Source organism: Ranitomeya imitator, chromosome 2, assembly GCF_032444005.1.
Source record: "Ranitomeya imitator isolate aRanImi1 chromosome 2, aRanImi1.pri, whole genome shotgun sequence".
Classification (NCBI taxonomy): Eukaryota; Metazoa; Chordata; class Amphibia; order Anura; family Dendrobatidae; genus Ranitomeya; species Ranitomeya imitator.
Genome location: NC_091283.1, coordinates 653171128 through 653243216, shown reverse-complemented (window position 1 = coordinate 653243216; position 72089 = coordinate 653171128). Strand labels below are relative to the sequence as shown.

At 44.8% G+C, this 72089-nt stretch overlaps 2 protein-coding genes across 4 annotated transcripts; one reads left to right on the top strand and one right to left on the bottom strand.

The window, feature by feature from the left end:
- Window positions 1–7295: 7295 nt before the first annotated feature.
- Window positions 7296–11856, bottom strand: LOC138667061 (zinc finger protein 665-like). The gene is made up of 5 exons (XM_069755310.1): window positions 11132–11856; window positions 10924–11009; window positions 10392–10559; window positions 10195–10318; window positions 7296–9313 (listed from the first exon to the last, which is right to left on the bottom strand). Exons 1-5 carry the CDS (start codon window positions 11334–11336, stop codon window positions 7362–7364), a joined length of 2535 nt encoding a protein of 844 aa, XP_069611411.1. The 5' UTR covers window positions 11337–11856; the 3' UTR covers window positions 7296–7361.
- A 26163-nt stretch (window positions 11857–38019) lies between these two features.
- LOC138667088 (zinc finger protein 1 homolog) lies at window positions 38020–65248 on the top strand. Of its 3 annotated transcripts, XM_069755383.1 has the most exons (9): window positions 38088–38131; window positions 43484–43592; window positions 48948–49088; window positions 49187–49369; window positions 49672–49725; window positions 51475–51547; window positions 53273–53370; window positions 54010–54118; window positions 63338–65248. In XM_069755383.1, the coding sequence occupies exons 3-9, from the start codon at window positions 49011–49013 to the stop codon at window positions 64243–64245; spliced, it is 1503 nt and encodes a 500-aa protein (XP_069611484.1). In that variant the 5' UTR covers window positions 38088–38131; window positions 43484–43592; window positions 48948–49010; the 3' UTR covers window positions 64246–65248. The 3 variants fall into 3 exon arrangements, with proteins under 3 accessions (XP_069611483.1, XP_069611485.1, XP_069611484.1); XM_069755382.1 differs by lacking the exon at window positions 43484–43592 and having other exon boundaries at window positions 38020–38131; XM_069755384.1 differs by lacking the exons at window positions 43484–43592; window positions 49672–49725 and having other exon boundaries at window positions 38054–38131.
- The last annotated feature ends 6841 nt before the right edge of the window (window positions 65249–72089 follow it).

The following is a 72089-nucleotide window of genomic DNA, read 5'->3' as shown; positions in this document are numbered from 1 at the left end:
GCCAAACCCCATACATTCCAGCACCTGCCAGAGGTACCCCCATTCGACGCTGTCAAACGCCTTGTGTGCATCTAGCGATACAATCACTCTTCGACCACAGTTATCAGACTCTACCTGCAAATTTACATATAACCTCCGCAAATTGATCGCCGTTGATCTATCCGGCATAAAGCCAGATTGGTCCGAATGCACCAGACTCGCAATAACACTAGAGAGGCGGAGAGCCAACACCTTGGCCAGAAGCTTGACATCAATTGTTAGTAAAGAAATTGGGCGGTACGACTCCGGTTTCCCCAAGTCCTTATCCTCCTTTGGAATGACCACTATTATGGCCTCTCTCATAGAGGCTGGCAAGCGCCCACAAGACCTAGCTTCCTCCAATACCATTTTTAATCTAGGAATCAACACTTCTGCCAACCCTTTATAGATCTCAGCGGGTAACCCATCGACCCCAGGCGCCTTCCCATTGGCCATAGACATCAATGCCCGACTCAATTCCTCCTCAGTGATAGGGGCCTCAAGGCTCTCCCTATCTGCCTCACTCAGTCTCGGCAAATCCAGACCTTCCAAGAAAGTCAGTGCATCCTCGACCGATTCACCAACCCGAGAGGAATACAAATCTGCATAGAAGTCCGCAAAGGCTCTCAAAATTTCAGGCGTTTCCGTTATTTTACCTCCACTAGCAGAATCCAAAGAGTGTATATATGAAGAACCTCTCTGAGCAGCAGCCACTACCGACAGCATATGTCCCACTGTTTCTCCCTCCTGATAGAACAATACCCTTTGGAAATCTCGTTTCCTCTCAGCTTTACCTAGCAGAATTTTTTCCAAATGATCTTGTGCGTTTTTCATTCTTTTCTCTGCCTCAGGGGTTCCCAGTGTGGCCATCCCATCCTCTGCATCCTTCAACTCCTCAACTGCCGCTTTTTCTACCTCTCTCGTCTTCCGCTTACACCTACTAATGTCCCTAAACAGTAGTCCCCTCAGGTACGCCTTCATTGCATCCCAAATTGTAAGAGCGTCGGCGCTTCCATCATTTAAGAGAAAGAATTCCGCCACCTCCCGTCCTATACTTTCCAACTCAATACTCTGTAACCAAATAGGATGAATCTTCCATTCTCTCCCACTTAGCGAGCGAGCCCCCTCCAATCTAACCTCTACTTCAATTGGACTATGGTCCGACAAGGCCCTTGGCAGATATCTCACCTCCCCAACCATTGTGTCCAAGATCCTGTTACCCAGAGCCATATCGATTCTAGAGAGTGTGGCATGTGCCGGTGAATAACATGAGTACCCTCTCTCCCCCACATGTCTAACCCTCCACAGATCAATCAAACCTATCTCCTGTATATAGGTGCCAAATGTTGTTATGTGTCCCTCCGACCTATTCTGAGTATTTTTATTTTTATCCCAATATTCATCACAGATGTTATTTAGATCTCCGATAATTATTAACGGTGTCGGTCCCCATTTTTCCACTCGCTCCATTACTTCTCTAATCTTCCTGCTAGAGTAGGGAGGCGGAATATACATCGCGGCAACACACAGCATCACTCCATACAGTATACACCGTAATAGTACATACTGTCCCTCCACGTCCACATATACCTTCACCTCCTCATACTGAACTCCCGCTGGAACCAAGATTGAGACTCCTCTTGCATACGTGGAGAAGGCAGAATGATATCCCCTCTGGATCCATCGTCTATTCAAAACATCCACTTTTTCCCTTACCAAATGCGTCTCCAGCAAGCATATCATTGAGGCCCTTTGGTCTCTTGCATATTGCAAACACGCAGCACGTCTAGATTTCTCCCCTAGGCCTCTCACATTCCAGCACAAAATCTTAAAACGGGTCCCCATCACTTGGCTCATCTTCACTATAAGTATCATCAATTTTGAGCTCAGGCTGTCTAACTACCCTCCCCCCCCCCCCCCCTCCCAACTCCCCCTCCCACCCTTCCCCCCTCACATCTAACCATTCCACCTCTTTCCAAGAGTGGGGCATCATCGCCCATAGCGAACACTCCGTTTGGCATTACCTTCCCAACCCTCCTCCCACCACTGTACATAGCAGGATTTCAGACATTTTGAAAAATAACGTTCTCAAAACATTTTAACTTAGAATTATTTGCACACACAAGAAGCCTGCATACACTTAAAATATGCCGCATACCCTTCCTCCCCCTTTCCCAGCAACCATTACACCATCCCTTTAACTTAATACAATCCAGCTCCCTTCTTCACCACCCATACCCCCTGGTTTGTCAATCACATGACTCTTTTCCAACTGACAGATAAGTAAACAACTTCAGACTCTTCCCACAGTTTCAGTCTCCTTTTCCTTTAAGCTTTTTAGCATTAATATCGATCCACTGGGTAGCGTCCTCCGGCTTCTGGAAAAAATGAATTTTATCAAACGCCACCACCCTCAGTCTTGCTGGGAACATCATTGAATACTGCACACCCAATTCCCTCAGCCGTCTCTTGATACCCGTGAACATCATCCGTTGTTTCTGCACCAGAGTAGAATAGTCTGGGTATATAGCAATCTTTTGGCCTTCAACTGTCAGATCCGTCATATCTCTGGCCTTCCTCAGTATAATGTCTCTGTCTCTATAGTTTAGAATTTTGGTGAGCATGGTACGGGGATTCGCTCCAGGGACAGGTGGTTTCGGCGGGACCCTATGCGCTCTTTCTACCGCGAACACTTTTGTTAGCGCCATATCTCCAAATGTCTCTAACAGCCATTTTTCAATATATTCCGTTGGATTCCTCCCTTCAGCTTTTTCAGGGATGCCCACTATGCGAATATTATTTCTTCTGGACCTGTTCTCAAGGTCCTCATTTTTCGCAGCCAATTCAGCTATTGCTTGAGTGAACTTTTTCTCTGCTTTTTGCAGCTGCACTATATGATCTTCTGCAGTGCTCACTCTCTCCTCTACCTCCCCCACACGTTTGTCAATCTTCTGCATGGCTGCGTTTATCTGGGCTGTGTCCCCCTTAACCTCCTGTATCTGTATGGTCAGAGATTGTTTACATGAAGAGACTAGCGCAAAAACGTCTCTTAGGGTAGGCTCAGCTTCTGGCGCCATTTCCTCGGGTCCCCCTTCTGCCACCGCCATTTTACTCTCCTTTCTCCCCTGTTGTACCTCATGTTCTCCTGCTGGGCTCTCCTCCTCCTCCTCCTCTTCGGTATCAGCTCCGGCTCCCTCCTCTGCGGCCTCCGCTCTCGCAAACTGCTGGAGCTTTGCCGCTACCTCCATGCGCTTTCTGCATGCGGCGTTCTCCTTGTCTGCCTTTTTCCTCAAGTCGGCGCCATCTTGGATTGCGCCTGCATCCCCGGCTCCCGCGTCCTTCTGCCGTCTCCTGGTCATGTTCGTCGGTTCCAGCGCTACCGAACAGCACCGCCGGCCTCTCCAAGTCTCCCCGCAGCCAGTAAGCCCCCGCAGGGACCAAACAGCAGCGGCTCTGCAGGATTTTACAATATACAGCGGCGGGAGCTCACAGCCGCACGTCCGCTCACATGGACTCTCAGGCCACGCCCCGAGCCATTTCATTTATACAAAGGGACCAGGCAGGGGTGCCCGATGTCACCACTACTGTTCAACTTGGCATTGGAACCCTTTGCTCAGTATATGGAAGAATCAGATTTATTTGAGGGAATCGGGTGGGCGCTAGCAGCACTAAAATAGCATTATTTGCAGATGATGTCGTCATCTTGTTTTTGTCCCGACCACTGGAACAATTAGGAAATTTCTTTTAGTTTATCTAGAAATTTGGCGAATACTTGGGCTATGAGGTCAATATCGCCAAGAGCGAACTCTTGGAATTGGGGGACAAAACACCTGCAGAACAATGGAATAAACTGGGTTTAGAACTACATATTGCAAAGACACATATCACCTACCTGGGAATTAGGATAAGATAGGCAGGCTCCTGGCACAACTACATTCACTAAATTATACACCTCTCATCGAAAAAATGCTAGGAGAACTTCGGAGATGGCAGAATCTACCGCTATCTCTTCTGGGAAGATGCCATTTAATTTAAATGATCAGCTTTGCCAGACCACTATACCCATTACAGACATTACCCCTGATACTCAAACATCTAGATATAAACAAAATAAGTAGAGCTTTTACCCATTTTATATGGGCAGGTAAAAGGCCCAAATTCGCACTGGGAAAGCTGATGCTAACTAGGAGTGAAGGTGGGATCAATTTTCCGAATGTCAGAGCCTACAACATAGCAAGTCTTTTTAGACATGTGATAGATTGGCTACAGGAGACTGCTACTCTAATACCCAATTGGAAAGACAGCTGGCGCCGTGGGAATTAAATGCCCTCTTACATACAAAACAGGCCAAACGCCCGCAAAATGTAAAATCCTCCCTATTGCTTCGGATACGATCGCATGCTGGAAGATAGTAAGGAAGGCATTCGGCCTTCCCTTCCAGATCTCTAAATATATGCCGCTATTTGGCCACCTGGAATTTCCCCGGGGAACAGAAATTAAAAGAGCGATAGGTCAAGCAGGCGATAACATGAAAGCAGGGATATTATGCACAACGATTGGGCTGAAAGGTGGCAGATGAGGTTTAACAATGATAAATGTAAGGTTATACACATGGGACGAAGGAATCAATATCACCATTACACACTGAATGGGAAACCACTGGGTAAATCTGACAAGGAGAAGGACTTGGGGATCCTAGTTAATGATAAACTTACCTGGAGCAGCCAGTGCCAGGCAGCAGCTGCCAAGGCAAACAGGATCATGGGGTGCATTAAAAGAGGTCTGGATACACATGATGAGAGCATTATACTGCCTCTGTACAAATCCCTAGTTAGACCGCACATGGAGTACTGTGTCCAGTTTTGGGCATCGGTGCTCAGGAAGGATATAATGGAACTAGAGAGAGTACAAAGGAGGGCAACAAAATTAATAAAGGGGATGGGAGAACTAAAATACCCAGATAGATTAGCGAAATTAGGATTATTTAGTCTAGAAAAAAGACGACTGAGGGGCGATCTAATAACCATGTATAAGTATATAAGGGGACAATACAAATATCTCGCTGAGGATCTGTTTATACCAAGGAAGGTGACGGGCACAAGGGGGCATTCTTTGCGTCTGGAGGAGAGAAGGTTTTTCCACCAACATAGAAGAGGATTCTTTACTGTTAGGGCAGTGAGAATCTGGAATTGCTTGCCTGAGGAGGTGGTGATGGCGAACTCAGTCGAGGGGTTCAAGAGAAGCCTGGATGTCTTCCTGGAGCAGAACAATATTGTATCATACAATTATTAGGTTCTGTAGAAGGACGTAGATCTGGGGATTTATTATGATGGAATATAGGCTGAACTGGATGGACAAATGTCTTTTTTCGGCCTTACTATGTTACTATGATGGCGGAGCCCATAAGAAATCATGGACAAATCCATATAGAAAGCAGACACTTCCTACAGGTCATGCAGGTCCATTCTTTTTGTATATCTAGACTGTAGGCTGTTTAATGAAGTGGAACTACATATTCTAGATAAGTGGGTATGAACACTCAGAATGCAAAGAGCATATCCTCAATATGCAACACTGTAAGACATAAATTCCTGAAGCTAAAGCAGAACAAGCTGTTTAAGACTTGGGAGAAATGGACCGGGGATAAGGATATCGCAGATACAATTCTACAGGGGTGGGAACAGGTAAGAAAATCCATTTTATGTGAAAGATGGAGGGAAACCTATTTCAAGCTCATGCATACAGCATTATATGATTTCAATATCCCATCCTCTCCTAGATTCCCCGACAGGATTACAGCGTGCCCTAAGTGCGGAATGCCTTCAACAAATCTCTGGCACGGGGTGTGGGAATGCAGGGCAGTTAGAGTACTGGAAACAGGTAGAGGGACAGGTTTGATCGTGCTTGGGAATCCATCTCCCACCAATGCCACAAACTATGCTATTTCACCAGTTAAGACCCCCAGAGACACAACCCACAGGAGTTAAAGCAAAGATCCCTAAAAACATCCACACATTCTTAGTTGTAGGCTTACACGGTTTATTTGGCGAATGGCTTAAACTAAGCACCCCATCGATGGTGATGATAATAGCACAGATGAAACACTTACTGGGAATTGAATTAATAAGAGGCGGAAAGGAGTAAAGAAAAATCTGCAGGGAAAGTATTTCTGCTGTGGAAAACGTTCACCGGTTTCCACTATAGCCCTCATGAAATAATCGAGAATGATTAGTCCCTGCCGCCACACGGAATGGTACTGTCTGGAGGATCTGAGCGGGGCATTAGGGGTCTTGGATACTATTCCAGATGTATAATGTTTATTAAAGATACCTTTTAGTATATTGCAATCATTTTGCCTTTCTACCCAGTAAATTCTTCTCTATGTTGAAACAGGAAGTCTTTTTTCCCTGCATAAATAATTCCCCTCCTCCACTCCTGACCCAGCTGCTCCCTCCTCCTCCTGCCAGGGACGTTTGCATTGAATCATGATGGGAAAAAGAGACCTCCGGCTTCTATAGAGAGCTTAGAAGGATTCAGCTAATCAGTTTTTAGTCACATGATGTCATAGGTCTAATGGAAATGGGAAGAATTAACTAAGTAGAAAGGCAAAAAGAGCAATTGTAAGTACACCGTGCTATTATATGATGATTGCAATATATTTAGAGGATAAAAATGTTGATGGAAGTGCTTTTTTAAAGTACTGTAGACAAACTACACATGAGCAGATCTGAAAAACGAACACACAAAAAAAAAAAATGCACAAAACCCCATCACTGCAAATAGCTGTGTTCAATACACAGCATTTTTAATTACAAGAGTGAAGGTTTTGGCTGAACAAAAAAAAAAATGCTGCAAAAACGCCATGTGTGAACACAGCCTAAATTATCCTCCTGCCAAATACCACAAGACACCTTCTTGGTTTTTGTGGAAGCCATGCCTTGACTGGTCAGAGCTGATTTGCTGGCACAAAGGGTGCCTACATAATATTAGGAATGTGGTTTTACATAGATTCTATCAAGATATTTAGTGTAACCAGAATACATGGCTGCGTAGGTAACAGGAATACAAGTTCATGCACGCCGATATGATCTCAAAAAGATGAGCCAGAGCAAAGACCTCTATTTAGTGCAAATGAGCCGAAAGTGCACTGACCCACCTTATTACTCCTTCCTAGTACCATTAAACATCCTGACAGATCTCTTTACTGTCAGAATATCAATGGCTAATAATGGCTTGATTAAAAAAAAAAGCTTAAAGAAATCGCATACAAGCCAGGCTCCACTTTGTACATGCATTTTAATTATTGTCTGACATTTAAAAACTGAGAAAAGGAAGAGGAAGTGTTAATGAGTCTTGACATGTGATGATAAACCATTTCTGCTTGCAAAACTAGTGCCACACTGTGGACACGAATAAGGCTTCTCTCCTGTGTGTCTTCTTCTATGTACCACAAGATCAAAATTTCTGATGAAACATTTCCCACAGTCAGAACAGGAAAACGGTTTCTCTCCTGCATGCATCCTTTGATGTATAGCAAAAACAGAGCTATTAGCAAATCGCTTTCCACACTGAGAACAAGAATACGGCCTCTCTCCTGTGTGACTTCTCAAATGTACATTAAGATCAGAGTTTCTCATAAAAGTCTTTTCACACTCGGGACAGTTATAAGGTCTCTCTTTTGTGTGAGTCTTCTTGTGCTTGAGAAGTTGTGAATTACTACAGAAACTTTTATTACATTCTAGGCAGGAATATGGTCTCTCCCCTGTATGGCTTCTCTGGTGAATGACTAGGCTTGAGTTACAAAGAAAGTCTTTCCCACATTCAGAGCAAGAAAATGGTTTGTCTCCGGTGTGGCTTTTCTTATGTTGGTTAAGACTTTTGTTTGTAATAAAGCACTTTCCACAATCTGAGCAAGAGTATGGCCGTTCTCCTGTATGAGTTTTCAGGTGGATGACAAACTGTGAGTTTTGAGAAAAGCATTTCCCACAATACGAACAGGTGTATGGTTTTTCTCCTGTATGTAATCTCTGATGCTGAACAAGACTTGAGCGGAACGCAAAAAAATTCCCACACTCTGAACAAGAATATGGCTTCTCACCTGTGTGAGTTCTCTGGTGTTCAACGAGTTGGGAGCTGCTGGCAAACGTCTTCTCGCATACCGAACAGTAATAAGGTTTTTCTCCTGTGTGAACTCTGCGATGTACAATGAGATTGGAGTTTTTAATAAAACTTTTACCACAGTCTAAGCAAGAATAGGGTTTTTCACCTGTATGTATTCTCTGGTGCATTATCAGATGGGCCTTGGTAAGAAAACTTTTCTCACATTCCTTGCAAGAGTATGGCCTCTCTCCAGTGTGAATTTTCTGATGTTGAATAAGAAGTTCGTTTCTAGCAAAGCACTTTCCACAGATAGCACATGGAAATGGCTTTTCCCCAGTGTGCATCGTCTTATGTCTGTTAAGACAAGATTTGTATACAAAGGATTTCCCACACTCAGAGCAGCAGAATGGCTTGTCACCTGAATGAATTTCTTTATGCTGCTTAAGATGTGCTTTAGTTTTATAAGATTTCCCACAGTGACCACATGTATACATTCTCACGTTTGTATGGATTTTTTGATGCTTATGTAGATGAGATTCTATAGAGAAGCATTTGTCACAGTCTGAACAACTATAAAGATCATCATGCTCAGTTTTCAAGGCTCTGTTCCGATTTTCATTAGTAAGAGCAGATGGAACTTCAGGATTAAATGAGAAAGATTCCTTAATTAGATAAGATGGATCCTTGCATGTATCATCTGATGATTTTAAAATGTCATTGTCACATGCAAGTAATTCCCTCTTCATGAAGGTATGGTGTTGAGTATCATTTAAGGAAGTGCCTCTAGGACCTTCACTTGAAGCAGACTGCTCTGAATGAGCTCTTGAATCCTGATCTGTATGATCCATAAGTAAAGTTACATCACTACAATTTTCTTCTGGAAATAGAAGAGGTTCCTCCTTAATATAAAAACTGGTATATTCTACATGATCTAGGGCTGTACAGCTGTCAGTATCACAGAAATTACTGTCAAATAGGGAGGATCCTTCCGTACCATAGTTATGAGGCTTATGGTCGCTATGTGTGCCGTCTGGAAGACTTTGTCCACTACATGAAAAGGACTCTTTCTTAATGTGAGGGGATAGGTTATGAGCAAGATTGTCACGGTCCATAAAGTTTTCTGTATCAAATGAAAATGATTCTTCCCTAGTATAAACAAATGGAAATGCTGATAAGTCTTCTTCAAGCATAATTCCTGTAGAGAGAAAAAAAGAAGTATAAAATACATGGATAAAGAAAAACATTTGTTTGTTTATTTTAAAGACTTTTCACTTGCTCTGAAAAAATTAACTTGAATGCCGTGTAAAAATCTCTGAACTCACACAATTCAGCAGCTTTTCTACATTTTGCGCTGAGTCCACCATTGCAGGGATATTAACATTTGTTGCTTTTAGGGCACACTGTGAAATCTCTGCTTGCAGTGCAACAAAGCGTCTCAGTCTTCTCTGGGGCGTACGATTTCACCTGTACCAATGACGGCTCGGCAACTGATCTAGTAGTCTTAAAACATTGGAGAGCTGCAATTGGCTGTAACTGGGTGTGGGGGGGGGGGGTGAGTGAGAAAGTGCACACTGAAGAAATGTCCAGTAGTACTACAAGCAGAGATTTCCCATATTGCACTTCAAAAGAAACAATTATGACAATCTCTGCAACAGGGCAATGCAGCTCACAATGTAAGAGTGGCAGAATTAGGAGAACTCAGGGATATCTACAAGGTATTTGAACAAGTTTATTTCAACAATTGACAAGTCCTCTTTAAATGCTTTTCCCACTAAATACATTTACTACTTATCCACAGTATAAGTGATAAATGTATAAATCATTGGGCATTCGAGCTTTGGGATGCGCACTCAGTTGGGACACATTTGTGACAAAGTTCCTTACGTGAATTAAATGTTCATGTGCATTCATTACCACTGCTCTATTCACTGCTATGGTTCTGGTAGAGCAATAGGCAGAGTCTAAATCAAAAACAGTAAGTAATTGGTTGACTCTAGTTCTAGAATTCCTCACAACCCAAGCGAAAAGCTGGGGGAACATCTTCTCCACACAACCATGGCTGAATAAGTTGCCTACCTCGAGATGTGAGGTTCTGGCAGTTCTCCATCATGACGTCCTTATACAGATCCTTGCGTCCTTCTAAATACTCCCACTCCTCCACCGAGAAATACACGGCGACATCCTGACACCTTACAGGAACCTGACACACAGTGATACAGTCACTATCAATACCCCCTCAGATATAATATCCCAGTATTTCCAGCAGCACTCACCTCTCCGGTCAGCAGCTCAATCATCTTGTTGATGAGTTCTAGGATCTTCTGCTCACTGACCAATGAGTGAGTATTCATGACAGGGATCTTGGTACGCTCTCCTTCTGATAAACAAGGATGTAGACTTGATTTTGCGGGATCATTGCACAATTTCACCGGTTCATATTCCTAAGGTAGGAGAAAGAATCTACAAATTAAAAGCCTCATCCCATAATATCATGAAGTCTGCTAAAGTTCATGAAAGCCTGTGCACCGCGACCAGGCTGGACCCCAGCCGAAGCACGGCACCCAGGCTGGGCCCACCCCAATACACACAAGGAACACCGCATGCCTCCTGTATACAGACCCCATATTAGTTCTGCTAACCCAGACTAGAACCCTCACCCATTCCAGATGCCATATTCGGCCTCCACAGACCCCACACCACCACTGCCCTGCACTCTACATGAGGACATTGGAGCATGTGGGGTGGACAAGCCCTTTGTGGCCTCTTCAGGAGGCTGCCACATGCTTCATACTTAGAAGCTCTCACCTCTCCAGTCAGCAGGTAAAGCATCTCCAGGGTAAGATGTACTATTCTCCTAGTGATGTGCCTGCTGTCTTCATCCATGCTCCTGCCTGTGTAGAAGATGGTGGACACATAAGGGCCTTTGTCATACTATAGACTTCATTATTTGGCTAATCACGGACTGTTTCTCTAAAGCTCTAGCACAAACCAACCCCAGAAATCATCGGCTCACCTATGTCATGCCCGGTGCCCTCAGCGAGTCCTCTGTTCCGGCTTTTGTATTTTTTGCAACGGAAACAGAACCATGGGGGGAAGGGTGGTGGGACATCGGGGAAGAAGATAAGTGACACCTTCCGGCGTATGGAACGCAAAGAACATAAGCGACAGTTTCCAGCTTGTGGGACGCATATCCGGAAGTCAGTTGGAACGCAGAGCATAGCTGTGGTTTCCTCTACGTAGTGTTCTCTGCGCACTCCCGTGTCCGGAAGTCAGCGGGCCGGTGAGGTCACGTGTGCGAGCAGCGGCTGAGTCCATAATGGGAAAGGACCGGAGTGAAGTGAATGATATGTCTACAGGTAGCCGCTGCTCGCACACGTGACCTCACCGGCCCGCTGACTTCCGGACACGGGAGTGCGCAGAGAACACTACGTAGAGGAAACCACAGCTATGCTCTGCGTTCCAACTGACTTCCGGATATGCGTCCCACAAGCTGGAAACTGTGGAGCCAAATGACCTCCCATGGAGCTCGTCGCCATTGAGCTGCTTTTAAGCGTTAAGGGTGCGGACCCCTGCACCCAGTGTGGGATCCTATTGGGCTGGCATGGGCTATGGTGGGCAGTGTTGGTGGGCAGGTATCAGCCCTCTACCATTGTATATAGGAAACGTCGCCATATTGGTTACATCCAGAGTGTAATGTCTGTGTGCCGGAAGTGACAAGGATATAAAGTCCATGAACCATTAATAAATGTGCTGAATATTTTTTTTTGGTTCATGTTAATGATTTTCACTGCACTAATTGGCATGTCATACCGTAGCACACCCTGTCCGTGTTTTCTGCCCGTGTGGTCTCAGGCCACTGTACGCATGCAGCACCTGCTGATCTGCAGAATACACGGACCATGGCGCTCCTGTGGGTTCTGCATCCTGCTCATTGGTTTTACAGACACAGCTGCTAGTTTCTACAAAGTATGGCAGGTCTTCTCATTAGGGCTCTAACTCATCTGCATTTAAACGGACGAGTGCAATCCAATAAAAAAATCGGATTGCACTCTGACTAAAGTTATAATAATAATTTTCTTTATATAGCGCCAACATATTCCGCAGCGCTTTACAAATTATAGAGAGGACTTGTACAGACAATAGACATTACAGCATAACAGAAATACAGTTCAAAACAGATACCAGGAGGAATGAGGGCCCTGCTCGCAAGCTTACAAACTATGAGGAAAAGGGGAGACACGAGAGGTGGATGGTAACAATTGCTTTAGTTATTCGGACCGGCCATAGTGTAAGGCTCAGGTGTTCATGTAAAGCTGCATGAACCAGTTAACTGCCTAAGTATGTAACAGTACAGACACAGAGGGCTATTAACTGCATAAAGTGTATGAGAACATGATACGAGGAACTTTTTTTTTTTTATGATAGGCCACACAGGGATCGTTAGGTTGATGCAGTAGGCCAATTTGAACAAATGAGTTTTTAGGGCACGCTTAAAACTGTGTGGATTGGGGATTAATCATATTAACCTAGGTAGTGCATTCCAAAGAATCGGCGCAGCACGTGTAAAGTCTTGGAGACGGGAATAGGAGGTTCTGATTATTGAGGATGCGAACCTGAGGTCATTAGCGGAGGGCACGGGTAGGGTGGTAGACTGAGACCAGAGAGGAGATGTAGGGTGGTGCTGAGCCATGGAGTGCTTTGTGGATGAGGGTAGTAGTTTTGTACTGGATTCTGGAGTGGATGGGTAGCCAGTGTAATGACTGGCACAAGGTAGAGGCATCGGTGTAACGGTTGGTGAGGAATATGATCCTGGCTGCAGTATTCAGGACAGATTGGAGCGGGGAGAGTTTGGTAAGAGGGAGGCCGATTAGTAGAGAGTTACAATAGTCCAGACGAGAATGAATAAGTGAAACAGTAAGAGTTTTTGCAGAGTCAAAAGTAAGAAAAGGGCGAATTCTAGAAATGTTTTTGAGGTGCAGATAAGAAGAGCGAGCCAGTGATCGGATGTGGGGTGTGAATGAAAGCTCGGAATCAAGGATGACCCCAAGGCAGCGGGCATGTTGCTTTGGAGTAATGGTGGAACCGCACACGGAGATGGCAATGTCAGGCAAAGGTAGGTTAGTAGAGGGAGAAAACAAGAAGAGTTCAGTTTTTGACAGGTTCAGTTTCAGATAGAGGGAGGACATGATGTTAGAGACAGCGGTAGTACAATCACTGGTGTTTTCTAAAAAGGCAGGCATGAAATCAGGAGAAGAAGTGTATAATTGGGTGACGTCAGCATAGAGATGGTACTGGAAACCAAATCTACTGATTGTTTGTCCAATAGGGGCAGTATACAAAGAGAAAAGGAGGGGGCCTAGAACTGATCCTTGACGAACCCCAACAGTAAGGGGAAGGTGAGAGGAGGAGGAGGAACCAACAAAACATACAGTGAAGGATCGGTCAGAGAGATAGGAGGAGAACCAGGAGAGAACGGTGTCCTTGAGGCCGATGGAGCGGAGCATATTGAGGAGGAGCTGATGATCCACAGTATCGAATGCTGCGGAGAGACCCAAGAGAATTAGCATGGAGTAGTGACAATTAGATTTAGCTGTTAGTAGGTCATTAGAATGTGTGTCAAACAGAAATCAGTCCCAGGAGCGCTGAAGGAAACTCAGACAACATATGTCGTTTGCCACAACGCGTTTCAACGGTAAACACCGTCTTCTTCAGGTGGGAGTTGTCATTAGAGACTTCAGTGAGGGCAGTTTCAGTAGAGTGTAAAGAGCGGAAACCAGATTGAAGAGGGTCTAGAAGAGAGTTATCTGAGAGATAGCGGGTAAGACGGGAGTGGACCAGGCGTTCGAGGAGTTTAGAGATGAAGGGAAGATTAGAGACAGGTCTATAATTAGCAGCACAGTTTTGGTCGAGGGATGGTTTTTTAAGTAATGAATGTATGATGGCATGCTTAAATGAGGGGGGAAAAATACCGGTAATGAGAGAAAGGTTGAATATTTTTGTTAGGTGAGAGGTGACAGCCGGGGAAAGGGACTGGAGGAGATGTGACGGAATGGGGTCACTGGTGCAAGTGGTTGGGCGAGAAGTTGCAAGGAGCCTGATTACTTCTTCTGTAACTGGTTCAAAGTCAGAGAGTGAACTAGATGCAGTGGGGGAGGGAGGACAATGCATGGTATGAAGAGATTGGGAGATGATTTCCTGTCGAATGTGGTCAATTTTTTCTTTGAAGTAATTGGCCAGATCGTCAGCGCGGAGATCCGTGGTTGGGGCCTGCACTCTTGGGTTGAGTAGGGACTGGAAAGTGTCAAAGAGACGTTTAGGTTTATTTGACAGTGAGGTGATGAGGACGTTGAAATAGGTTTGTTTTGAGAAGTGAAGGGCAGAGTTGTATGTTTTTAGCATGAATTTATAATGTTTCTATAAGTGTGTAAAGTGGGGGTGACCTGAGCGGGATGGCAGTTCTTGATAGACAATGAAAGAAGGTTGTGGTCAGAGAGCGGGAGAGGGGAGTTTGTGAAATCATCCACTGAGCAAAGCCGGGAGAAGACCAAGTCGAGGGAGTTTCCATCTTCATGTGTTGAAGAGTTAGTATGCTGCGAGAGGCCGAAAGAGGAGGTTAGAGATAAAAGATGAGAAGCAGATGGGGAGAGGTGAACAGCAATGAGGATGTTGAAATCACCCATGATAAGGGTGGGGGTGTCACAGGAGTGAAAGTGTAGAAGCAGGGGTGGATTAAGGGTAGCCAGGGCACCGGGCTGTTCAGACACTGTGGGCCCCCCCGGTCATGTGACGGGGGTCATGAGATACCCGAACCAGATTATTCCAGAAAAATGGCCGGGCCCTACTCTACTGTAACCTATTAAATATTTGTTAAAATCTGCAATACAATTTAGGTATATTTTGACCAATTATATCACATACAAGGAACAAATACCACCGCACCATGACCAGACCACAAATTACAACCACAGTGATCGAATAATATCACATACAAGGAACAAATACCACCGCAGCATGTCAAGACCACATATTACCACCACTTGGTGACCAAATAGCACATACAAGGGACAAATACCACAACACCATTTCCAGACCACGTATTACCACCACATAGTGACTGAATTCTACAATACTGATCAGTAATAAAAAAAATTAAAAAAACACAATACTATCACCATAAGTGCCAGTATTCACAGGAGATCTGTACTTAGTATGCAGTGTCTGTGTAGAGGTAATACAGAGATCACTGGTGGTATACACAGGAGATCTGTAATTAGTAAGCAGTGTCTGTGTACAGATAATACAGAGATCACTGGTGGTATTATACACAGGAACTCTGTATATAATGTATAGGTAATACAGTGATCACTGGTGACATTGTACACAGGACCGCTGTATATAGTATACAGTGTATAGTGTCAGTGTATAGGTAGCACTGACTCACCAGTGACGTCTCTAGGTGAAGTCCTTCATCTTTCATCCAGCACAGACTCTTCATCTTTCTTCCAGCCAGGACTCGTTTCTGCAGGAAATAACACAGTTATCTCGAGCTCCGCTTGCAGAACATTACTTAATTTTTCACAACTTCTACATTACACCACATGAAGAAAAAAAGGCGATATAGTGTCACTCTGCACAGTAACAGGACCGCTCCCCCATTTAAAACAGTATACTCAAAAAATAAAATACATCACTGCAGTAATAATATCCCTTAATTAGCCTCTATGGTAATAATATTCCCCACCCTGGCCCCGTGTGTCTCATTCCTGGCTCCAGCCATATGTTCTCCCATCCTGCACTCATGAGTATCCATTCTACACCATATGATTGCCCTATCTGTCTCCATCGTATCCATCCTGCCCCATGATCCAATCCTGCCCCATGTCTTTCATTCTGCCCCGTGTCTCCAATCATGCCCCGTGTCAACATTCTGCCCATGCCTCCAGTCCTGCCCCCAGTGTGTCCAGCAATCTGTCCCAGTGTGTCCAGCATTGCCCCCAGACAGTGTCTCCAGCAATCTGCCCCAGTGTCTGACTCCAGCATATTGCCCCCAGTGTGTCCAGCAATCTGCCCCAGTGTGTCCAGCATTGCCCCTAGACAGTGTGTCCAGCAATCTGCCCCAGTGTGTCCAGCAATCTGCTCCAGTGTGTCCAGCATATTGCCCCTAGACAGTGTGTCCAGCAATCTGCCCCAGTGTGTCCAGCATTGCCCCCAGACAGTGTCTCCAGCAATCTGCCCCAGTGTCTGACTCCAGCATATTGCCCCCAGTGTGTCCAGCAATCTGCCCCAGTGTGTCCAGCATTGCCCCTAGACAGTGTGTCCAGCAATCTGCCCCAGTGTGTCCAGCAATCTGCCCCAGTGTGTCCAGCTTATTGCCCCAGTGTCCAGCATTGCCCCCAGTGAGTCCAGCAATCTGCCCCAGTGTGTCCAGCATATTACCACCAGTGTGTCCAGCAATCTGCCCCAGTGTCTCCAGCATTGCTCCAGTGTCTCCAGCATTGTCTCCAGCAATCTGCCCCAATGTCTCCAGCATTGCCCCAGTGTCTCCAGCAATCATCTGCCCCAGTGTGTCCTCCAGCATTGCCCCCAGTGTGTCCAGCAATCTGCCCCAGTGTCTCCAGCATTGCCCCAGTGTCTCCAGCATTGCCCCAGTGTCTCCAGCAATCTGCCCCATTGCCCCCAGTGTGTCCAGCAATCTGCCCCAGTGTGTCCAGCATTGCCCCTAGACAGTGTGTCCAGCAATCTGCCCCAGTGTGTCCAGCAATCTGCCCCAGTGTGTCCAGCTTATTGCCCCAGTGTCCAGCATTGCCCCCAGTGAGTCCAGCAATCTGCCCCAGTGTCTCCAGCATTGCCCCAGTGTCTCCAGCAATCATCTGCCCCAGTGTGTCCTCCAGCATTGCCCCCAGTGTGTCCAGCAATCTGCCCCAGTGTCTCCAGCATTGCCCCAGTGTCTCCAGCAATCTGCCCCAGTGTCTCCAGCAATCTGCCCCAGTGTCTCCAGCATTGCCCCAGTGTCTCTGACATTTCTGCCAGAAATCCGCATGCGTTTTTTGCGTGTTTTTATGCGTTTTTTTGCGTCTTTTCCAAATGCATAGAATAGCGGGAAAAACGCGGAAAAAACGCAAAAATTAATGAACATACTGCTTTTTTTACCGCGAAAAAAAACGCATCATGTGCACAAAAATTGCAGAATGCATTCTAAATGATAGGATGCATAATGTATGCGTTTTAATGAGTTTTTATCGCAAAAAAAAAAAACGTGAAAAAACCTGAACGTGTGCACATACTCAAAGAGGCAGAGAGAGACTGACAGAGAGACTGAGATCAAGACAGAGAGAGCAAGACAGAGAGAGAGCGAGACTGAGAGAAACAAAGAGAGAGTGAGACAGAGAGAGAGACTGCCAGAGAGTGACAGAGACTAAGAGAGACTGACACAGAGACAGAGACTAAGAGAGACTGACACAGAGACAGAGACTCAGAGAGAGACTGAGACAGAGAGAAAGACACAGAGCGAGACTGAGAGAGACACAGAGAGCGAGACTGAGAGAGACAGAGCGTGAGACAGCGTGACAGCGTGAGACAGAGCGTGACAGCGTGAGACAGAGTGCGAGACAGAGAGCGAGAAAGAGAGCGAGACAGAGCGAGAGCGAGACAGAGAGCGAGACAGAGACACAGAGAGAGACTGACCCTGAGACAGAGAGTGAGCGAGACAGAGCGTGAGCGAGACAGAGAGCGAGATTGAGTCAGACAGAGAGCGAGGGAGATTGAAAGAGACTGACAGAGACAGAGCAAAACGGATGCAAGAAACCTCAGGGACTTGTCAGGAGGGGAACAGTGTCCTGCCTCCTCCTCACTGCACAGTGCAGTCACCTCTAGCCCCCGCAGCCTAAGCTCCTACGTCGTCCTATCTTCTGTATGCCGGGCTCAGGCAGGGAAGAAGCAGCGTCCTGACTTTCTCCTGCTCCTCTCAGCAGGAAGAAGCCGGTGCCCTGCGCTGTGAGGTCTCCCCTGCAGACACAGCGTGCAATGTGGGCGTGTCTGCAGTTTGACCCCTGCAGCTCAGGTACAGTTCCGGGCCGGCATTCACCGTCCCGGTCTGTAGAACAGACAGCTGTAGTGCAGGGAGATCATGTCTCTGCACTACAGTGGAGCTTACCTATATCGGCGATATAGTTAGCATTGGCAGTAGCTCCAGGTGGGCCCCTCTGAGCTCCGGGCCCGGGGCGACAGCACCCTCTGCCCCCCTGGTAGCTATGCTACTGGCTGGCGGGCATTCACAGACGATTATCAGAGGGTCAATCTGTGCGGTAGGCCCAGGGCCCCCCCACACCACTGGGCCCTGGGCTACCACCCATATTGATCCTCTGATAATCCGCCGGTGTGTGGAAGCCAGGTGGCAAAGTGATCCAGGAACTGATGAGAGGGGCCGGGAGGACGATACACCACCGCCACTTGCATGGAGAAGGGGACGTAGAGTCTGACAGCATGGACCTCAAAGGAAGGGAATATAAGTGAGGGTACTTGGGGGATAATTTGGAAGGTACATTTGGGTGAAAGGAGCAGACCAACGCCTCCACCTGCTCTGTTGTCTGATCTTGGGGTATGAGAAAAGTGTAGTCCACCATATGAAAGAGCAGCAGCAGCGGTGGTGTCTGACTGCTGGATCCAGGTTTCAGTAAGGGCCAGGAGATTAAGACAGTTAGAAAGGAAGAAGTCATGAATGAAGGAGAGTTTATTACACACAGAGCGAGAATTCCAAAGGGCACAATTGAAAGATACAGAAGGCATGCATGGAATATTAATAAGGTTAGAGGGGTTTCTGAGTGTAGTAGTTGGGAGGTTTGACTGGCTATAACATGGGGGGGCCGGGGTTGGGCGAGATGTCTCCAGCAACTAGGAGAAGGAGGATAGAAAGAGTGAGTAGGTGGTTAAGTGATTTGTGAGAGCGTCTCTTGTGTTGGATGGTGGGACTGAATGAATCTGCGCTGTTAAGCAATGTGAACAGAGCATGAAAGTTATTCATAGGAGAGGCAAGGACAGAGGGGCCGATATGGATGGATTGTAAAGAGTTTATGCAAGGGCGGTGAATGTGAGTGAATGTGGCAGTCAGGATATAGAATATACAAATACATATGGTGAGTATTTGTTCTTTTTCAAGGGAATAGTGAATATATTTAGTTTTTCTTACCTGTCTCCTGCCCTGTCTAACTGCCATGTTATAACTGCCGAACTACTTAGAAAAAAGTACTTTGAATGAAAGTACACAAATAATAGTGCACGAATGCACCCCTGCATGAATGCTTCCCCAAAGTGTGTCTACATTTAGGCTATGTTCACACTTTGCGGATTTTGCTGCGGATCCGCAGTGGATTTGACCGCAGCGGATCCGCAGCAGTTTCCCATGAGTTTACATTACAATGTAAACCTATGGGGAACAAAAAACGCTGTGCACATGCTGCGGAAAAATCCGCACGGAAACGCTGCAGATTACATTCCGCAGCATGTCACTTCTTTTCTGCGGATTTTCACCTGCTCCAATAGGAAGATGCAGATGAAAATCCGCTTTAGAAACCGCAGTAAAAACCGCGATAAATCCGCAGTAAAAACCGCAACGGGTTTTCACTGCGGATTTTGGAATTCCGCTGCGGAAAAATCTGCAGTGGAATCCGCAAAGTGTACACATAGCCTTATAGAAGGCTAGCTCTAAGGGTATGTTTCCACGTGCAGGAAACGCTGCGTGTCTGACGCTGCATAGAGCCGCAGCGTCAGACACGCAGCGTCCAGATGTTACAGCATAGTGGAGGGGATTTAATAAAATCCCGTCTCCACTATGCGTGGGAACACGCACGCGGCGGCCCTGCGACTCCGGACATGCTGCGCGTCTTTTCAGATCGCAGCATGTCCGTATATCTTGCGGCGACGCTGCGTCGCCGCAGGATATAGCACAGGGCCCTATGTCTGGTGTGCGATGATGCCGGATGTGTGCTGTGAACACATCCGGCATCATCGCGTCCCAGAAGGGGGCGGAGCTTACCGCAGAGCGGCAAAGCCGCTCCGACGATACCGCCGGCCATCCTGATCGTGGACACGCAGCCTTAGATCTCCTTTTTTTTTTTTTTTGTTTCCCTCTTGTTAGCAATCAATCTAACTCAGTTGAGACAGCAGGACACAATAAATGTAGTGATCAGATAAACAAAAGTCCAGGTCTACATGGATCATACACCGCTTTGAAACAGTTATGTGACCTCTTTGCATGAGGACAAGCAGAAGTGAGTTAAATATCTATAAACAAAAACAATTGCATACTAAGATGGCTAACAAATATAGATATATGCAGGATTCAATGCCGAAGAAAGAATGACTCAGATACCATTCAGACTGCTTGCTGGCAGGGACTATGCTATGAATCCTTGCTCATTTGCAATTTTCTTTTTCTCAGATTAGAATGCTGCGAGTGGCCATGTATACTGCTCAAAAAAATAAAGGGAACACTAAAATCCTCCATCCTAGATATCACTGAATTAAAATTTCCAGTTGCAAATCTTAATTCATTACATAGTGGAATGTGTTGAGAACAATAAAACCTAAAAATTATCAACGTAAATCACAACTAATATCCCACGGAGGTCTGGAGTTGGAATGATGCTCAAAATCAAAGTGGAAAATGAAGTTACAGGGTGATCCAACTTCAGTGGAAATGCCTCAAGACAAGGAAATGATGCTCAGAATTGTGTGTTGCCTCCACGTGCCTGTATGACCTCCCTACAACTCCTGAGCATGCTCCTGATGAGGCGGCGGATGGTCTCCTGAGGGATCTCCTCCCAAACCTGAACTAAAGCATCCGCCAACTCCTGGACAGTCTGTGGTGCAACGTGACGTTGGTGGATGGTGCGAGACATGATGTCCCAGATGTGTTCAATCTGATTCAGATCTGGGAACGGGCGGGCCAGTCCATAGCTTCAATGCCTTCATCTTACAAGAACTGCTGACACACTCCAGACACATGAGGTCTGGCATTGACCTGCATTAGGAGGAACCCAAGGCCAACCGCACCACCATATGGTCTCACAACGGGTCTGAAGATCTCATCTCGGTACCTAATGGCAGTCAGGCTACCACTGGCGAGCACATGGAGGGCTGTGCGGCCCTCCATAGAAATGTCACCCCACACCATTACTATAAACATAAGGATGAATGACATCGGGGAGATCAACACATCCAACACCGCGGAGACACCATCACGTGTTTCTCAACGCAGTGATCCGGAACACTGCTCCCATCCCTTATGGGAAATATGCAAATGCATGTAGAAAAGCCGCAAAGACACCATCACGTGTTTCTCAACCGAAGCAACTCCACACTGATGAGGGGCAAATACCCCAAAACAGCTGTCTGTGGATGGATACCATGTTTTTGCATAGGTGGTTTTCCTTTTGGATGCTGCCCTTCCCGTAGTTGTTCCTTCCCGGTGAAAGACCTGGCTATTTATTACTTGCGTTGAGAAACATATGGCAGCGTCTCCACGGCTTTTCTACATGCACCCACACCATTACTGACCCACTACCAAACCGGTCATATTGAAGGATGTTGCAGGCAGCAGATCACTCTCCACGGTGTCTCCAGACTCTGTCACATGTGCTCAGTGTGAACCTGTTTCATCTGTGAAGAGCACAGGCGCCATTGGCGAATTTGCCAATCCTGATGCTCTGTGGCAAATGCCAAGCATCCTGCACAGTGTTGGGCTGTGAGCACAACCCCCATCTGTGGACATCGGGCACTCAGCCCATCCTCATGGAGTCTGTTTCTAACCGTTTGTGTAGACACATACACATTTGTGGCCTGCTAGAAGTCATTTTGCAGGGCTCTAGCAGTATTCTTCCTTGCACAAAGGCTGAGGTAGCGGTCCTGCTGCTAGGATGTTGCCCTCCTAAGGCCCGCTCCACGTCTCCTGGTGTACTGTCCTGTCTCCTGGTAGCGCCTCTTGACTCTACGCTGACAGACACAGCAAACCTTCTTGCCACAGCTCGCATTGCTGTGCCATCCTGGATGAGCTGCACTACCTGAGCCACTTGTGTGGGTGGTAGAGTCCGTCTCATGCTACCACGAGTGTGAAAGCACAACCAACATTCAAAAGTGACCAAAACAGCCAGAAAGCATTGGTACTGAGATGTGATCTGTGGTCCCCACCTGCAGAACCACTCCTTTATTGAGTGTGTCTGGATACTTGCCAATAATTTCCATCTGTTGTCTATTCCATTTGCACAACAGCATGTGAAATTGATTGTCAAACAGTGTTGCTTCATAAGTGGACAGTTTGATTTCACAGAAGGTTGATTTACTTGGAGTTCTATTCTGTTAAGTGTTCACTTTATATTTTTGAGCAGTGTATATCGGCCAAGACTTGCCAATGCAAGTCTATGGGTGTGAGAAAAAAGTTGCAGGGCACACGGACCATACATGAAAGAAAGTTCTTACGTAGTGAGCAGTGACATCAGTGTGGCAACCAGGGTTCATCAGCTATGAACTCTGGTGACTTTCTTATGTCAGTGCTACACACTGCAGGATTGTGATCACGCTCCTGTCTCAGTGTGTTCTGGCTGGTTTGCTGAGTAGTCACATCCATGCCACTACTCAACAATCTGGATGAAGTGGAGCTGGAGTTCTTCATGGGACAACATCACTTAGGGATTATCAATGAGGAATATGGTGGTTTATTAATTTTTAGTTATACAGTAATATATGGGTAAAAAAGAGGGCCGAGGACTATTTATGTAAAATAAAGGAATTTTTGTTTCTATCAAATAAAGAACTTTATTCTGTGTATTTCTTTATTACATTTTACTATGGGGGTGTCTTAGAGATGCCTCTCCATTACTAACCCCTGGGCTTAATGTCAGTTGCCATTGCAAACCTGACATCAACCCCAATACTATTAGCCCACTTGCCACCTCACCAAGCCAGTGACTCTGTTTTCCTCCTCCTGGACCTGTCCTCTGCCTTTGACACAGTGGACCATTCCCGATTACTACAGATCCTCTCATCTCTTGGCATCACTGACTTGGCCCTATCTTGTATCTTATCTTACCAAACAGACCGGACATTCAGCATCTTCCACTCACACACCACCTCCTCACCTCGCCCCCTATCTGTCGGAGTCCCGCAAGGTTCAGTCCTAGGGCCCCAGCTCTTCTCCATTTACATCTTCAGCCTGGGACAGCTCATAGAATCTTACGGCTTTCAGTATCACCTCTATGCTGAAGACCCAGAGATCTACCTCTCCAGACCAGATATCACCTCCCTACTATCCAGAATCCCACAATGTCTGCTATTTGATCCTGCTAGATTTCTAAAACTTTATATGGACAAAACAGAATTCATCTTTCTCCCTTGACCCCCCCACCAATGGACCTATCCATTAGAGTAAATGGCTGCTCACTCTCCCCAGTCCCACAAGCACGCTGCCTTGGGGTAGTCCTTGACACTGATCTCTCCTTCAAACCACATATCCAAGCCCTTTCCGCTTCCTGTCGACTTCAACTCAAAAATATATCCTGGATCCGTACATTCCTCAACCAAGAATCTGCAAAAACCCTAATCCATGCCCTCATCATCTCTCGCCTTGACTACTGCAACCTCCTGCTCTGTGACCTCCCCTCTAACACTCTTACACCCCTCCAATCTATTCTAAACTCTGCTGCCCGACTAATCCACCTGTTCCCCCCCTTCCCCCCGCTATTCCCCCGCCTCTCACCTCTGTCAATCCCTGCACTGGCTCCCCATTACCTATAGACTCCAGTTCAAAACCCTAACCATGACATAAAAATTGGGTAATATAGGGGGTGGTCACTGTGAGTACGAGGTGGTGCTCCAAGGTATTAGTTAGCAATAACAAAAAAGCTTGGGCACTCAAATGAAAATCTATTGTCCAATGTAGACCAATGAGGCAAATACCACCATACAACAAAGAAAAAATACAGGATGACCTGATTGAAAGACAGATTAACTTTCGCAACGTTTCAGCACGAATATGCCTTTCTCAAGCTGAATCTGCTGTAGAAGGGGGTCAAAGGTAATGGGACCTAGTCTCCATTCATGCCTGGTTGGTGTGGAGGCGCCGAGCACGAGTGCCAGAGTGAGCACTGACATGTAAATGGTGCTAGAGACTATCACAGCTATGATTGCTATCCGTGAAAACTACGGATACCACATGTACGCAATAATAGGACGTGTGAGGCCTAAGGCTGCATCTAGAAGTCCAGTGTTTCAAGTACATGTTCTACTCCTGATTTTCACAGATAGAACACTCACCAATTCTATCGGCCTGTTCAAATGTCCTTGTTTTTCTGTGGACCGACTGGTTCGCAAAAAAAAGTAATGGGTAGAAGTCTGTGTCTGTGAAAATCATGAACAGCACATGGATGGCAGTCTGCATTCTTTTGGTGATTAACATTGCAATAAACAGAATATTTATAATTTTTATTCATCTATGTTTCCATACACTGATGGTAAAAACTGACCAAACACTGATGACACTCGTCCAATTTATGGGGACATCAAAAATTACTGACATCTAAATGAGACCTTAACCCCTTTCTGACCTCCGACGGGATAGTACGTCCGAGGTCAGATCCCCTGCTTTGATGTGGGCTCCAGTAAGGTTTGGATAAGAAAATACATACAGCCAGTGTCTGCCAGTTTACAATTCTTGTCTGGTTCTCAGATGCCCAGTAACAAGTCTTTATTACAGCTACAAAGATAAGGAAAGTGGGAATAGCTTAATACATCACATTATCTACAGTAATAAGGTATTTTAATTTAGAATCTAAAGGTCGTAAATTATGGATTATGCCAAATTGTTTTCAAACTAGTTGTACCCATCTTTCTATGTCTTCTGTAATAATGAAAGCTTAATACACAGACACCTCTATAACAGATACAATGCCCTGTGTTATTGCTTGTATGAATAACATTTATAAAGCTAATACTAAAATACAAAATTATCAAAGATATATAAATATATTGTGAGGCAGTGAGATGGATCATATGCAAGGGCCGATAAGTATCCCCCAGTATGGGCATAGAAGCGTATTGAGGCCGCAGGAGTGCATTGCAGTCACATGCATAGCTGTGATTGCAGTGCAAAATGAAAGTAAGTTTTTGTCTTAGGCAAGCTATTTGCCCAAGGCAGATTTAAGAAAGGCTGCCATGGGCTTTTATTTTTGGAGCGGACTACAGGATAGTAGTGGAGCGGTCCGCTTCCTCCCGGCCAAGTCTTACAAGTGGCCTATGGCCACAGATTCCTTGTAAAAACCCTACAGCAAAGGGTTGGGTGTGTCAGTCTTGGTTTGCAAACTCTCAGAGCAGGAGGCTCTGCAAAGCTTCAGCCTGTGTGAAGCAACACGGTTCCAATCGGAGCTAAAAGGCCTGGCACCCCTCAGCGTGATGGCGGTGCAGTCACCTACGGCAACCGGTCTGGGTTACGAACTATCTTGTTTCCCGCCTGCGATCCCGAGGATACCTTTTGCGTTCCAGTTGTAAGTTTCTTTGGACATTAAAAGATATTTCTTTTGAACTTTCCTGTGGTCACTGTCTGTCTGTCACACTGCACCAACCACGCTGCACTACAATATTAAATGGTTTAAATAATAACCAAAGTATAAATATTTACCATATCAATTTCTCCTTTTTTATTATTTACAGACAATTTATCCATCAGCTACTTCCCCATGTTATGATAGCCTGGAGGGGATAAATCCCGGTCACCAACAGACATCTTGTTGGTAAGTCTCGTCATATACGTTTACTGGAGGAGAACTGTGATATTTTGCACGTGTTAACTGACAGTCTGTCAAGGCGAACATACCGCTGGTGCAAAAGCACCAGGGCTCGAAAGTGGATTGCGGTCCCTGCAGGTCGGCTAATACTGAGGCAATCTAGCCTGTTTCTCCAGCCCCATGGAGCCCTGGCCAGATTGCCCTCAGATGCGGAGGGCAGGTAGTGATCCCTGCAGCTCCACTGCCTACAGGAAAGAATGGCAGCGGAGCTGCAGGGATCCGTCCTCTGCTTCCTTTCAACGCTTTCTGTCTGACACAGGCGCTCGGCTGGATGAAAGACAGCTGCAGGCGATGATGATGCTGCGGGTGCAGGAGGAACAGACTGAGAGGTGAGTGGTGATTTTTTTTAACAATACATTGGGAGGAGGTGGGGGAAAACAATGATTGGGGCGGTGGGGAAGGCAATGATAGAGGTGGTGGAGAGGGCAATAATATAAAAGGTGGGGAGGGTAATGATTGAGGTGGTAGAGACGAGGGTACTGATGGAGGTGGTGTAGAGTACAATGATGGGGTGGTGAAGAGAACAATGATAGAGGGGGCAACGATTGAGGTGGGGGAGATTCCAGTGATGGAGTTGACGGAGAGAGCAATGATGGGGGAGAACAATGATTTGGATGGTGGAGTGGGCAATAATGGAGGTTGTGAAGAGCGCAATGATGGAGGTGGTGGGGAGAACAATGTAATGGTGGAGAGGGTGATGATGGAGGGTGTGGAAAGGGCAATGATGGAGGTGGTGGAGAGGACAATGATGGTGTTGGTGGAGAGGACAATGATGGGGGTGGAGAGGGCAATGATTGAGGTGGGGAAAGGGCAATGATGGAGGTGGAGTAGAGGGCAATGATGAAATGAAGGGGGAGGACAATGAGGGATGTGGGGTATTGGGATTGGAGGAAGGGGACTTATAATGGACTTATGAACAGGAGGAGGACAGTAGATATGGATGTAAAATTAATTAGGTGGTAAAGGAGGGTGCTAAGCCCCTGATAGTGTCCTCCTCCATCCCACAATTCATTGTGATGCTATCGAGCACTTAAAATTTATTGGGGATTGGGAGAGCAGGTGTAAGGGTGCATAGGACACTTTATAATGAAATGAAAGGTGGGAGAACACGCTGTCAGGGACTTGTAATGAATTGGGAGATGGCGGAGGATGCTCAGTACCTGATAGCGTCTTCTCCCACCACAAATTCATTATGATGCTATCAAGTACATAATAAATGGGAGACACAGGACAGGGACTAAGGCTATTTGCACACGAAAATTCTGCTGCATATCCTATTGTGTTCGCAGGAAGAACGCTGCATAAAACACTTTTTTTTTTGCATCGTTTTTGCCATGCTTTTGTTACATATTTCCCCACTCATTAGTACAGGTGAAAAACGCTGCAAGAATTGACATTGCGCAGATTTTAATCTGCTGCAAATCTGCAAGACAAAAATAAGTAGCGTGTGCATGAGACTTCAGGGATCTCTTTCACTTTGCTTGTACTGTAAAACCTTACATATTTTGTGTGTGCACATAGACTTTCAATTAATTGGGGTGAGTCACAGAGACGGGTATGTGCACACGATGCAAATATAGTGCAGAACTGCAGCAGATTTTTCTGCAGCAGAAACGCTGCAGATCTGCACTGTGATTTACAGTACAATGTAAATCAATGTGAAAAAAAAACTGCACATGATGCAGAAAAATCTGCACAGAAACGCTGTAGATTTCAAAGAAGTGCATGTCACTTCTTTTCTGCAGTTCTGCAGCGTTTCTGCACCCCTCCATTATAGAAATCCACAGTGGTAAAATCTACACAAAAACTGCATAAAAAACGCACCTGCGGATTCTTCCAGGAGATGCAGATTTAGTGCAGAAAATTCTGCACCGCATTTCCTACGTGTGCACATAGCCTAGAACTCTTTAAAAAGCACTAATTAAACACTAAAAGAATGAACATCTGCACTTGCTACGCACAGGTTCAGTCTTTTGAGTGTTTTTTTAACACCTTCAGCTTGTCATCAAGAGATTAAAATAGGTGACCTAACCATTGCTTCAGTGAGGAGAGGCCTAGTGATATAGAGACATGCTGTCTGCTCATTCACCCTTCCTCTTTATTGAAGGTGTTGAAAGAGAAGCCAAGAGCAGACAGGTAGCAGGCGTCAGAGCGAGCCTGCAGCCACACTGTGTGCAGCCACACTGACACTTGGAGCGCGCTGCTGCACTCATCCAGTGTTGCTGGTTTCACACTTGCGTTTTTTTTTTTAATCAGGCAAAATCAGGTTTTTCAGCCAAATCCTGATCCTTTCAGGATCTAGTTTTTGCCCATTCACTTTAATGGTGTCAGGTAGAATCCAGTTACTTCAGGTTGCTCCCTGACACAAAGTGAATGGACAAAAACTGGATCCAGTACACAGCACTGCCTCCCCTGTCACCAATCTCACCTGTTCACCAGTATACAGCACAGCCTCCCCTGTCGCCTGTCTCCCCTGTTCACCAGTATACAGCAGCAGCCTCCCATCACCAGCCTCCCCTCTTCACTAGTATACAGCAGCAAAAAAAAAAAAAACCACCAAAAACAGGCAAAGATACTTACCTGTCTAAATAGGCCTCAATACAAATGCACAAGCAGGGTGCAGCAGACCCAAACAAAATAGCAAATGCACAGGTGCAATACCTAATGAAACAGCCAGCCTTCAATAAGGGTTTGGCCGTGTGGTACACCAATGCACTAAGATAAAATACTCTGTATGTGGTGTGTTCACACAAGGAATACAGCAGCAGCCTCCCCTGTCACCAGCCTCCCCTGTTCACTAGTATACAGCAGCAGCCTCCCCTGTCACCACCCTCCTCTGTTCACCAGTATACAGCAGCAGCCTACCCTGTCACCAGCCTCCCGTTCACCAGTATACATCAGCAGACTCCCCTGTCACCAGCCTCCCCTGTTCACCAGTATAAAGCAGCAGCGTCCCCTGTTGACCAGTATACAGCAGCAGCAGCCTCCCCTGTAACCAGCCTCCCCTGTTCACCAGTATACAGCAGCAGCCTACCCTGTTCACTAGTATACAGCAGCAGCTTCCCCTGTCACCAGCCTCCTCTGTTCAGTATAGAGCAGCAGCCTCCCCTGTCACCAGCCTCCCCTGTTGACCAGTATACAGCAGTAGACTCCCCTGTCACCAGCCTCCCCTGTTCACCAGTATAAAGCAGCATCCTCCCCTGTTCACCAGTATACAGCAGCAGACTCCCCTGTTCACCACTAACAAACGTAGCACATATTACTGCACATAAAAGACTAATATGTGGCACTGTATGCATTTGAATAGCACTGGGCAGCCTGCCTGATCTAATTGAAGGGTGTCACTAATAGGCTGATAAACTGGATTTCCATTGTGTAAACAGCACCATATACAAGTCTTTTATGTGCGGTAATATGCCAAGCAGCCACACCCTCCATTGGGATTGGTAGGTAGTGAGTGGTTGCCTCATCGGTATTTCTGCACCTATGTCGTCACCATCTTAACTACATGGGTCTACTGCATCCTGATAGTGCATTTGTTTTGAGGCCTAGGTAGGTAAGCATATCTGCCTTTTTGCTAGTATCCCCTATTCGCCAGTATACAGCAGCAGCCTCCCTTGTCACCAGCCTCCTCTCACCAGTATACAGCAGCAGCCTCCCCTGTCACCATCCCCCTCTCACCAGTATACAGCACAGTCTTCCCTGTCACCGGATACCTCTCACCAGTATACAGCAGCAGCCTCCCCTGTCACCAGCCTCCTCTCACCAGTATACATCAGTAGCCTCCCCTGTCACCAGCCTCCTCTCACCAGTAAACAGCAGCAGCCTCTCCTGTCACCAGCCTCCTCTCACCAGTACACAGTACAGTCTGCGCCCTCTCCTGACCCACAACCTCCCCCTCCGAAAAGACAACAGATTTCCTGGATTGTCTAATGGAGGGGAGGTTAAAAAACTAAAATAAAAAAATTTTCTTCCCTATCTTGGTGCCGCCCCCTGCAGCCTAGCCACATGCCCTCCAGTGCCTAGGGGCAAATACGGCCCTGCTGCTTATCACTTTATATTTTTCAATGGTACCATGTTTATTTATATCCTTTTTGTTTACGTTTTATTCCACTTTTTATTCGGCAATATGATGATAAAGTATGGATTTCTGTCTTATCTTTTATTTATATTTTTTATGATGGTCACTAAAAGGGTTAACTAGTGGGACAGTTTTATAGGTCAGGTCGTTCCGGACCCGGCGATACCAAATGTTTACTTTTTTTTTCATACAAATATTTATGGGTACAATATCTTTTGATTATTTTTTTTTATATTTTTAAAATTATTTTAAATTTTTTTTTACTTTGTCCCACTATGGGGCTATCATTTTTTGTAGACTGATCGCTTGTATAGCATGGGGATGCATCAGCATTCCTATGCTATTCAAACTGTCAGCTCTGCACTGACAGTGAAAGTTGCTGATCATGTGAGTCGCCCACCAGGGCAATGGGGATACTCTGTACCGGGCCGGTTGCTCTTAAAGGGGATGTCATGGTGGCTGCGACCCGGTCCGTGGCACAGGGCTCTCAATAAAAGGGAGAAAGTATTTAAAGGGTGTAATAAAGTCTATATTCGTGACACCACCTGTGGTTCTCGGTCAGAGGGGACCGATGCTGCTTAAAGGGGTCCTCTGGGGTGGTGTTATAGCAGCAAGATGGTGACGCTTCCTGCAGGTGAAGCGGGGTCCCCAGGGCTCACAAGGTATATGGCAGGGATGGTGGGTTGCCGGTGAATAATGGATGACACAGAGTTGCAGTCTTTTACCTGGTTTACTGGTGGTGACAAGCCTCAGTCCAGGGCACTGGCAACAGGTACATAAGGAGTCCAGGCAGCCTGGAAACAAGTAGTAATCTCTCTAGGTCAGGTTGGGAGCCTTCCTCTATGCGCTGGTTTTTTTGTACTTTGCTACCTATGGTTTGCTGGCAAGGTACCCCTTTCTCCTGTCCTGGGACAGAACCTGCATAGTAGGCAGCTTGAGCTGTTCTCTTGGGGTCTTTGACACAGTGACTCCAGGCTCTAACTGCTGCTTTACTTCACGTATGGTATGGGCAATATACTTATAGTCCTATGCCCTCCGGTTCTGCTGTGGAACCTGTAGTTATCCACAACCTCGGGCTCCCGGTGCCCGGATTCCATGCTCTGGCTCACAGGAGGCCTAATTGCAGCCACCCTGAACTCCTAATCACTACTCTCCTTTCACTGTCTGCTCCAGACTGAACTCACTCCTACTCCATACCAGGATGGAAACCGGGGAAGTTCCCCTTAAACAGGGTTTTGAGCTGCCCTTCTGGCCTGGAGTTAGAATATGTTGTGTGTAAGATTTACCTGTCAAAGGGATCCCACTTGTCTGCAGGCATGGCACTACCATCCCCGAGAGGAAGGCAGCACCACTGTGGTACCCGAACTCCTGGGGTGCCACACATGCACTGCTCAATATCAAGCAACTTTCGTAGCTCTGGTGACCCGGATGTTGTCATGAAGACATCAGGTCACCATGGCAACGATCGGGACCCCACGTCACACCGCAGGGTCTCCGATCCAAGAGTACGGGGCTGTAATTCCCCTGCCGGCTCTTTGAATGCTAAGCTCCTAGCATTTAGGTGGTTAAAGTACCAGGAGTGGTGCTTGACCGCTCCTGGCACTTAGTGCTGGATGTCAGCTGTCAGAATCAGCTGACAGCAGGCGGCGATCGGGCGCGCACTCATGTGCTCGCAAAATCGCCGGGACGTAATAATTCGTACATGATTAATAAGGTCCAGGGCACAGAGATGTATTATTACATATGATGTCATAAAGAGGTTAAATTAGTGACAAAATGTACAATTGGTGGAGAAAGGTTGAATTTGATGGACCCAGGTCTTTTTTTCAACCTATTTAACTATGTAATTATGTACAGTGGTGTCCATTATTACAGTGTCCTCCCTTATGTGCAATGGTGTCCATTATTGTACAGTCCTTATGATAAAAATAAGTGAATAAACCAGAAATATAAAAAACTAGATGGTGGCCCGATTCTAACGCATCGGGTATTCTAGAATATGCATGTCCACGTAGTATATTGCACAGCCCACATAGTATATTGCCCAGCCACGTAGGATATTGCCCAGTCACGTACTATATTGCCCAGCTACGTAGTATATTGCCTAGTGATGTAGTATATTGCCCAGCCACGTAGTATATTGCCCAGCTACGTAGTATATTGCCCAGAGACGTAGTATATTGCCCTGCCACGTAGTATATTGCCCAGCCACGTAGTATATTGCCCAGCCACGTAGTATATTGCCCAGTGACGTAGTATATTGCACAGTCACGTAGTATATTGGCCAGTCACGTAGTATATTGCCCAGCCACGTAGTATATTGACCAGTCACGTAGTATATTGCCCAGCGACGTAGTATATTGCCCAGTCACGTAGTATATTGCCCAGCCACGTATTATATTGCCCAGCGACGTAGTATATTGCCCAGTCACGTAGTATATTGGCCAGTCACGTAGTATATTGCCCAGCCACGTAGTATATTGCCCAGCTACGTAGCATATTGCCCAGCCACGTAGTATATTGCCCAGCCACGTAGTATATTGCCCAGCCACGTAGTATATTGCCCAGCCACGTAGTATATTGCCCAGTCACGAAGTATATTGCCCAGCCACGTAGTATATTGCCCAGCCACGTAGTATATTGCCCAGTCACGTAGTATATTGCCCAGCTACGTAGTATATTGCCCAGCGACGTAGTATATTGCCCAGCCACGTAGTATATTTCCCAGCCACGTAGTATATTGCCCAGCCACGTAGTATATTGCCCAGTCACGAAGTATATTGCCCAGCCACGTAGTATATTGCCCAGCCACGTAGTATATTGCCCAGTCACGTAGTATATTGCCCAGCTACGTAGTATATTGCCCAGCGACGTAGTATATTGCCCAGCCACGTAGTATATTTCCCAGCCACGTAGTATATTGCCCAGCCACGTAGTATATTGCCCAGCCACGTAGTATATTGCCCAGCCACGTAGTATATTGCCCAGCCACGTAGTATATTGCCCAGCCACGTAGTATATTGCCCAGTCACGAAGTATATTGCCCAGCCACGTAGTATATTGCCCAGTCACGTAGTATATTGCCCAGTCACGTACTATATTGCCCAGCTACGTAGTATATTGCGCAGTCACGTAGTATTACGTAGCTCCTAGAACTTCCTTTTTTGCATTATTACCTCCTATACAGGACTATGGTCCAATTTGCAAAATGGTGGAACTGCCCTAAAAGTGACTTCTCCTCCAGGGACCAAGTGAGGGACCACACCCTGTGAGCGCCCCGTGCAGACTACACGCGGTACCGCATGCGATTATATCTAGCCCCCCTCCTGCTCATCACTAACCACAGGCAGTCAGTGAGCGCACATAGGCCGCGGCGCAGCACTCACCCCCGGGGCTGGATAGTAGCCTCCTCCTGGAAATGCCATAGCTGCAGGCTGGAGTGAGAGATGAGGACTGGGTGCACTGCAGCTTCCGGTCCCAGGTATGAGCGCAGGACCTGTGATGACGTCACGGTCACATGACTGTGACGTCATGGAAGGTCCTTCTCGTCTAGCATCTTTGGCACCGGAACCTGCCGCTTGCACTGCCGAGGACAGGGCGCACGTCGGAGGATGTGAATAACGTTTTTTTTATTATTATTATTTGTAACATTAGATCTTTTTACTATTGATGCTGCATGTGCAGCATCAATAGTAAAAACTTGGTCACACAGGGTTAATAGCGGCGGTAACGGAGTTAGTTACCCGCGGCCTAAGGCGGTATATTGCCCAGCCACGTAGTATATTGCCCAGCTACGTAGTATATTGCCCAGCTACGTAGTATATTGCCCAGTCACGTAGTATATTGCCCAGCCAAGTAGTATATTGCCCAGTCACGTAGTACATTGCCCAGTCACGTAGTATATTGCCCAGCCACGTAGTATATTGCCCAGTCACGTAGTATATTGCCCAGCTACGTGGTATATTGCACAGCGACGTAGTATACAGCACAGAGCCACGTAGTATACAGCACAGACACGTAGTATATTGCCCAGCTACATAGTATATTGCCCAGTCACGTAGTATATTGCCCAGTCACGTAGTATATTGCCCAGCCACGTAGTATATTGCCCAGCCACGTAGTATATTGCCCAGCCATGTAGTATATTGCCCAGCCACGTAGTATATTGCCCAGCCACGTAGTATATTGCCAGTCACGTAGTATATTGCCCAGCTACATAGTATATTGCCCAGTCACATAATATATTGCCCAGTCATGTAGTATATTGCCCAGCGACATAGTATATTGCCAGTCACATAGTATATTGTCCAGCTACATAGTATATTGTCCAGTCACGTAATATATTGCCCAGTCATGTAGTATATTGCCCAGCGACGTAGTATATTGCCCAGCGACGTAGTATACAGCACAGATCCACGTAGTATATTGCCCAGTCACGTAGTATATTGTCCAGTCACATAGTATATAACACTGCCCAGACAGTATATAACAGTGGCCACATAATATCTAGCACAGCCCACGGAGTATATCACACAGCCCACATACACCATGTTCCAAATTATTATGCAGATGACATTTTTCTCGGATTTTCCTAAATGGTGCAAATGACAGTCAGTCTAATAAAAGTCATCACCCGTTAGAGTATACATCGAATTTTATTGACGAAACCTCCCAATGATAACAGTATAATCTCCAAAATGAATAAAAACTCAAAATGCACTGTTCCAAATTATTAGGCACAGTAGAATTTGTAAACATTTGATATGTTTTAAAGAACTGAAAATGCTCATTTGTGGAATTTGCGGCATTAGGAGGTCACATTCACTGAACAAAAAAAGCTATTTAACTCCAAAACATCCTAACAGGCCAAGTTACAGGCAGCATCAATAGTAAAAAGTTGGGGACACACAGGGTTAATAGCGGCGGTAACGGAGTGCGTTACCCGCGGCATAACGCGGTCCGTTACTGCCGGCATTAACCCTGTGTGAGCAGTGACTGCGGGGAGTAAAGAGTGGCCATTTTCTTCCGGACTGTGCCCGTCGCTGATTGGTCGTGGCCTCTGTCTGTCATGGAAATCCAAGTCGCTGATTGGTCGCGGCAAAACAGCCACGACCAGACAGAGGCCGCGACCAATGAATATCCGTGACAGACAGACAGACGGAAGTGACCCTTAGACAATTATATAGTAGATAAAATATTAAATTTTATTGAATCATGATATTAAAAACATCGAGAGAAAAGGAGGAAACCAAAGACTGAAACCACTGCACAGGAAAGTTTCATAAATGGACATACTGACCATATAAACAATAATAAAAAATCTCATATAAATAATCTCCTAAGTATACACACCTAATAAACAGACATATCTGAGAATAAAGTGACATAAAGGGAAAAAGAGGGATCCAATAAATGAATATATACAAGTAGTCAGTACACTGTGGCTCCTGTGACTCCAACATACATTTCGCCTAGAGGCTTTCTCATACACCTAGGGGCTGGAGGCTGGCAGTACCGATAACAACATTAAACCAACGGCAGTGGCACTCAGGTATCCCAAAGACCTTATATACTACTTACTATATGCTGGATTACCTATGCTATACGCCTCTGGCTCTTCTCTGTCTCTTATTGCCAATGCTTAATGGGTACTATGAAATACCTGTAGGGTAAGGAAATGCCATATGTAATAACAACTTGATGAGACAAAACAGACAATTTAATGTGACAGTAGCTATGGTTGCTTTTTTAGTGTTGGTTTTTTGGCAAATGCAGTAAGATATTCTATTTTGGGATGAATTGTGATTACAAAAGGTAGACTCGCATGGGATTTTTTTTCATTGAGGCAATATCACCATCTAGTGGCTAGTTTAAAAATAGCAATTGCTATATACTATTAATAATAATAATTTGTATATAGCGCTAACATATTCCGCAGCACTTTAAAGTTTGCACACATTATCATTGCTGTCCCCAATGGGGCTCACAATCTAAATTCCCGATCAGTATGTCCTTGGAATGTGGGAGGAAACCGGAGTGCCCGGAGGAAACCCACGCAAACACGGGGAGAACATAGAAACTCCTTGCAGATGTTGTCCTTGGTGGGATTTGAACCCAGGACCCAGCCCTGCAGGGCTGCTGTGCTAACCACTGAGCCACCATGCTGCCCCTATTACTATATACTATTATACTATATCCACATTTTTGGATGTTATTGTAGCACCTTTTTTTGCAGTAAGCACTTTAATATACCGTAATTGTCAATAATCTCCACATCAGAAGCACCTTTTAAAATATGCACTTTAGAATATGATCCAGCTAATTGTCTACAATAATAAGTACAATCAGATTGCGATAGTAGTTCTATTGTTTTAATGCCATAATCAATTATATGGACTTTATCTACCTCCATCTTTCCAGTACCGGGGGTGTTCATGCATTTTAAGTTTTTTGATGAATTAATACATTTCAGTATTTTAAAATATTTTTCTTGTCAATTCAATTAATTTGTTTGTCAAAAGATTTTATGAGATATACAAAAAGAATAGTATATATACAGTCCTTATTATGTATGGCAATATCCATTATTACATAGTGTCCTCCCTTATGTACAGTGCTGTCCATTGTTACATACAGTCCTTATTATGTATGGCACTATCCATTATTACAGTGTCCTCCCTTATGTACAGTGCTGTCCATTGTTACATAGAGTCCTTATTATGTATAGTACTATCCATTATTACATAGTGTCCTCCCTTATGTACAGTGTTGTCCATTGTTACATACAGTCCTTATTATGTATGGCACTATCCATTATTACAGTGTCCTCCCTTATGTACTGTGATGTCCATTGTTACATACAGTCCTTATTATGTATAGTACTATCCATTATTACAGTGTCCTCCCTTATGTACAGTGCTGCCCATTGTTACATACAGTCCTTAGTATGTATGGCACTATCCATTATTACATAGTGTCCTCCCTTATGTACTGTTGTGTCCATTATCACATACTCTCCTTATTTATAGCACTATCCATTATTACATACTGTCCTCCCTTATGTACTGTGGTGTCCATTATTACATATAGTCTTTATTATGTATAGTACTATCCATTATTACAGTGTTGTCCCTTATGTACAGTGCTGTCCATTGTTACATACAGTCCTTATGTATGGCACTATCCATTATTACAGTGTCCTCCCTTATGTACTGCTGTGTCCATTATTACATACACTCCTTAATATGTATGTATGGCACTCTCCAGTATTACCTAGTGTCCTACCTTATGTTTAGCACAGTACTTTATTACAGAGTGTCCTTGACCAGGTAAGATGATAAATGTATGATTGCCTTGGGTCCAGTATGAATGTAGCAGCAGGGAACCTGTGTAATCATTGCTCCCACACATGTTGGAACCCCAATTTTAGGGAGACTTAGGACCCCTAGTGGTAGGACGGACGCTAAGCAATCATACATTTAGTTGGAAGCCCTACAATTTGAGAGCTGGGGAACACAGAACTGTAAAGGGCTGTCCAGTCACACCATTGTAGGGTCTCGCCAAATCTCATTTGTCACCCTACCCTGTCCCATCTGCTTAGACGTCAGGGAAGTGTTATGTGAAACAGCGCCCCTCATCGGTCATGGCCAAGATCCCGGCGCTGACCAGCCCCAAATATTTACACATATACTGACGCCCGATGATGCACCGTTTGCTGATAAGCACAGCATTTCCGTCACTAAGCAACCGAACCCATGTAGAGGAACGGTGCGCCCCTCCTGCTCCCCCTTCTGGTCAGAAGTAACCCTAGCACGTGAGTAGATGTCCGGACTGGCCCAATCAGAGCCCGGGATGAGCGGGCGCGTCACATGGATCGTTGCGGCGGCACTAGGATTAGTGAGGTGTTACACGTCTTTTACTTGCAGTCCACAATGCAGGACTGCGGTAGCCATTTTGTCGTAGACTGTCATCTCAATAGGTTTTAATGTTGCATTTAAAAGACTACAGCTCCCACAATCCCTCTGCACTCCCTCTTTTCTCTCTTTCCTGCTATAGGGTCTTATGTGCCCGAGCTGTGAGGCTGAGCCGTCTCCTCAGGGAGGTAATTACCATTGTCCTCTGGTTGCTGTGGCTATGCATGCATACATTTATGGGATTGGCACATTATTCTATAGATGCCCACACTATATTGGCATGATTGCATGTATGTCTGTATACAATCCATATGTATCCCTCCACTGGACATCACCCTATTACAGCCGGGGCTCGCTGGTGACGTTGGTCACATGACCGCTGCAGTCTGTCGGAATATGTCACAACTTAAAGTCTTTTGCCCCTAAAAGGGAACCTCAAACTAATGACATGTATGCACAGGCGCTTTCGTTCTGGTTTCATACCTTGATTGTAGAAATCCGTTTTCCTATTTTTGAGAAATTGAGCTTTTGAATACTATGCAAATGAGCTGCAAGTGCTTTGGGGTGGGACATAGCACTTGCAGCTGTCCCCCCTCATTCTCCGCCTGCTTCTTGTGTTTGACAGACAGGTCACGCTGGTTTCAGGGGCCTTCCTCCCCTGACTCGTCAGTCAGACACAGCAGGCGGGCAGGAGAGCTGCAAGTGCAATGTTCCACCCCCGAAGCACTTGCAGCTCATTTGCATATTGTTTCAATGCTGGATTTTTTAGAAACGGGAAAACAGATTTTAATAATCAAGGTATGGATTTATTCAGCATGGAAGCGCTATTAGTTTGAAGTATAAAATACTCATTACATGTTCACTTTAAGGAACAGTGAAGTCCCATCAAAATGGAGGAGATCTCTTAGGGGCTCTTGAGACGCAACAACCCACTTAAAAAATGTCCTGGAATTTGTCCTATAATAATACTGAAACAATATATTTTGTAATCACTCTATCACGTCTCAAAATGCGTGGAGTCCAAAACGCATCCTCTCCTAATTATATGGAGCCAGCATCCACGGTTTGATAATGATTTGCATGCACAAGGTGGAAACAGAGCAGTGTGTCTGGCCGTGTGTGGCCTGTATACACTATGTTCCAAATTATTATGCAGATGACGTTTTTCTCGGATTTTCCTAAATGGTCGGTGCAAATGAGTCAGTCTAATAAAAGTCATCACCCGTTAGAGTATACATCGAATTTTATTGAAGAAACCTCCCAATGATAACAGTATAATCTCCAAGATGAATAAAAACTCAAAATGCACTGTTCCAAATTATTAGGCACAGTAGAATTTCTAAACATTTGATATGTTTTAAAGAACTGAAAATGCTCATTTGTGGAATTTGCAGTATTAGGAGGTCACAATCACTGAACAAAAAAGCTATGTAACTCCAAAACATCCTAACAGGCAAAGTTACATGTTAACATAGGAACCCTTCTTTGATATCACCTTCACAATTCTTGCATTCTTGAGTTTTTGGAGAGTTTCTGCTTGTATAGGTACCTTCACACTAAACGATATCGCTAGCGATCCGTGACGTTGCAGCGTCCTGGCTAGCGATATCGTTTAGTGTGACAGGCAGCAGCGATCAGAATCCTGCTTTGATGTCGTTGGTCGGGGCTAGAGGGCCAGCACTTTATTGGGTCGCTGGCTCTCCCGCTGACATCGCTGAATCGGTAGGTAGCCAGAGCAGAGAAGCAGAGCGCCGGGGACAGACAGCGGTAGGTAAGTATGTAGCGTTTGTTTTTTTTACTTTTACGATGGTAACCAGGGTAAACATCGGGTTACTAAGCGCGGCCCTTAGTAACCCGATGTTTACCCTGGTTACCGGCATCGTTGGTCGCTGGAGAGCAGTCTGTGTGACAGCTCTCCAGCGATGCTGCAGCGATTCGGATCGTTGTCTGGATCGCTGCAGCGTCGTTTAGTGTGAAGGTACCTTATGTCTTTGCATGAAGTCAGAATAGCCTCCCAAAGCTGCTGTTTTGATGTGAACTGCCTCCCACCCTCATAGATCTTGTGCTGGATGATACTCCAAAGGTTCTCTATAGGGTGGAGGTCAGGGGAAGATGGTGGCCACACCATGAGTTTATTATTATTATTATTATTTATTGTTATAGCGCCATTTATTCCATGGCGCTTTCCATGTGAGGAGGGGTATACATAATAAAAACAAGTACAATAATCTTAAACAATACAAGTCATAACTGGTACAGGAGGAGTGAGGACCCTGCCCGCGAGGGCTCACAATCTACAAGGGATGGGTGAGAATACAGTAAGTGAGGATAGAGCTGGTCCTGCAGCGGTTTGGTCGATCGTGGTTACTGCAGGTTGTAGGCTTGTCGGAAGAGGTGGGTCTTCAGGTTCTTTTAGTTTATCTCCTTTTATGCACATAGCAGCCAATGACTCAGAGGTATTATTTGCAGCATCAGATGGGGCATTGTCATGCATGAAGATGTTTTTGCTCCTGAAGGCACTTTTCTGCTTTTAGATCATGGAAGAAAGTTGTCAGTCATAAACGCTATTTACTTTACATAGGTCATTTTCACACCTTCAAGAACCTTAAAGGGCCCCACCAGCTGTTTCCCCATGATTCCGGCCCAAAACATGATTTCTCCACCTTGATGACGTCGCAGCCTTGTTGAGACATGGTGGCCAACCACCAACCATCCACTACTCCATCCATCTGGACCATCCAGGGATGCTCGACACTCATCAGTAAACAAGACTGTTTGAAAATTAGTCTTCATGTATGTCTGGGTATACTGCAACCGTTTCTGCTCATGAACACTGTTTAGGGGTGGCCGAATAGTAGGTTTATGCACCACAGCAAGCCTTTGAAGGATCATACACCTTGAGGTTCGAGGGACTCCAGAGGCATCAGCATCTTCAAATAACTGTTTGCTGCTTTGTAATGGTATTTTTGGCAGCTGCTCTCTTAATCCAATGAATTTGTCTGGCAGAAACCTTCCTCATGCCTTTATCTGCATAAACTCCGTATGTGCTCTGTTTCAGTCACAAATCTCTTCACAGTATGATCATCACAAAGTTTTTGTGAAGTATCTAATTTTTTCATACCTTGTCCAAGGCATTGCACTATTTAACGCTTTTCAGCAGCAGAGAGATCCTTTTTATTTCTCATATTGCTTGAAACCTTTGGCCTGCTTAATAATGTGGAACATCACATTAGAATCACCTGGAAAACTAATTATCACGTGTGTTTAAGATTGATTTAAGTTATCTATTGAGCCCTGAGACACAATACCATCCACAAGTTTATTTGAAAAACAAAACAATTAAATCTTTGACACTTAAATCCAATTTGCATAATAATTTGGAACACAGTGTACATGGAGACTAAAGGTACTGTCACACTAAGCGACGCTGCAGCAATACCGACAACGATGTCGATCTCTGCAGCGTCGCTGTTTGGTCGCTGGAGAGCTGTCACACAGACAGCTCTTCAGCTTCCAGCACTGACTGAGCGCATCACCGCTGTGCTTTACGGCTGGCCGGCGCTCACCAGTCAGTGCGGAAAGCTGAAGGCGAGGGACCTGACCAGACACCGGGAATGTAAGTATGTAGTGTTTGTTTTTTTACATTTACAACGGTAACCATGGTAAACATCGGGTTACTAAGCGCGGCCCTGCGCTTAGTAACCCGATATTTACCCTGGTTACCAGTGACGACATCGCTGAATCGGCGTCACACACGCCGATTCAGCGATGTCAGCGGAAGATCCAGCGACAAAATAAAGTGCTGGACTTTCCCCAGCGACCAACGATCTCCCAGCAGGGGCCTGATCGTTGGTCGCTGTCACACATAACGATTTAGTTAACGATATCGTTGCTACGTCACAAAAAGCAACAATATCGTTAACGATATCGTTATGTGTGACGGTACCCTTAGGTTAAGTTCCCTCAATAAGTTTTTGATCTGTGTATTTTCACTGCGCAATAAAAATAAAAACGCATTTCCTTACAGTTCCATCAAAGTAGATGGGATTTCCAGAAATCTTCTGCCCACGGAGGTTTTCTTTTACTCAGTGTAAACTGTGCTGTGCACATTTGAAAATGTCAATTCCTCTTAGGCCGGGGTCACACTAGCAAGAAACTCGCACCTCAATACCCGACACTGCCGCCAGCACTCGGGACTGGATTGTGTGGCTGCATGTATTTCTATGCAGCTGAACGCTCCGGTCCTGAGTGCCTGCGGCAGTGCTGGGTATTGAGGAGCGAGTTTCTCGCAAGTGTGACCCTGGCTTATGCTGAGATTTATGTGCAGATCTTCACCATAGAATTGTATTAGATGCGGGAAAAAAAGCAGTTGCATTCTTAGTGGGTAGTGTCTGGGTCACGCACTAAAAAAAACAATTAAATCCGCACATGACCGTATTAGTAAAGTTTTGTTAAAGCTAAATACCAGGAATGATCAAAAACAAAGTAACGTTATTTATTTAAAAAGTAACCTACCAAATACATACAAAAAAAACAAAGTAAAAAATGCGATAAAAGCACATTAAGGCTGTGTGCACACGATGCAGATTTGGTGCAGAATTTTCTGCTTAAAATCTGCACTAAATCTGCATCTCCTGGCAGAATCCGCAGGTGCGTTTTTTGTGCGTTTTTGGTGCGTTTTTTGTGCACAAATCTGCACAAAAAACGCATCAAAAACGCATCAAAAACGCACCTGCGGATTTCTATTATGGAGGGGTGCAGAAACGCTGCAGAACTGCACAAAAGAAGTGACATGCACTTCTTTGAAATCTGCAGCGTTTCTGCGCAGATTTTTCTGCACCATGTGCACAGCTTTTTTTTTTTCACATTGATTTACATTGTACTGTAAATCACAGTGCAGTTCTGCAGCGTTTCTGCTGCAGAAAAATCTGCTGCAGTTCTGCACTAAATCTGCATCGTGTGCACATACCCTAAAGGGAACCTGTCACCCCGTTTTTTCAATATGAGCTAAAAATAGCGTTAAATAGGGCCTGAGCTGTGCTTTACAATAATGCCTTTATTATCCCCTGATTTCCCACCTTTGCTGCCAAAATACCTTAGTAAGTTCGCCGTTTTCGGCTGTCAATCATCCTGGTCCGGTCCGATGGGCGTGGGCTAATCTCCGATTCTCCCCACCTCCGGCTTTTCACTAAGAAACATCTTCCCGGCATTGGTGTTGTATTTCGCACCTGCGCATTAACGTGTCATCTCGCGCCTGCGCATTATGCTTTGCCCAACTGTGGGCATACCATACAGCACATCATTGCACATGCGCGGGCTTTCACTGTAAATTGTGTGCCCCAGAAAAGTTTACCGGCGTCGAGGACAACACAATTTGCATATCCAGACTTCTGGGGCACAGAGGTTACAGTGAAAACCCGCGCATGCGCAATGATGTATTGTATACTTTGCCAACAGTTGGGCAATACATACTGCGCATGCGCTAGAGCCTAATGCACTGTGCAACAGCAAAAAATGAGCGCGATCTGTTCTATTCACAGATTGAGTTATGTCTGACACGCCGAGGAGCGGGGGGAGAGACAGCGATTAGGCTCCGCCCACCGGACCGGACCGGGGTTATTGACAGCCGAAAACGGCGAGTTTACTAAGGTATTTTGGCAGCAAAGGTGGGGAATCGGGATAATAAAGGCACTATTGTAAATCACAGCTCAGGCCTTATTGAATGCTATTTTTAGCTCATATTGAAAAAACGGGGTGACAGGTTCCCTTTAAGTATAAAAAGCACTCAAAACCACAATGAAAAAATGCAAGTAATTAAATTTACTTAATAGCTGCAGAAAAGCTGCAATATCAAAATCTCAAAAATACTGATCATGGGAACATTGTCTAAGCGTGAATAGTCATATTACTAACTGTGAGTAAAACAACACATCCGAAAAAGCTGATAATCCACCAATCAAGCAATCAATTAACATTAACAGTAATATTTGCTCGTTTGGGACAAATAACTACAGAATGCTGTAGATAAGCCCCTGATGCTGGTGGGCTTATCTCACCTTCGATTTTGGGGGTGATAGGTTCCCTTTAACCATTAACAATTCAACATCCATCAGCTTTTGGATAGATTCCTTCTAATTCCAAGTTTACTCAACCTTGTGAGGGCCTCGCAATAGTGTTCCATAATGATTCTCCTTGGACTGACACGCTGTTCATTATGGTCTATGGGATGTGCAGTCATTAGACGTTTCCCCCTTCATGACATTATTTTTCATTCATTGTACATGCTATTTGCTGCTCTTGTAGGCCTATTTCACACATCCTGATATTTCTGGAATTGGAAAAACTAGTACCGGAGATATCAGTGTGTGGGTGTAATACTTGTAGCAACCATGTGCCGCATCACTACCACACGTACCACAACCAGGGAAGTAGCAATACAGTTAGTGCTGTTCCCCAGCGCCAGGTGCTGAAGATGGCTCGCATCATTCTTGCACTGATCGCTGGCAGAGCAGGGGAGAATGTATTGTATTCAACTGATAACAGCGAGATCATGTGCCGGCTGATGGGACTTATACTCCCATCAGCCTATCCCTGCTGCTGCTAATAACACTAGCAGCAGGAGCGGCTGATTGGAGTATTCACCAGCCGCCGCCTGCGCTATAAATAAATAACTAAATGAAAAAACGGCATGGATTTCCCTGTATTTTTGATAACCAGCCAGGCAAAACTGACAGCTGCGGGCTGCAACCCTCAACTGTCAGCTTCAGCAAGGCTGGTTATCAAGAATAGAGGGGTTCCCATGGATTTTTTGAAAATTAAATAAATAATTGTAAAAAAAACAGCGTGGGGTCCCCTAATTTTTGACAACCAGCCTTGCTAAATCAGACAGCTGGGGGCTGGTATTCTCAGGCTGGTACAGGGCCATGAATATTGACCCTCCCCAGCCTAAAAATAGCAGCCCACAGCCGCCCCAAAAAAGTTTGTCTATCTGTGGTGCTGGCAAGTGTAATATTTGTGAGGTTGATGTCACCTTTGTATTTTCTGGTATGGTTGTTTTTTTTATGGAGACGTTGGCTTCAATGGGATGGGTGTTAGGGGAGTATAACTGTTAGTTATTTTTAAATAAAATACTTTATTCTGGCTGTGTCTTTATTTATGTTGGCGCTATATAAAGATTATTATTATTATTTACCATACAAGTATAGGATTAGTAATGGATAGATGTCTTATAGATGCTTTTCCATTACTAAGCCGTGGGCTTGATGTCATCAAGCAATACAAAGGTGACCTCAACCCCACAAATATTACCCCACTTGCCACCACCACAGGCGAAACAGGAAGAGTCGGGCATTGGCGCATCGAATAGATGTCCCTTTACTGGGCGGCTGCAGGCTGTTATTTTTAGGTTGGGAGGTCAATATCCATGGCCCCTTACCAGCCTGAAAATGCCAGCCCCCAGTTGTCTGCTTTAGCATGGATGGTGGCAAAAATTGGGGGGACCCCACGCCGTTTTTTTCAATTATTTTTTTAAATAATTTAAAAAAAAACGTAGGAACCCCTCTATTCTTGATAGCCAGCCTTGCTGAAGCTGATAGCTGAGGGGTTGCAGCCAACACCTGTCAGTTTTGCCTGGCTGGTTATCAAAAATACACGGGAACCAATGCCGTTTTTTGTTTGTTCATAGCACAGGCAGTGGCTGATCTGATGAACATTCCCATTCCCTGCTCTCGCTGTTATCATTTGAATATAACTCTCAACATTCTCCCCTGCTAGTGCTGATCTCAGCGTGAGCAGGGGAGAATGATGAGAGCTGTCTTCAGCACCCGGCTCTGGGGAACAACACTAACTGTACAGCTGCTTCCCAGGCACCGGTACATGTCACACTGATGTCAGTGTGCACTTGCTGCTGTTAAAAACGGATATGTCAGCGTATTTTGCCCATGGACACACGGTCCGTGGAAATACACTGACATATGCACAGACCCATTCACGTGTTTCCTGTACATGTGAAAACTGTCACCACATGTACCGGAGACACTGACATCTGCAAGACAGTATTTGAGTGATTGCCACAAACATATTACATAGTAGTTACATAGGTAGAAATAAGACCTAGGTCCATCAGTTCAACCTTTCTCCACCAATTTTATCAATGTGTACTAAGGAAATCATCCAGCCCTTTTTCTAAAAGCTGTTATGGTGTCTGCCATTACTGCCTCTTGTGGTCGACATTCCACAGTCTGACTGCTCTAACTGTAAAGAACCATTTCCTATTTGGCTGCCGGAATCACCTTTCTTCCACCACTAGTGATGCCCTCTGGGCCTTACTATAGTCCTTGGAAGGAATAAGTCAGGTGCCAGTCCTTTGTACTGACCATACATATATTTATACATTTAAATGAGATCTCCTCTGAGGCGTCTTTTTTCTAAGCTAAACAAGCCTGGTTTTCTACAAATGTATTGAATGTATTTTTTATTGGTAATTTTCTAGTATTAAAATTGATATTTTTCTTATTGGTAATTTTCTAGTATTAAAACTGATATTTTTCTAACACATTGAAAGCTGGCATTGTGATATCAAAATATATTTTTCAATGACGTGCTTGGGTTGTGCGCTTTGCTATTGTTCTCAGTGGTGATACTATTAGTGCAAACGTGTCTCCCATTATTTGCAGACACTTTTTATATTAAAACAAGACTCCTTATGAACAGGGAAGGTGTCAGAATTTTTGTTTTTAACTCTTAGTGGGTCTCTCTGAATGTAAGACCATTTTGACACAAAGGTTACATTAAAGTGGATTTCTAATAACAGTAAAATGTAGTAGTTCTTACTGATCTTTTCTCTGTGTTCCCAACCTTCCTGTAATTACACATATTTTATGAACTGCTCTGATCCTTCTCCCACAAACACTTAACGCGTAGATGAGATCATGGGAATTTTGGGGAAAAAAAAATCAAAATGAGAATAACCCGTCATTCTCATAATTTTTTGTTTACTTTCTCAGTAATGCCAAGTTGTGCTGCGGATAGCGTAAATATTTGGGAGAATGACTGTAGCAATTAGTATTACCTGCATCCATCTTCAGTCATGATTGTTTGTTCACATTGATAAAATTGACAAGATTGTAAGTTAAATAGAACCTGTCCAATCCCCGACACTTTAATACTGCGCGCATAACCTTTTAGTCTTATATTTATGTATTCCAGTGGTGTTTTTATTGTTTGATACAGCTGCATTTACATAAGTGCTAATGAATCAGGACTAGTCCAGTGAGATGTTTTATTCATCGGGAATAGTCTTGGATTAATAGCTGTAAACATGATTGACAGTCCCCGCACTGCCGGCGTCTTTACACATTGCACTCCTGCCAGCATCTGTCTCCCTTGTCAGAGGCCAGGTAACGGCAGTAACAGAAGGACCGGAAACTGTAAAGATGCCCGCAGTGTGGGGACTGTCAGTCACGGTCAGAGGGGGTCTTAGTGAGTAAACCACCAGATTAGTCCGGGTTCATTACTATACAGTGAGTTGATGTATAGAAGTTGATATCAATCAAATATATACAGTTACATAAAACAATAAAAACATTACTGAACTACCTAAATACCTGACGAAAAGGTCATGTGCCCAGTTTAAAAGTGTTGGGAGACCTGATAGGTTCCCTCTAATATAATGCCAGCGCTTGACTGCCAGTAAGTTAGTTAGGAGCCTCTATGAGGATTAAAAAAAAAATATTAGCAACATTTTGAAATTTGTTCTGAACTTGAACATCAAATTGTGTAAAAATGATTTATTACTGTCAAATGCTAGTAGAAAAAATGTAAAAAAAAAATCACAATTGAAGCCACATCGTTAGCACATCAGCTTTGTGATCTCTAGAGAGTACAGTTTCATGTATGGTTTACTATAAAACCGCAAAATGGATTCCTACCACACGAAAGGTAAGTATTTACTCAGCTCTTTTATATACATGCCATTAGTTTGGCATTTAGGCTATGTGCACACGCTGCGGAATGGTGTGCGGATTTTTCCGCACTGATTTTTGGAAATCCGCAGGTAAACCGCACTGCGGCTTTACCACGGTTTTTGTGCAGATTCCACCTGCGGATTTACACCTGAGGATTCCCATTGAGGAGCAGGTGTAAACAGCTGCGGAATCCGTACAAAGAATTGACAAGCTGCGGAATATAAACCGCTGCGTTTTCGCACGTTTTTTTCCGCAGCATGTGCACTGCAGATTTTGTTTTCCATAGGTTTACTGTAAACTCATGGGAAACTGCTGCAGATTCGCAGCGTCGGATCTGCTGCGGATCCGCAGCAAAATCCGCAGTGTGTGCACATAGCTTTAGAATCCTTATGGCAGGTCCTATCTAACATTTCCCTGCACCTCTATGCCATAGTTTTACTTTCAAGAGAACCACGTTCATTGATTAATTATTTGCAATCTTCCACGGCTAAGCACTGTGTAGTTAAAGAGGTTGTCCACTACTTTTACATTGATTGACTATCCTTAGGATAGGTCATTAATGTCTGATTGGCCTGGGGCTAGCATCCAGCACCCCTGCTGATCAGCTGTTATCGGTGTCGGCAGCAGCCGCCGGCCAGAAGTACTTTCTTGTGAAGCTGGCCATCTACTTGTAGGGGCTGCCACAGGGAACTACACTTCTGCCTCCTATTCATTTGAATGGGAGGTGGATCTGTAGTACCCTGCGATATCCACTACAAGTAGATGGCCAGCTACGCAAGTAGGTTCTTCCAGCCGATGGCCACCGACACTGATAACGGCTGATCGGCCGGGTCCTGCCCTTTTCACCACGCCGATCAGCCAGATGTAAAAGTAATGGACAACCTCTTTAAAAGCATAGTGGCACATTCTTCTCACCAGTGTGGAAAGTCCAATTCAAAACATAAAAAAATCCTAATTTAATTTATTTTTATTGCATTAAAAATAGTCTGAAATGTGTCAATAAATATTTGTAAACACTTATAACTTTGTTCTGCATTAGGTGGACACTTTCAGCCCCTGTGATCAAACTCCAGCTTGACTTGAGTTGAACAAATTGCAAGAGATGGACAAAGACAAGAAGGAAACAACTGAGAAGATATTAAGCCTCACCCTTGAGATTCTCTACCTCCTGACTGGTGAGGTGAGACATCCTGGGAATTATTCCACTTTGTTTCTTTCTTATTCATTTTAAATCTGCTGATATATTTTGTATTGTCTATTTATGTTTCTTTTGTGTAGGACTATATGGTTGTGAAGAAGATATCTGGAGAGCTTCTGACAACCAGCAGTGCCTGTGTGTCAGGAGGACTGCGTAGGATCCAGTACCCTATAATGAAGTCCTCACCATTGATAACAAAAATAAGGAATGAGCAGAAGATTCTAGAACTCACCAACAAGATCATTGAGCTTCTGAGCAGAGAGGTGAGTGATGTTTGAGCTCACAGGGTGCTTTCATACTGTGTTCTGGCTCCCGTTCAGTTGCCCCATCGGGGCTTACGTCCGAATCCCCCCTCAAAACGGGATTTGGACTTATGCGCCATTAGGCCATAGACTACAATGGTGCTGACAGAGTGAACATTTGCTCTGACGCGTGCATCATTTTTGGGCGAGTATGCCTACTGGAGACGGACATCCAGACACAGTCTACTACATCTGAGTGTCCACACCCTAGCCACAAGTGTTATTGGATAGTTATGTCTGAATGTGTTTTTGTCTATTGCCAGAGACCTGCGAAGTTTATCACCAGTTTACCTCACATTGCATTGATATCTGAACAAGTAAGATTTAACATGTTACTTATGGCATTTGGCTTGGCTTATTTCATATTTTCATCATGTAGGTTTTCCATATGAGTGGAAATTACCTTACAAATTAGTCTTGGCATTATATTGTTATCTTCATATTATACTTTTCATTAAGTATCCGCTTTATCAGTGTTTCCTCTGTTTGAATTAGAAGTTACCTAGAGTAGGATTTTTTTTAATTCAGACTAAGTCAGGTATAAAACCTTCATGGAGTATTTTATAAGTGTTTTAGTGTTTTCAGTAACCTTGTTGCCAGTTGTAGTGTTGTCCTCGTTTAGGCTCTGATCTGCACCAAAACAGTGGACATCTCAGTGGTACGTACTCATACTATCACAAGTCAGTGATGGCCGTCAGCTGAACCATGCTTTGGTCTATTGTTCAGGAGGCAGATGTCTTTTCTGGCTCTCCCATACACACGAGTGCTAAATCAGCCAAGTGCGCCTGTGTTTTCTATGAGAAAGCTACAGGCTGACACTTCTGGCGAAGGCTTATCTCCTAGAGAGCAAAGTAATCAACAGTCCGAAGTCAGACATATCCGATCGACATCTCTCCTGATCGACAGTCATCAGACATGCCCGCTTGACATCTCCCCTGATCGACAGTCCAAAGTCAGACATGCCCGATCGACATCGCCCCTGATCGACATCTCCCCTAATCGACAGTCCGAAGTCAGACATGCCCGATCAACATCTCCCCTGATTGATAGTCCGAAGTCAGACATGCCCAATCAACATCTCCCCTGACCGACAGTCCGATGTCAGACATGCCCGATCGACATCTCTCTTGATCGACAGTTCGAAGTCAAACATGCCCGATCGACATCTCTCCCGATCGACAGTCCGAAGTCAGAAATGCCCGATCAACATCTCCCCAGATCGACAGTCCAAAGTCAGACATTCCCGATCGACATCTCCTTTGATCGGCATTCCGAAGTCAGACATGCCCGATCGACATCTCCCCTGATCGACAGTCAGAAGTCAGACATGACCGATTAAAGGGACTCTTGTCACCTGAATTTGGAGGGAACAATCTTCAGCCATAGGTGCGGGGTTTTCGGGTGTTTGATTCACCCTTTCCTTACCCATTAGAATCTTGCCTTGCGCAGGCGTGTACTATGGAGGACAGAGAATGAACTTCAATCCAATATTGCAGCCAGCATGCAGCCAGCGGGTAAGGAAAGGGTGAATCAAACACCCAAAAACCCCACCCCTATGGCTGAAGATTGTTCCCTCCAAATTCAGGTGACAGAGTCCCTTTAACATCTCCCCCGATTGAGAGTCCAAATTTAGACATGACCGATCGACATCTTCCCTGATCAACAGTCCGAAGTCAGACATGCCCGATCGACAGTCCGAAGTCAGACATGCCCGATCGACAGTACGAAGTCACACATGCCCGATGGACATCTCCCTGATCGACAGTCCGAAATCAGACATGCCTGATCGACATCTCCTCTAACTATCAGTTGTCTGAGGCCCCCATACACATTAGACTGTTGGCCAAACCCATCGATATCAACACTTTCTTTAGTCTAATGTCTAACTTATCTAAGATGTCTAGTTGAAACTGCCATTGCTTTCAATATAGTATATGATCTTTATGCAGAGGCATCTGTTGGCAAACACTACACTTTACACCTTAATTTCTGAATATAACCACTTGTTTAAATTTGTCTTCAAGTATAATAATATTGGTGGCGGATGGTTCTTTTTCTCCATGCAGGACTTTGAAGAAGAAGAGAAAGACCTGAACAAAGAAGTGATGAGGAAAAATATACGGAATTTCAGATCTCCGGGTGAGGGAAGCCTTTCATTGACTGCTAAGGACAGAATAGTTTGGGGAGTCACGTAGATTAACCTATAATTGGAAAATCACATATACAGTGGGGCAAAAAAGTATTTAGTCAGTCAGCAATAGTGCAAGTTCCACCACTTAAAAAGATGAGAGGCGTCTGTAATTTACATCATAGGTAGATCTCAACTATGGGAGACAAACTGAGAAAAAAAAATCCAGAAAATCACATTGTCTGTTTTTTAACATTTTATTTGCATATTATGGTGGAAAATAAGTATTTGGTCAGAAACAAAATTTCATCTCAATACTTTGTAATATATCCTTTGTTGACAATGACAGAGGTCAAACGTTTTCTGTAAGTCTTCACAAGGTTGCCACACACTGTTGTTGGTATGTTGGCCCATTCCTCCATGCAGATCTCCTCTAGAGCAGTGATGTTTTTGGCTTTTCGCTTGGCAACACGGACTTTCAACTCCCTCCAAAGGTTTTCTATAGGGTTGAGATCTGGAGACTGGCTAGGCCACTCCAGGACCTTGAAATGCTTCTTACGAAGCCACTCCTTCGTTGCCCTGGCGGTGTGCTTTGGATCATTGTCATGTTGAAAGACCCAGCCACGTTTCATCTTCAATGCCCTTGCTGATGGAAGGAGGTTTGCACTCAAAATCTCACGATACATGGCCCCATTCATTCTTTCATGTACCCGGATCAGTCGTCCTGGCCCCTTTGCAGAGAAACAGCCCCAAAGCATGATGTTTCCACCACCATGCTTTACAGTAGGTATGGTGTTTGATGGATGCAACTCAGTATTCTTTTTCCTCCAAACACGACAAGTTGTGTTTCTACCAAACAGTTCCAGTTTGGTTTCATCAGACCATAGGACATTCTCCCAAAACTCCTCTGGATCATCCAAATGCTCATTAGCAAACTTCAGACGGGCCCGGACATGTACTGGCTTAAGCAGTGGGACACGTCTGGCACTGCAGGATCTGAGTCCATGGTGGCGTAGTGTGTTACTTATGGTAGGCCTTGTTACATTGGTCCCAGCTCTCTGCAGTTCATTCACTAGGTCCCCCCGCGTGGTTCTGGGATTTTTGCTCACCGTTCTTGTGATCATTCTGACCCCACGGGGTGGGATTTTGCGTGGAGCCCCAGATCGAGGGAGATTATAAATGGTCTTGTATGTCTTCCATTTTCTAATTATTGCTCCCACTGTTGATTTCTTCACTCCAAGCTGGTTGGCTATTGCAGATTCAGTCTTCCCAGCCTGGTGCAGGGCTACAATTTTGTTTCTGGTGTCCTTTGACAGCTCTTTGGTCTTCACCATAGTGGAGTTTGGAGTAAGACTGTTTGAGGGTGTGCACAGGTGTCTTTTTATACTGATAACAAGTTTAAACAGGTGCCATTACTACAGGTAATGAGTGGAGGAAAGAGGAGACTCTTAAAGAAGAAGTTACAGGTCTGTGAGAGCCAGAAATCTTGATTGTTTGTTTCTGACCAAATACTTATTTTCCACCATAATATGCAAATAAAATGTTAAAAAAACAGACAATGTGATTTTCGGGATTTTTTTTTCTCAGTTTGTCTCCCATAGTTGGTCTACCTATGATGTAAATTACAGACACCTCTCATCTTTTTAAGTGGTGGAACTTGCACTATTGCTGACTGACTAAATACTTTTTTGCCCCACTGTACATAACTAGTCATTTTTTTTGTATTTTACATACAGTTGGATCCAGAGAAAGAAGTACGCCAGAGAAACGCCTGCATTCCCTGTACTCCCAGGACGGCTTGGAAAAAAGCCATAATGTTCCACAAAACAAGCAGGTAAAACATGCTGTGATAACATACATTTATGTTACCATTGTTTTACCGTGCATGTCAGTGACACATGTTATTACTAAGCAAAATACAACCACAAACACGGTGTTGCAATAAATGTCATAGAAATCACATGCATGCTAAAAAAAAGTGGGGAAACATTAATCTAAAGGTCCAGTAAAACTGTTACCTACATGATATTAAATATTGCAACAAAAACGAATTGCATAGCGGCTACAGGGAAACATGTACTTTTCTACGTTGTTTAGCATCTGTAAACCGTTATGACACACTTATAGGGGTATTCCAGTTGGCATATGTTAATACCTATCCACAGATTAGTGAAGGTCTCACTGTTGAGACCCCACCGAATGGCAGAATTGGGGACCCGTGTCCCCATTTTGAATAAAGTGGTGGTCAGGAGGTGCAAATCTGCCAATCAGTGATGGTCTCAGTAGTTGGACTCCAACAATGTAATTGTTATCGCTTATCCTGAAGATACATTTAAGATAGACATAACATTGCCGAAATAATGAATTAATAGTTTAACTGCACTATGATATTCATTAATGCATCATTTGACTGAAAGAATTAATTTTGTACTCTTGCTGAAGATGGGGTATAAGTGTTTTTATGACTGTTTAGGGTGATGACTTTTTTGTGGTTAAAGTAGAAGATGTATGTGAAGATGAAGACATGTATGGAAGAGATATTCAACTGTGCAAGGATGAGTTTCCTACAGGTATTAGCCAAGGTGAGTAATTGTAACTGAAGAAGGAAAAATAGTGTGTGGTGTTCCCCATGTAACATATCTGAGGGGAGGGCTGGATGAAATGTTTCATTAGTTTCTTACATATTGAGAAGAGAAATTATGATTTTTACTTTTTCATGCCCTTAACGACAATATTCTTTTGAGGCTGATCTTAGTCCTGACTCTGCCACAATATTTTTTGATGTCACTGTATTCAAGGAGCGTATGTCTATAGATTACACACTTAAGGTACCGTTACACTAAACGACTTACCAAAGATCACGACCAGCGATACGACCTGGCCGTGATCGTTGGTAAGTCGTTGTGTGGTCGCTGGGGAGCTGTCACACGGACAGTTCTCTCCAGCGACCAATGATGCCGAAGTCCCCGGGTAACCAGGGTAAACATCGGGTTACTAAGCGCAGGGCTGCGCTTAGTAACCCGATGTTTACCCTGGTTACCATTGTAAATGTAAAAAAAAGCAAACAGTACATACTTACATTCCGGTGTCTGTCACGTCCCCCAGCGTCAGCTTCCCTGCACTGTGTAAGCGCCGGCCGTAAAGCAGAGCACAGCGGTGACGTCACCGCTGTACTTTACGGCCGGCGCTCACAGTCAGTGCGGGAAGCTGACGGCGAGGGACGCGACAGACACCGGAATGTAAGTATGTAGTGTTTGGTTTTTTTTACATTTACAATGGTAACCAGGGTAAATATCGGGTTACTAAGCGCGGCCCTGCGCTTAGTAACCCGATGTTTACCCTGGTTACCAGTGAACACATCGCTGGATCGGCGTCACACACGCCGATCCAGCGATGACAGCGGGTGATCAGCGACCAAAAAAAGGTCCTGATCATTCCCCAACGACCAACGATCTCCCAGCAGGGGGCTGATCGTTGGTCGCTGTCACACATAAGGAGATCGTTAGCGAGATCGTTGCTACGTCACAAAAAGCGTGACGTTGCAACGATATCATTACCGATATCGTTATGTGTGAAGGTACCTTAATCCAAATAGCATAAAAAAATAATACAATTTGTCACTTATATAACCACAACTCATCTGGTCATGTCTGTAAAACAAAATTAATGCTGCTGAAATTCAAAAAGTTGAGGCTTTTTCAGGTCTGGTAGTGGTGGTATTCATTTTTTTTTTTTTTATTTTAAAATTGTCTGTTAAGAGAGTGAAAAGGGTCTTTTTTTTTGCTTTTTGTCAACTAAAATTAATAAAAGACTCCACAAAAGTGGGGTGAAATAGTTAAATGGAAATTTCTAGAAAACAATATAATACCACCACAAATTGAAATGTCCAAACACAAAAATACATAACATAAAAGTAATTAAATCTTTATTATGCAAAGTATGAAAACATTAGGCTAAAAAACAGATTCAAATGGGGAAATTCCGACAAAGACAAGAGTGGTAATCAGTCTATTATACGGAAACATAAATAAATAAATACACTAATACATAAATTAATTGTATACCATAATTTGAACAGCACTCACATACAGCATGACATAAATCATCTGTGTGTAAACATGATCAGAATAACACCTTAACGACCACCGATACGCCTTTTAATGGCAGCAATTAAGGGTACTTATTCCTCAGTGCTGCTTTTAAATGGCACTGAGAAATAAGGTTATAGCCCCCCCCCCAGAGTCAGAAATTCCCTATGGTCTCAGCTACCGGGGGTAGCTGAGACCCCGGAGAACATCATTCGGGTTGGTTTTTACCGACCCCAGTGCTGCGATCCCTTATTCACGAAATAACGGTGACCCAAAAAAATTGTCGATTTCCCATTTAATTTCTCTTTCCTCTGATATGATCTAGCACATCAAAGGAGAGAGAAATGGGGTCCCCCAAGCCTCCCCTGGTACCTACGGTGTCCCTGGACCCTCCTGCATCCCTCAGTCCCGTCCCCCCAGCCGTCGGCATTTTCTTCCGGGAAGAAAATGGCGGATGCATACGCAGTGCGCCCATCGAGATCTACTGGCAGGCAACAATAGGAAATTTTTCCTAATGGTTCATTTTGATCTGTTATGATTCCTGGAGTGAACCCACTGGATCGCGGTGACGACCGTTCCCAGGTGAGCTAACCAGGTGGAACTGACCCCTATACAGGGACCGTTAGGGGCAAGCCTAGGAGGGAGATACACCGCGATAGCTTGTGCCAGAGGGGCGGCTTGAGGACAACGGAGAGAATCAGGCACTCACCGAGGACCAGAAGGGCGGAGCAGCCACAGAGAAAACCCGGAACTCAGGACACGGCAGGGTTCACACAGAAGGTACCAGATCCTGGACAGAGCAGAGCTCGTACTGGAGGAGTATAGGGACGGAACAAAGCACGCACGCACTGGAAGCATGCAGAGACAGAGCAGAGCACGCACTGGAAGCGTACAGACACTGAGCAGAGCACACACACACTGGAAGCGTACAGGGACAGAGCAGAGCCTGCACTGGAAGCATACAGGGACTGAGCAGAGCACGCACACACTGGAAGCATACAGGGGCCTGACGTACAGAAACCTAAGTGGACCTGGAGGGAGCATAGAAAGGCACAATAACAATCAGGCGCTTCCTTTAGCAGGAAGCGGCCTGATATACCCAGAGGCCGCTGCCCAGGCAGGACAGGGCTTCCAGGTCAGTACAACCCTGCATCATAAGGAAGACGGGAGTGCGTGCGAGCGCGACCTAAGTGGCCTAGCGCACATGCACAGGGAACGGGATCCCCAGCGCTGCTGAGGACCCGCAAGAGAAGGTGGTACGTGGCAAGAAACCCAGGAAGCAAGGTGAGTATCTGCGTGCACCGTAATAGTACCCCCTCCTTTACATCCCCTTTCTTAAGGCTGGAAAGAAATCTCAAGATACGAGAAGCGTTGATGTTCTCCCGTGGTTCCCATGACCTCTCCTCAGGCCTATACCCCTTCCAATCAATCAAGATGAAGGTTCTCCCCCTCACCTTTCTCCTGGCTAGCATACAGTATCTCTTACTTCAAAAACGTTATCAGTGCTAACACTTGGCGGAGATGAACCAACAGAAGAATGATGGCGGGTAAGGACCACAGGTTAAAGGAGAGACACATGGAAGGAGTTGGGGATATGGAGCAAGGCAGGCAACCTCAACTTGTAGGATACGTCCTTGATTCAAGCCAGGATCTCAAAGAGACCAATGTAGCGAGGACTCAATTTATAGGAGGGAATCTTAGGATGGATATACTTGGATGAAAGCCAGACCTTATCGCCGGGTTGATAAGGGGGAGCATCCAAATGCCTTTTGTCAGCATGCTTTTTCATCCTAATGTAAAACCTCTCAAGCGCATCCTTGGTCTCCTTCCAAATCTTAGAGAATTCCAAGGACAGGGAGTCGGCAGCCGTCACACCCGAACCAGGGGAAACCGGAAGAGTCAGGTTAGGATGTTGACCAGAGACGATGAAGAACGGGGAGTTGATAGAAGACTCACCTGAGTGATTGTTATAGGCAAACTCGGCCCAAGGGAGGAGGTCAACCCAATTGTCCTGCTGGGCCTTAGAAAAATGTCAGAGATACAAGGTCAAGACCTGGTTAATCAGCTCCACCTTACCGTTGGACTGGGGATGATAGGTTGAAGAGAAATGTAAAGTCACTTTCAAAAGTTTACAGAGAGCTCTCCAAAATCAGGAGGTGAATTGGACTCCCCTATCTGACACGATGTGTTGCGGGAAACCATGGAATTTTGAAATGAATAAAAATTCTTGCCAACTCGGGAGCTGAGGGCAAACCAGGCAGCGGAACAAAGTGGGCCATCTTAGAAAACCGATTCACAACCACCAGGATAGTTGTGCAACCGAACCGAGGGCACAGGAAGAGGATGCAGGGCCCCAGAGGGTAGTTGTCTGGGAATCTTGTTCCGGGTGCAGGAAGGACAGGAGGCTGAAAATTCTTTGACATCCTGGCGCAGGGGCGGCCACCAGTAGTGGCGAGAGATAAGGAAGTACGTCTTCTTAGTTCCAGCATGACCAGCAATTTTAGAAGAGTGTCCCCAGCGCAACACCCTCTTTTTGTCTTTCTCTTTCTTTTTTTTGATTTTGTAGGCATCAATAATGTGGGATGGTTCCTCTTCAAAATCAGCCGACTGGAAGGACCTTGTCAGCGCATTAGCCTTAACGTTCTTTTCGCCAGGTCAGAAGTGAAGCTCAAAAGCAAATGGACAAAAAACAGGGACCACTGAGCTTGCCGAGGATTGAGGCTTTGGACCGACTGAATATAAGCCAGATTCTTGTGGTCAGTGAAAATTATGAAGGCGTGTACTGCGCCTTCCAGAAGATACCGCCACTCCTTCAGTGCTAACTTGATTGCCAGTAGTTCTCTGTCACCGATGGAATAGTTGCGTTCCGAAGAAGAAAATGCCTTGTAGAAGAATTCGCAAGTGATCATACGACTGGATGACGAACTCTGGGAGAGCACAACCCCGGCTCCTGTGGAGGAAGCATCCACCTCGAGAATGGTCTATTAATGTCTGGGCGATGAAGTACCGGCGCTTTGTGCAAAGGCTTGCTTCAGAGCCAAAGAGGTGTCCTCGGCCTCCGAAGACCAAACACTGGGATCAGTTCCCTTGCGGATAAGTGACGAGAGGTGCATGGTCAACAAGGAGAAATGGGGCACGGACTGCCTGTAATAGTTCGCAAAACCGAGGAATCTTTGGATGGCCTTCACCCCGAGGGGTCATGGCCAGTTGAGGACACCTTCTCGGGATCCATCTTTAAACCAGAATCAGAGATGATGTACCCCAAAAAAGGCAAAGATGTCTATTCAAAGATACACTTTTCGTTTGTGGTGTAGAGACGGTTCTCTCTCAAACAAAGTAACACTTCACGAACGTTCCATCTATGGGTAGGCAGATCCGCAGAAAAAAGAGAATGTCGTCGAGGTACACCATAACGCAGGAATACAAGAGATCCTGGAAGACGTCATTTATAAACTCCTGAAACACTGCAGGAGCATTGCAGAGACCGAAGGGCATGACCAAATATTCGTAGTGCCCATCCCGTGTGTTGAATGCGGTCTTCCACTCATCTCCAGCATGAATGCGGACCAAATTGTAGGCCCCACGGAGGTCAAGCTTAGTAAAGATTCTTCCTCCTCGTAGGCGATCAAAGAGCTCAGGGATGAGCGGCAGTGGTGTACTTGTTCTTGATGGTAATTTCATTGAGCCCTCTGTAGTCAATGCAAGGGCGAAGTGAGCCGTCTTTCTTCTTGACAAAGAAGAATCCAGCGCCAGCAGGAGAAGAAGACTTTTGGAAAAAGCCTTTGGCCAGATTCTCCTTAATATACTCCAAAATTGCTTGCGACTCAACTGGAGAGAGCGGATAGATTCTACCCCTGGGAGGCCTAAAGCCAGGAATTAGTTCAATCAGGCAATCATATGGCTGATGCGGGAGAAGACTCTCCGCCTCCCTCTTGCAAAAGACATCCAAGAAGGACCAACAAGTGACTGGTAATCCAGCTGGAGCGGAGATGGGATGAGAAACCCTCTCTTTCCGACGCTGATGCGCCATCTTGACCTGATCCACCTGCATAGGTTCAGACTTGGGAACGGAAGAGGACGCCACAGATCATGGGCTGAGAGATCTATTAATGGAAGAAACCGGACGATCGTTCCTCCTCTCCCGGACGGACTCCCGGGAGCGTTCCTGGAAGCGTAGGTCAATACGTGTGGCCAGAGAGCTCAAATCCTCTAGGGAGGTTGGAGTATCCCGGCCCGCCAATTCATTCTTAAATCGACTTGACAACCCACGCCAGAATGCTCCAACCAGTGCCTCGTAATTCCACCCCAACTCTGAGGACAGAGTACGAAAATGAATAGCATATTGCCCAACCGTAAGGGAGCCTTGGTGGAAATTAAAGAGAGGCCTCAGTGACCGAGGCTACACAACCAGGCTCGTCGAACACTTTGCAAAAGGTCTCTAAAAAGGTAGACAATTGAGAGGTTATGGAATCATCACATTACCACAAAGGATTTACCCAGGCCAGAACCTCGCCCTCCAAATGTGAAACCACAAATGCCACTTTTGCCTGATTGGTGGGATATTGGTGCCGCAATAATTCAAAATGCAGGCGGCATTGATTAAAAAATCCCCGACACAGCTTGGGGTCACCATTATACCTGGGTGGTTTACCAAGAAGGGGCGGAGGATGCGGAGAGGGATCTGGGTTACGAGACTGAGCTTGGGCACAGGCTGCGGCGGCCGACTGAAGGGAGAGCAGACGTTCATCCACTGAAGCCATATAACTTAATATGTGAGTCTGGGTGTCATGCTGCTGAACTAGCTCCTGTTGGAGACTGGCGAGCTGGGAAGCATTCCCAGGATCAGAGGCCTATAAAGTGGACAACCGAGATTCCATGGACTCCATGAACGACATTATACGCGTCTGATTCTCCCTCAAGAACACCAACTCCAGAGCGGCGGCCGAGGTACCAGCGGGGTCCATGGCCTGATTGTTCTGTTATGATTCCTGGAGTGGACCCACTGGATTGCGTTGACCACCGTTCCCAGGCGAGCTGACCAGGTGGAACCGACCCCTATACAGGGATCATTAGGGGCAAGCCTAGGAGGGAGATACACTGCGATAGTTTGTGCCAGAGGGCAGCTCGAGGACAAAACTGGGAGAAACAGGGTACTCACCGAGGACCAGATGGGCGGAGCAGCCACAGAGAAAACCCGGAACTCAGGACATGGCAGGGTTCACGCAGAGGGTACCGGATCCTGGACGGAGCAGAGCTCGCACTGGAGGAGTATAGGGATGGAGCAGAGCACGCACGCATTGGAGGCATGCAGGGACAGAGCAGAGCACGCACTGGAAGCTTACAGAGACTGAGCAGAGCACGCACACACTGGAAGCGTACAGGGACAGAGCAGAGCACGCACTGGAAGCATACAGGGACCGAGCAGAGCACGCACACACTGGAAGCATACAGGGACCTGACGTTCAGAAAACTAAGTGGACCTAGAGGGAGCACGGAAAGGCACAATAACAATCAGGTGCTTCTTCTAGCAGGAAGCGACCTGATATACCTGGAGGCCGCTGCCCAGGCAGGACAACGCTTCCGGGACAGTACAACCCGGCATCATAAGGAAGCCGGAAATGTGCACGACCGCAACCTAGCACGCATGCAAGGGGAACGGGATCCCCAGCGCGGCTGAGGACCTGCAAGAGTAGGCGGGACACAGCGGGGGACCCAGGAAGCAAGGTGACTATCTGCGTGCGCCATAATATGATCACTGTGATAGACCCTCATACCTTTATGGATGAGCTTATAATGTATGGCCCTTTCTTCTGGAAATAACATGAAGTACAACATGTCACGAAAAAATATCTCAGAATCAGTGGGATCCGTTGAAGCGTTCCAGAGCTATAACCTCATAAAGTGACAGTGGTCAGAATTGTTAAAATTGGCTCTGTCATTAATTACCAAATTGGCTCTTTTGCTAAGGGATTAATATATTGCAATAGTCATATTATATTACACTATATATTTACAATCGCTCATTTTGCCTTTCTACTCGGTTAATTATTTTATTTTTTTATGAGTCATAAGCCACTGCAAAGTTCCTGGCAGGTGGAGAAGCTTAGCAGCTTGGTCAGGAGTTGAAGTAGGGAATGATAAATGCAGGTATAATTAGCTATAGTGTGAAATAATCACCACTATTCTAATACCCTCAGGGTCAACAATATAAACTAGCTAGGAGGATACCCCTGCATTAAAACTTAACTTTTAATAGTTAACACATAAAATAAATAACTCAACTAATGCAAACCCAAAAAAAGTGCTCATGTGAACCAGTGCTCAAACGATAAAAATTGGTTGGATCTCACCAATGGTAGCAGAGCGGAATGCCTCTCCAATAGTAGCAGACGTATGGTCACCATAGATAACCTCCCAGTATCTTTCACTGGAGGTCCATAGTCCACGTGACTGTGGTGATAAGGGATAAGGGCTGAACACGTGACAGGGATAAGGGCTGGATGTGGGGTAATATCTCTCTTCCCTGTAAAACCCATTCAAGCTCCTGTCCTGACAAGGACAGGCCCCAAGTGGTCCCTATCTATGGACTCCACCAAAACATGGACCGTAGTGTATTTCTTCCAACGCGTTTCATAACCAATAGCGGAGACTCATCAGGGGAGCAGATATGCCAGTAAAAACTGGCCAATAGTCCAATAAAGGTACAGTCACAGTCATTTTCAAAGCTGCTATTCCTCTATTGGTTATGAAACGCGTTGGGAGAAATACACTACGGTCCATGTTTTGGTGGAGTCCATTGATAGGGACCACTTGGGGCCTGTCCTTGTCAGGACAGGAGCTTGAATGGGTTTTACAGGGAAGAGAGATATTACCCCACATCCAGCCCTTATCCCTATACGTGGACTACGGACCTCCAGTGAAAGATACTGGGAGGTTATCTATGGTGACCATACGTCTGCTACTATTGGAGAGGCATTCCGCTCTGCTACCATTGGTGAGATCCAACCAGTTTTTATCATTTGAACACTGGTTCACATGAGCACTTTTTGGGGGTTTGCATTAGTTGAGTTATTTATTTTATGTGTTAACTGTTAAAAGTTAAGTTTTAATACAGGGGTATCCTCCTAGCTAGTATATAATGATAAATGCAGGGACAAGAGACTTCATGTTTCTACATAGAGCAGAGGAAAGAGAAGAATAAGTTGGGTAGAATGGCAAAATGAGCCATTGTAAGTACACAGTGTTATATAATATGATGACTGCAATATATTAAGAGGATAGAAACTTTGATGATGTGACTAAACATTTGTATAGTCACTGTACAATTTTCTTCTTCCCTACAATGGCCACCACAGAGGCATGAGTAGTGATGTGGAAAATCAGAACTTTCCATTTTTGTGGAGTGGACTAGCACAAATGACAACTGTGCTGTGTCTACTGCAGGCAGAAATCAGGCAATGGAGGTGTGGGACAGATTTTCCACAAAACTAACAAAGCCTCTGCAGTAGCGGTTGTTGGGAAGAAGAAAACAGGTGTCGATCTGACAGATGAAGGCAGCGACAGCAGAACAAGGACATTAGATACGATATCGATACATTAAGTGACTATTCACATTTAGTGTTGTGATTGAAAGGGTTGTTTTTAATCTTTTACTAACAATTATATTCATAAACACGTCAAAGCTAAAGAAAACTTTTTATTTCTCATCAAAAGGACACAGCAGCAGAAACAACTCATTCAAACGTTTGGTTATATCTCAACATTGCACTACAGAAGACAACACCACCGGAGATTCTTTAGAAGAAAGTGACCCAAATATTCATTCAGTGCATCATGATGGAGAACTGTCATCAGATCCTGCTATGTATGGAGAATGGCTGCCAGATGTTGTTGCACACAATACATTTCACAGAAGTGACAAAATATTTCCCTGTTTTATTTGTGATAAGTGTTTTACTCGGAAGTCCAGCTTAGTAAGACACCAAAGAATCCATACAGGTGAAAAGCCGTATTCATGTTCCGAGTGTCACAAAAGCTTCACACGCAAAACAACCCTTGTAGAACACCAGAAAATTCACACAGGTGACGAACACCTGTCCAGCATTGAGCAAGAAAAAAGTCTCCGAGAGAAACCTGATCCTGTGATAAATCAGCCTGAGCTAACTGAAGACCAACAATTTCCCTGTTTAGATTGTGAAAAGGTCTTCACACTGAAGTCCCATCTCCTAAAACACCAGAGACTTCATAGTGGCGAAAAGCCTTTCTCGTGTTTAGAGTGTGGGAAAACATTTATTCAGAGATCTGTTCTTCTCGTACACCAGAGAACTCACACAGGGGAGAAACCCTATTCATGCTCAGATTGTGGAAAACGTTTCACTCAGAAATCAGATCTTGTGGTCCATCAAAGAATCCACACAGGGGAGAAACCATTTTCATGTTCTGAATGTGGCAAAAGTTTCACCCAAAAATCCACATTGGTCATACATCAGAGGATCCATAGAGGGGAGAAACCATTTGCATGTTCAGAGTGTGGGAGGTGTTTTACACAAAAATCCACTCTTGTTACACACCAGAAAGTCCATACACCCTTAAAATTATTGTTTGCCTTGCCACAGTCATGAGTTGTATTTCCCTAAATAGGACATTTGAATTTTGCCATAATTTGTTCTTAACGTGACATGTTGCATGTTCTTTATCTTTATGTTGTAGCTTATGACATTCAGTTAAAAATCTAATGTGAACTGAAGATTTTTTAAAGATCTGTTTACAGCTTATTATGTTCAGTCGTTTATCTGTATTATGTTCATATTATCCAAACATCAGTGTTTTATTCTTATTTTTTTAATCTTAGAAGAAGAAGTTACTGAATGAAACAATATGTGACCATAGTTTTCTATTTAGACTATGCCTTGTTATGTGTTACACCGATATCCCTGATTGTAGCATCTGGTGTGGAGTGTGCATATTTAAGAACCGTGTATTCTCCATTCCTAGATAGTGAGCTAGTTTTCTCCTTTTAGGTAAGCACTATTTATGTGCAGGTATATCAAGTATGCATCCTGTACAATAATGGCTTGTCTTTTGTATGGTGAGATATGGGTACAGGCACTTTGCAGCATCAAATCAAAGGTACAGGCAAATGTAAAAAAAACTTTGTAATATAGCTTTTTAGAGAAAATATGCTTTTTCTCCACTAAAGAGCCACTTCTTGTCCTCATTTTGCCTCCTGCACTCATAAAATCAGTGTTAGTAAAAATAAGAAACTGCCAATTGAAGAGAAGAAGGAATGAGCAGACTGAAAGATCATGCAAAGAGGCACACACAGACCCATACTACAGCTCTAAGTTTTTTTTTATCTCACCCTGGAGCTGGATTCACAGCTACACTCACCACTGGTGTAAAATCCTTCATCCTGCTTATGCCTCTGTGTGTGTGCTACAAAGAGACAGGATATTTATCCTTGATTTCACTGTGTATGGGAGACATCATAGTGGGCAGTCTACGCCCACTAGCTCAGAGATAACTGAAAATTTGAGATGAACATGGAGAGGGAGAATATACAGTATACAAGTCATATAATGACCAGAAATTGTGTTATGCATATTAAACACACTGCATAAGGTTTACACTTTGTGTTGTGATCCGTGCTGCTGCATTCTTCACATTTCACGCTAGCTTCACAGTTCCTGGCGAGATGAGAGGTTGTGGTACAGCACTTGAAGCAGATGTTGTGTTCCTTAAGGAAACCTTTGTGATCCTCCAGAGACTTCTCCCTGAAGGCTCTGCATTTCAGTAGAGGATGTGGTTTCCTGTGTAGAGGACACTGCTTACTGACATCTTGAGGTTTGTTCTCTTCTGGAGGGGGCTTACTTGCATTGTGAGGAGGACCTGTGGAAACAATATTATTTTTGTGGACTGCCACAGGTGTCTTACTGGGTTTGACACCAGGGGCAGTGGAACATGCCAGAGTGAAGTCAAAACTAGGGTAATTTCTGATCCTAGCTTGTTGGGTGACAAATTCCATAAATACAGTAAAAGGAGGAAATGGTACATTATGAGTTTGCTTATACCGTGACCATGTGTAACCCACTTTTCTTGTAAGTTGTAAGGGAGTTTCTGTACTATCGGATTGACACCCCTAGCAGTGTCTAAGAATGCCAATCTGGGCAAGTGACCTTCCTTCTGGGCAACCTGTAACTCTATCAATAAATCACTCAATTCTCTAAGCTTCTAATAACCTTTAGGCCCTATCTTAGGGAAATCATCAATTCTTTTGTATAAAGCATTCTCTATGACTTCTATGGACCCATAGCATTCATCAAGTCTTTCCCACACTTTACGTAGACCTATGTGTGGATACTTTATATTAATGTCTCTTAGTCTTTTGGCATGCTTGACCGACTCACATCCGAGCCACTTTACCAGGTGATCTAATTCCTCACTACTAGAAAGGTCCAGTCCCTGAATGGCGTTCTGGAACGAGGCACGCCATGATCTATAGTTTTCGGCTTTATTAGTGAACTTTACAAGTCCTTTATTAACCAGTTCTCGGCTGGCAAAGAACTTTGCAAAGTCCATGGTGGCTTGGTCAGTGCTGGTACGAGCCGGTGTCTTATAGTCATGTCTAATGTGTGGTGTACCACCATACCTGTGAGACGCTCCTGGCTTCAGATAGTCTGCGCAGTACCTTTCCGGTAAAGGTGTCTATTTAAGGCGAGATGGAAGCTGTATCTTTGCTGAGTGGAACGGTAGCTGTGGTCGACATCTCCATGCTGGGCGTCCTCTTGTCTATAGTAGCGAAGTTCGGGGTTGGATCATTGGTAATCAGCATAGGCTGGTCAATGTAGTGTGTGAGGGCTGTCATCCATGCCAGAATGTTGATGGACGTACTCTGCGATGCGCTGCGCTGGATCTTGCTGCTCTAGATGTGTTCTAAGAACGTTGCTGCGTCTCTCATCATCAGGATCCTTCATGGCTTCCAAGTACTCTGCCTTAGCTATTGCAGCTGCTCTTTGTCTGCCGCAAGTCTTTCTAGAGACGCTGTAATACCCGTATGCGGAGCAGTTTGGGTGGTAGCAGTCCCATACAGTCTGTACAACCACCACCTGCGGCCAGCGGTTTACTGTACATTTTTACTGTTCTGCCTTCCTCCATGTATGATACTGTGTGGATTCTAGCATACGGCTAAACATTCATCCACTGCCTCAGTAAACAAACTTTATAGGTTCTTAAGTCTATATTTATTGAGATGGTGAACAATGAACAACAATAGTAGATGATATTGTGAGATATTCAATATAATGGATGATCAGGTAAAAACTACAAAGGAAATAACAGTGCATCAGTACTTGGCATATTACAGCATGTTGCAAGATGCAATAACATGAATAACAGAGAGATTAGAGAGCTAACGCTGAACAGAGGATAAGGCAGATACACAGTTATCATGGCTATCTTAGGGCAGGTTGAAGCTGTCGGCATTGTATTACTTTATACAGGCAAACATCTATCTGCATACAGAGAAACAGTGATGAAATGAACATGCCTAACTACACAGTGGCTGCATAACTGTTCTAACATAACACACACATGTAAGTACATTTGTGCCTCACCGGAATCCGCTTCTCAAGAGCAATGATCTGCAGGAAGAGAGAGCCAGGAACATGTGTGTGTAAAGGTACCGTCACATTAAGCGACGCTGCAGCGATATAGACAACGAGCCGATCGCTGCAGCGTCGCTGTTTAGGTCGCTGTAGAGACGTCAAACAACGGCAACAGCTGAACGATGCAGGAGCGATCCAGTGACGTACTTATCATTCTCGCTGGTTGTTAGCTCCATGTAAAAACATTGCTGGCATCGTTGCTTTTGCTGTCAAACATGATGATACACGCCGACCTGACGACCAAATAAAGTTCCGGACTTCTAGCTCCGACCAGCGATGTCACAGCAGCATCCTGATCGCTGCTGCGTGTCAAACACAACGAGATCGCTATCCAGGACGCTGCAACGTCACGGATCGTTGTTGTTCTCGTTGTAAAGTTGCTCAGTGTGAAGGTACCTTTAGACTCAAGGTCCAGGGGAAAATGGCTTCTTTTGCCCGGGAAACTGGGGGTTGGCGGTTCTAGTCAGAACACAGACTTAAAGCGATAAGCTCCTGGATATAGAACAGGATAAATGTGTACCTAATGACCTCTAATGGTGACAACTGGTACTACATTGTGAATTAACTTGCTGCACATTAATGGGCAGAACGGTTTCTATATTACCTTTATTACAACTTTAGTGTTTGGCTGGAAGAACTTTTATCAATTTTCAATCGATTCTCCATTTTCATATAAAGAGACCGACTTAAAACATTTTTATCTTAAAATCCTTAATCTTTAAAGGGGTTTTCTGATAAAATTCTACAGTCACTCTGACTGCAGACTTCTGAATCCTAACAATGTGCACCAGGGAGATCAGACAGTCATGTGACCACAAGTATGTGTTTTGCATACATGTGGTTGTGTATCGACTATATGTGCTCAGCTTCTCTCAATTCACTTGTATTAAGAGAATCCAGGTACGTCAAGTTGGAATGTGACCGGAACTATGCAAATTGTTTACTTGCAGTCACGTGACTGCCTGACCTTTTCAGCAATACCGGTGAATCCTGAGAGCTTGTGCATCGCATGCTGTCAAGATTCAGAAGCCTGCGCTCACATAGATAACAGGAGACTTTTATCAGAAGTCCTTACAACCCCATTAAATCTCTAGAGCAATTATTACAATTGCTTAACTTAAAGGGAACCTGTCACAAGGTTTGACCAATATGAGGTAAGACCACCACCTTTCAGGGCTGATATACAGCATTCTATAGTGCTGTATATATGCTCCCAACCCAACCTGAAAAAGAGCTTTTATTATACTTGGCTGCGGGGTGGTCTGGTCCGAAAGGTGTAGCTGGTCTTGGTCCGGCGCCTCCCATCTTCTTATGATCGCCACCCTTCTTGTTTTGTGTGGATGAGGCTTCCCTATGTCATCCACACAGTCTCCTCACCACCGCGCTCCTACTTTTCTGACCTAACTAGGGCAGGGCAAAGTACTGCAGTGCACAGCTACCCGAAAAGGTCAAAGAGCCCCGACACATGCGCACTGCAGTACTTTACTCTGCCCTAGTCAGGTCAGAGAAGTACGCCTGCGCAGGAGCGCGGCGCTGAGGAGATTGTGTGGATGACAGGGATGTGTCATCTACACAAAGCAAGAAGGAGGACGGCGATCGTAGGAAGGTGGGAGGCACCGGATCAAGAACATTGGCAGACCTCGGACCGGACCGCCCCGCAGATGAGTATAATAAAAGCTCTTTCACTTCTCTTTCAGGACAGATTTAGGGCAGATATACAGCATTATAGAATGCCGTATATCAGGACTGAAAGGTGGTGGCTGCATCTCATATCGGGCAAACCAGCTAACAGGTTCATTTTAAATGAATTTTTTCAGCAAGACTTTTCTGTTGTGTCAGACTTGTAAAAAACTCATATGAATAGGGGTTGTGTAGCTAAAACCACAGAATTCTCGAATTCTGAAGAAAAGGGTATTTCATTTTTATGTTCTCAATACAGAAGAACCTTTTTTTAAACAAAAGAGATATACATAACATAATATCAGCGTCATATGAAAGGGGCTTTATCAGTATATAGAAAATATTATGCCACCATAATGTTCTCATTTAGCCAGGACTTGCTTTGGTAGGATTATCAGTGAGATTTTTAGGTTTAACCACTTAAGGACCAGGCAATTTTTGCAATATTGTGCTTGAGTTTTTTCCTTCCCTTCTTTCAAGAGCCATAACTTTTGATATGCATATATGGGTTTAATGAGCAGGTTAATAGTGTTATAATGCTGGCCAATGCCTGCATGTAGCTTGACGCTGTTGGAAAAAAAAATAACTTTATTCCCCCTGCAACGATCGAAATTCAGTCATGGGGGCGGCGCCAGCATGGGTTCAGTCACCGCTCTGAGTATAACAGCCGGCCTCAATGCAGAGCCAGTGTCAGTCAGGGCCAGGGGTGCAGTTACAGCCATTGCTCTATATTCTCAGAGCGGTGACTAAACTGTCGGCGCCCCCGTGACTGAAGCAAGAAAGCTGCTGGGTCGAATAAAATGAATTTTCCCCCCCAACAGCGTTAGGCTACTGCAAGCACTGGCCAGCATTATAACGCTATTAACATACATATTAACCTCATATCTGCAGGTTAATATAGGTTTTTTTCTGGTGACAGGTTACCTTTAACCCCTTCCCAATATGCGCCGTACTAGTACTACTCTGCAGGAACTTCATTCCGGCAAACAGTAGTACTAGTATGGCGCACCGATCGTGCGGCCACACGCTGAGCGCCGTGGTGATCAGGTGCGGGTGTCAGCTGTATGTGACAGCAATGACCACGATCGGTGCTAGCACCAATCTCGGGCATTTAACCACTCTGATGCCACTGTCTGTAGTGATAGCGACATTGAGGGGCAGGGAGAGGGCTCCCTGTGTGCTTCCATCAGGACCACGCAATGCGATTGCGTTGTCCTGATGGTCTCCATGGAGACCCCCGGCCCCAAAATGGCCTTGGGGTACTGCAGGTAAGGTGGCTTCCCAGTGCTTGCACAGAGCAGACGTCGGCATGCCAGTTTCCCTGCCTGTCAGATCCTGATGTGATACTCTGCAGTGCAAAGTGTCAGATCAGCGATCTGACATTATATAGTGATGTCCCATGCTGGAATATAGCAAAAAAGTTAAAATTAAAAATTAAATTAAAAAGTGTAAACATATTGTTTTAAAAATCCCTAAATAAAGAACAAAAAATAAATAAATATTTTTCCAATAAATACATTTGTTAATGTAAATAAAAAAAACAACAAAAGTACAAATATTTGGTATCGCCGCGCCCGTAATGTCATGCTCTATAAAACTGTCCCACTAGTTAATCTTTTCAGTGGAAACCATAAAAAAGCCAAAAAACAATGCTTTATCATCATACCGCTGAACAAAAAGTGCAATAAAATGAGATAAAAAAGACAGATGTAAATATATATGGTACCACTGAAAATGTCATCTTGTCCCGCAAAAAACAAGCTGCCATACAGCTCCATCAGCAGAAAAATAAAAAAGTTATAGCTCAGAATAAAGCGATGCAAAATAATTATTTTTTCTATAAAATAGATTTTATTGTGTAAAAGCGCCAAAACATTAAAAATATATATATAAATGAAGTATCATTGTAATCGTACTGACCCAAAGAATAACGCTGCCTTACCAATTTTACCACACATAGAACGGTATAAAGAACAAAAAGCAATTCCTGGTTTTTGTTCATTCTGTCTCCAAAAAATCAGAATTGAAAGTGATCAAAAAATGTTGTCTGCCCGAAAATGGTACCAATAAAAACATCAGCTCATTCTGCAAAAAACAAGCCCTCACATGACTCGGCTGAAATATGAAAAAATTATAGCTCTCAAAATATAGTGATGCAAAAACTAGGTTTCACAATAAAAAGCGTCTTTTAGTGTGTGACAGCAGCCAAAGATAAAAAATCCATATAAATCTGGTATCGCTGTAATCGCACCGACCTGAAGAATAAAGTCGCCTAATACTTATACCGCATGAGGATAGGCGTAAAAAATAAATGAAACCAATTCTTCACATTGGTTTTTTCATTCTGTCTTCCAAAGATCGCTGTAAGGTTTGGCGCACATTTATTCTGCGCTGAGTGCTTACACCGAGGTTTCTGTGTAAATCTTTGAAATTCGTGATTCAGACAGAACCCTGGCAGAAAATTCCCTATAATGATGCAGATGGAACCACTGTGGATGCCATCTGACCTGTGATCCGGTGGTGTCCATCTTTTTAGGATTGCATAAAAGTGCTTACTTCCGGCGACATTTTCCTGAAGCAAGGTGGCCTGAGTGGGGCTCAGTGATAAAGTTGATGGCTGTCCATTCCGGTCGCAAGAGTGGTGTGGATGCAGATCTCCATTTGTGGAAAGGATCTGGGACGAAAGGGTGTGGTGCTAACCCAGGGAGAAGTGAGTAGCGAACACACAGTCACCCTGGGAATGAACGTTTTGAAGGAATTCGGGAGTCTCCTCGTCAACGAACCTTCTTATGAGACTCTGAAGCAGTGGAGTCCACATACCCCTCAGAGAAGAGCATTCCAACAGTTAGTTCGTGTAGCTCAAGCTCAAGAGTCTTGCCGTAAAGGATGAGCATTAGGAAAAGTGACCGTCCCCACCTCTTCATTCTTCCACCCAACAAACAGTACTTTCTTTGCCCGTCCGAGCTCGCATCTCATTGGAAGGAGTTGAGATTCAAATTGAGCCTTCTTTTTCAGAGAAACTTCCCTCTGGATTCTTGGTGCCACGTACATCACAGTTTTTCCCAAAAGTGAAGTAGCCCGGATTGTGGGCATGCCTGAAGTGATAGTACCACCTCAGGCTG

Bases quoted from the DNA above. Each gene is read 5' to 3' on its own strand.
- LOC138667061 (XM_069755310.1), bottom strand. From the start codon at position 11,336: ATGCTCTGCGTTCCAACTGACTTCCGGATATGCGTCCCACAAGCTGGA. The intron at 10,560-10,923 runs GTGAGAGCTTCT...CTCCTACCTTAG, and splicing joins TTTACCTGCTGACTGGAGAG to GAATATGAACCGGTGAAATT. The intron at 10,319-10,391 runs GTGAGTGCTGCT...ACTGTGTGTCAG, and splicing joins TTGAGCTGCTGACCGGAGAG to GTTCCTGTAAGGTGTCAGGA.
- LOC138667088 (XM_069755382.1), top strand. From the start codon at position 49,011: ATGGACAAAGACAAGAAGGAAACAACTGAGAAGATATTAAGCCTCACC. The intron at 49,089-49,186 runs GTGAGACATCCT...TCTTTTGTGTAG, and splicing joins TCTACCTCCTGACTGGTGAG to GACTATATGGTTGTGAAGAA. The intron at 49,370-49,671 runs GTGAGTGATGTT...GTCTATTGCCAG, and splicing joins TTGAGCTTCTGAGCAGAGAG to AGACCTGCGAAGTTTATCAC.